General features: G+C 43.5%; 6 protein-coding genes and 1 non-coding gene across 12 annotated transcripts; 5 read left to right on the top strand and 2 right to left on the bottom strand.

Moving 5' to 3' along the window:
* Window positions 1–1,437: 1,437 nt before the first annotated feature.
* Window positions 1,438–7,364, top strand: CA14 (carbonic anhydrase 14). The gene is made up of 11 exons (XM_031688919.2): window positions 1,438–1,539; window positions 3,498–3,518; window positions 4,456–4,635; window positions 5,032–5,174; window positions 5,405–5,500; window positions 5,696–5,762; window positions 5,948–6,105; window positions 6,217–6,337; window positions 6,554–6,574; window positions 6,696–6,780; window positions 6,900–7,364. Exons 1-11 carry the CDS (start codon window positions 1,485–1,487, stop codon window positions 6,961–6,963), a joined length of 1,011 nt encoding a protein of 336 aa, XP_031544779.1. The 5' UTR covers window positions 1,438–1,484; the 3' UTR covers window positions 6,964–7,364.
* A 327-nt stretch (window positions 7,365–7,691) lies between these two features.
* Window positions 7,692–11,343, bottom strand: APH1A (aph-1 homolog A, gamma-secretase subunit). Its single transcript, XM_006216931.3, has 7 exons — window positions 10,981–11,343; window positions 10,250–10,420; window positions 10,010–10,083; window positions 9,652–9,774; window positions 9,371–9,498; window positions 8,825–8,948; window positions 7,692–8,488 (listed from the first exon to the last, which is right to left on the bottom strand). The coding sequence occupies exons 1-7, from the start codon at window positions 11,091–11,093 to the stop codon at window positions 8,424–8,426; spliced, it is 798 nt and encodes a 265-aa protein (XP_006216993.1). The 5' UTR covers window positions 11,094–11,343; the 3' UTR covers window positions 7,692–8,423.
* Window positions 11,344–12,282: 939 nt separating this feature from the next.
* C21H1orf54 (chromosome 21 C1orf54 homolog) lies at window positions 12,283–19,371 on the top strand. Of its 2 annotated transcripts, XM_072946652.1 has the most exons (7): window positions 12,283–12,299; window positions 13,656–13,721; window positions 14,931–15,014; window positions 15,476–15,534; window positions 15,937–16,047; window positions 18,534–18,635; window positions 19,300–19,371. In XM_072946652.1, the coding sequence occupies exons 2-6, from the start codon at window positions 13,676–13,678 to the stop codon at window positions 18,630–18,632; spliced, it is 399 nt and encodes a 132-aa protein (XP_072802753.1). In that variant the 5' UTR covers window positions 12,283–12,299; window positions 13,656–13,675; the 3' UTR covers window positions 18,633–18,635; window positions 19,300–19,371. The 2 variants fall into 2 exon arrangements, with proteins under 2 accessions (XP_072802753.1, XP_015105631.3); XM_015250145.3 differs by lacking the exon at window positions 12,283–12,299 and having other exon boundaries at window positions 13,491–13,721; window positions 18,537–18,635.
* A 1,176-nt stretch (window positions 19,372–20,547) lies between these two features.
* Window positions 20,548–24,766, top strand: CIART (circadian associated repressor of transcription). Of its 4 annotated transcripts, none has more exons than XM_072946650.1 (6): window positions 20,548–20,887; window positions 21,832–22,003; window positions 22,172–22,247; window positions 22,489–22,567; window positions 22,745–22,856; window positions 24,108–24,766. In XM_072946650.1, exons 2-6 carry the CDS (start codon window positions 21,902–21,904, stop codon window positions 24,630–24,632), a joined length of 894 nt encoding a protein of 297 aa, XP_072802751.1. In that variant the 5' UTR covers window positions 20,548–20,887; window positions 21,832–21,901; the 3' UTR covers window positions 24,633–24,766. The 4 variants fall into 4 exon arrangements, with proteins under 4 accessions (XP_072802751.1, XP_015105572.1, XP_006217078.1 ...); XM_015250086.3 differs by lacking the exon at window positions 20,548–20,887 and adding an exon at window positions 20,929–21,041; XM_006217016.4 differs by lacking the exon at window positions 20,548–20,887 and adding an exon at window positions 20,953–21,041 and having other exon boundaries at window positions 21,599–22,003.
* A 2,424-nt stretch (window positions 24,767–27,190) lies between these two features.
* On the bottom strand, window positions 27,191–27,293 carry LOC116284974 (U6 spliceosomal RNA). The gene has a single exon (XR_004194659.1). It is a non-coding gene; the product is annotated as a U6 spliceosomal RNA (small nuclear RNA).
* Window positions 27,294–28,623: 1,330 nt separating this feature from the next.
* MRPS21 (mitochondrial ribosomal protein S21) lies at window positions 28,624–37,461 on the top strand. The gene is made up of 3 exons (XM_006216935.4): window positions 28,624–28,841; window positions 29,272–29,377; window positions 37,140–37,461. The coding sequence occupies exons 2-3, from the start codon at window positions 29,295–29,297 to the stop codon at window positions 37,318–37,320; spliced, it is 264 nt and encodes an 87-aa protein (XP_006216997.1). The 5' UTR covers window positions 28,624–28,841; window positions 29,272–29,294; the 3' UTR covers window positions 37,321–37,461.
* Window positions 37,462–43,151: 5,690 nt separating this feature from the next.
* Window positions 43,152–60,201, top strand: PRPF3 (pre-mRNA processing factor 3). 2 transcript variants are annotated; one of them, XM_072946649.1, is made up of 16 exons: window positions 43,152–43,277; window positions 45,450–45,639; window positions 46,301–46,431; window positions 48,430–48,576; window positions 49,743–49,826; window positions 50,040–50,260; window positions 50,924–51,230; window positions 51,885–52,051; window positions 52,799–52,878; window positions 54,268–54,411; window positions 55,083–55,182; window positions 55,355–55,468; window positions 56,541–56,659; window positions 56,948–57,031; window positions 57,713–57,774; window positions 59,840–60,201. In XM_072946649.1, the coding sequence occupies exons 2-16, from the start codon at window positions 45,495–45,497 to the stop codon at window positions 59,984–59,986; spliced, it is 2,052 nt and encodes a 683-aa protein (XP_072802750.1). In that variant the 5' UTR covers window positions 43,152–43,277; window positions 45,450–45,494; the 3' UTR covers window positions 59,987–60,201. The 2 variants fall into 2 exon arrangements, 1 of the variants encoding a protein (XP_072802750.1); XR_012062876.1 differs by having other exon boundaries at window positions 43,153–43,277; window positions 56,948–57,041.
* Window positions 60,202–61,748: the final 1,547 nt, after the last annotated feature.

Below are 61,748 nucleotides of genomic sequence, written 5' to 3'. Positions count from 1 at the left end.
CAATCAGGATTTCCAGTCCCATGAGAGAATAAACACCAGCCCACATTCCTGAGACATGGCAGCCTCTCTGCTCCACTTGCCCAAGTTCTCCGGTGGCATGTTCCACTCAGTCCCAAAAGCCCTGCCTCAGCCCTTTGTTGGGCAGGAGGGAAGACCCTGGGCCCCTCTCAACTGGATCACATGGTCTCCCTCTGCTCCCTCCCCTGTCCTCTGGAGTCTGCCTTTTTTTGATGGGGTTAGTGATTATTTCTAAGATCTCCCCGTCACTTTTCCTGCCCTGGTCTCCCTGCCAGGGGTCAGTGTCCTCTTCAGTGACAAAAGCCGCCCTAGATCTGGGCTCCCTGGGGAGGGAGGTGGCTGGGTCTGGCAGTTGGAGCCGCTGTCTCTCCATGGTGCTGCTGTAGCCCCTCCCCCCGCTGGGCACACAAATGGGCTTTATACAGCAAACAAAACCACCCCCCACCCAGGCCACACAGGCACGTGGACCCAGGCCTCACCGTGGGAAGGGGGTGGTGACAGGCGCAGGAGAAAGAGATCGCTCCAAACAAGTTCTCTTCGCCTCACTTCTCTTCCACAAGCCAGGTTTTAGTCCTTGACTTCCTACCCCCCACCCACTCCCTGTCTCCCAGCTCCTCCTGGTTACCTCTCTCCAAACTCTGGACTTTTCCTATTCCAGGGCAGCTCAAATCCTGCAGGGAATTGGGAACAGGTCCTCCCCGCATCTGCCCCACATCACCCAGGGAGGGAGTTGCTCCTCAGAGAAGCCAGATGGGGAATGAGTGTCCCCCTGAGGGGGCTGGGTGGGACCCCAAAGGGCTGAACCCCCAAACCCTCCTTTCCTGCCCCTGTCCACTCCAGGGGACACTGTTGCTTCTCAACAGTATCTGTGTGAATAGCAGAGGGAGGAAGAGCTCACCCCAGCTGGGCTCCTGAGCCGGGGCCAGGGCTCCTGTGAAACCCGCTGCTTCCTCCGCAGGGTCATCCTGCATGCTTAATCGGCTATTTAAGGAGCTATTCGCCAGCAACCCAGGCCACCCCCCCTCCCCACGTATACCCGTCCAGAGCCACCTTAAAAGCAGAAGGCAATTGTGAAGTCGCTGGCCAGAAAGTGGAGTGAAGACTGCAGAGGGAGATAAAAAAACAGAGGGCAGAAAGAGAGGCAGCAAGACTTGTCCTGGGAACCAGAAATTCACAGTACCCCACTGAAAACCAAATCCCCTGGCAGCCCGCAGAGACACAAAGACAAACAGAGAAAGAGATCAATACACTCAACTCCAGGAACCTCCTCCTCTCTCTCTCTCTCTCCCTCTCTCTCTCTCTCTCTCTCTCTCTCTCTCTCTCTCTCTCTCTCTCTCTCTCTCTCTCCTCTCTCCCCCTCTCCCCACACCTCCCTCTCCCCTCCACCTCCCCCCACCACCCTGCCCTAGTCTTCTAGTCCCCTAGTCCCCAAACTCCCAGTACCTTGTGCTCCTTCCGAGGATACCATGTTGCTTTTCACCCTCCTGCTAGAGGTGATTTGGATCCTGCCTGCAAACGGGGGTAGGTACCTCTGGATGTCTGTGTGTCTGTCTGTGCTGGTGTACACATGTCGCCATGCATGCTTAATGGAGGAGGAGGAGGGTAAAAGGAAGCCTAGGGGCTAGAATAATAGGCTCAGGGATGGAGGGGGAAAAAGGAGTGGGGAGGAAACCACTTTCCTCCTTTTCCCTTTGTTTTTCCAGCTTTGCCGTTCATGGGGATGGGGGGCGAACTAGATGGGGGCAGGATGTGTACACACACCCTGCGGGAATCACTTTGCAGGCTACAAAGTCTCTGGAGCTCTTTCCCCCACTGCCCTAGTCCCAGGCAACCCTCCTGGCCTTCTTTATTTACAAACTCATCCAATTAGGGAGCCAAAGAGGCCTGGAGTGAAAGAAAAGAGGACTGATTTGGGGCGGGGGGGAGCGCACACCTCCTAACTCAGACCCTGATCCCTGACTATAAGCCTCATGGCCGAAGTCCCCTCTTGGTTCTCTACGTGGCAACTAATTTCTCAGCTTTTTCCCTGAAAGTAGTAGCAGTAATAGTCAACATTATTGGGCTCTTTACAGTTGACAAAGGACTTTTAGGATCTCCCAGGAGAGGAGGAGGGACTCTTGGGGGAAACAGGCGAAGGTGCTCCAGGAGTGTCCCCAGGACTCCCACCCCTCATTTTTGTACTCCTGTGCTTAGCACAGTATTCGGCACAGAGCAGGTGTGTAGTTAAGATGCGTTGGAAGAACAGGGTTGGGGGTTGTCTAGAGGACAGAAGGGGGAATGCAAAGAGGATGACAGGGGGGCACCAAGCCAAGGAGAGTTGCAAATTGCACCTGAGGAAAAAGAAAAAAATTGGCAAAGAGGAGGAAGAGATGTAGAACTAGTGTGTTGTAAGATTTAGTGGGAGGGAAAGGGCAAGGCAGTCGGCCTGCCCAGAACCAGGGAATTTGAGTCATTGAGGTGTCCCACTGAGCTGGGGAGTGAGAGGCGGCCTCCAGCCCTCCCTTGGGCTGCTTTTCAGAATTGTCTGAACCAAGGGATGGGCCAGCAGAAGAGCCCAATGATGAGATCACGGATATCTTAGAAGTCTGAGGAATTTAAGACAATAAGAGAAAGGAAAGAATGTATAATTTTTTTCCAAAGGTCCTAGCAATGTGAATAATACAGAGACAATCTGCCAGGATGCCTCCCTTTCCTCTTGAAGCAGTTTGGCCCTGGGTCAGTTCTGGACCAGTAGACCCCCGGCCTTTCAGCCCAAGACAGGACTGCACGAGAGCCTGGCATGTGACCCAGCTGGCAGCTCTCTTCTTCACACACAATGCTTCACTTTCATCCTGTCCCTGCCAGCCTGCTGCCTGTGCCCACCCACCACCCTCAACGTACAGTGGACCCTGCCCGACTCCCACCTTCCCTAGCCTTCTGAATCTAGGGGGCAGAGGTTCCTGGTGATGCGAAAAGTTTCCTTTAGAGTTACTGGGACCAGAAGGAAGAACTTACATGTTAATTTTCAGATCAGTGCCTTGCTTCTTAAAATGCTTCAAAGCAAAGGAATAATGGCTCTCTCCCCTCAGCAGCACCACACCAACTCTGAACTTCTTTCCCCTCCTCCCAACTGGTCCCTTTCTCCAAGCTCTCTGCCTACACCCTCACCTCAGCCCGATCTTCTAAGTGTTAGATTGGCTTGGCACTGGCTGTAGAAAAGTGAGGGTTGGGCATTCTGCACATTTGGATCCAGGTTAATTTTAGTCTCCTGGCTTTATCTCTTTTCATTTCTCCTCCCTCTTTACTCAGCGAGCACAAGCGCAGCCTGGCTGGTGATTTTAAATAGGCCCCCCGACCTTTCCACTGAGGTGTCCAGTTTCAGGGCTTCCTTTGGGAAGTGCTGGAGCAGAGGGAGGAGAAAGCGCAGAGAGGGAGGGGGCAGTGGAGGAGGGCCGGCCCCAGGCCGTGCTGGCTGCAACTCAAATTACTCTGCCTTGCAGGTCAACACTGGACATACGAGGGTGAGAGCCGAACCCAAGGCATACTGCCCCTCTTCCATACTGGGGCCTCTTCACCTGGCGGGAAGACTTGTCACGTGGGTGGGGAGGCTTCTTTTAGCTTTCACCCTAGCTCCTCCCTTCCAGTCTCCCCATGCCCTAGCTTTTGCATGTATGACTCCTAGACCCTATTCTAACCATCAAATCCCACACCTCCTGGTACAGCAGAAAAGCCAGTTGTGTCCTCAGTCAGTCTGTGTGGGAATGAGGGAGCTGGAGTGGAAAGGGGTCTGGGGTGGGGGGAGCACCCTGAGCTTAGCTGCCATTCTCCTGGCTCTCTTTCTATCCTGATTGATCCTCCCCTCACCTGCATCTGTAATTGGGCCAGAGCTTGAGGTCAGGGGTGAGGAAGAGACCAGCCGGACAGTTTGCGACCCTGGCAGAAGTGGAAATCAAATCCTTTGAGCTTCAACCGAATTCCAGAGTCAATACAAGGTCCAGGGCAAGAGCAAGAAGTGAATGATGGAAAGTTAGCAGGTCTGGCTCTTAAGGCCACTGGATGGGGACCCTAAAGAGACCCTATCTCTCTGGGATCATTTCCTTTTCCCAGTTTTCCTGCTCCTACTCAAGTCCCACCTCTCTGGGTGTGCAGGCTTTCTATCCATCCCCTCTTCCTTTCATTCAGTTTCTTATCCTCCAACAAGAGGACAGGTAAGTAAAAGCCACTGCTCCCCATGTATCAGGAGCACTGGGGGGCATCACTGCCGCTGGGTGCGTGAAGGGACCACAGCAGCAAGCCCAGCAGGGGGTCCCACTTCACCCAGCCCTGCACAGCTGGGGGCTTCACCCAGGCTGGACGGAAGTGCATTTCTGCCTCCACACGGGTTTAGCTTGGTGGGGGGTTGCTGAAGGGTGGCTGGGGCAGGAGGGCAGGACGAATGTCTGTGGTAACCCCCACCAGGCCCACATGGTCAAGACCATTGGCCAGCCTCTTACCCTGAGTGTGGAAGCAATGCCCAGTCTCCCATCAATATCCAGACAGACAGTGTGACTTTTGACCCTGAGTTGCTCGTTCTGCAGCCCCATGGATATGAACAGCCTGGCACCGAGCCTTTGGACCTGCACAATAATGGCCACACAGGTAAAAAGCCCAGGCCCCAAGGAGATGTAAACTCCAGGTCCAATCTTAGGAGTCTAGGGGAGGCGTCCTCCTAACCTCTAGATTCTCAGAAGGCTTCATCTATAAATTTGGAGACATGAGAATGGGGATGAGGCTCCTATAGCCAAAGGTGGGAACTGTGTGTGTACAAGCAAGCTCTGTTGGTGGGTTAGTGTCATAGCATTGACTTGATCTTCACTGAGAAAGGCAGAGAAGTGCTAGAAAAGCAGTATGGGAAAAGCCTATGGGAAAAATTGGGTGCTGGGGGGAGGAAGAAAGAAAAGGCTGGCCAAGTCTCCCAAGGAGTGGTGGCAACCCAGGGGCTGGAATGTACCCACATTCCTCCACCAACCCAAGCTCGCTCTCTTTCCCCCACAGTGCAACTCTCTCTACCCCCCACTCTGTATCTGGAGGGACTTCCCAGAAAATATGTAGCTGCCCAGCTCCACCTGCACTGGGGTCAGCGAGGATCCCCGCGGGGCTCAGAGCACCAGATCAATGGTGAAGCCACAGCTGCAGAGGTACCAGGGAGCAAAGCTTGGACTATGACACAGTGACAGGCATGGTCAGTGCGGGGGAGAGGAAGAATCCACAAACTAGGAAAAGTCACACTTGGGAGAAAAGGCCAAGCATTTCGGGACAGATTTAGGGCATGCTGGTGGTGCTGCTGATGATAGCGGCTAGGCTAGAAGCCCTGGGAGTGGGTAGCGGAGAAACATTAAGTGATTCAATTCCCTCTCTCCTCCCTCAGCTCCACATTGTACATTATGATTCCGATTCCTACAATAGCTTGAGCGAGGCTGCTCAGAGGCCTCAGGGCCTGGCTGTCTTGGGCATCCTGATTGAGGTCAGTGGCCCCCAACCCCTCCTAGGCCTCTCTCCACTCCCTCTGCATCCTTCAGTCCTATTCTGCCCCTGTCTGTTGTTGGTCACCCTCCCAAGAAAAGTCAGCAACCCACTCTGACCATTTACCTTACCCACGAATGTCTTACTCCAAACCCGGATGCGTTCTAAACTCTCTTCCCCTTTCCTCCCCTTCCAGGTGGGTGAGACCAAGAATCCAGCTTATGAACACATTCTGAGTCACTTGCATGAAATCAGGCATAAAGGTGAGCCCTAAAAATCTACCTTAAGACAAAGAAATGTTAGACTTCAGGGAAACATCCCCCCAAAGGCCTCAAAGGCCTAGAATGAGGTGGTGAGTTAGGGACCAGGAGGGTTCGCTTCTGGGAGCCCTGCCTAGGTAAGCTGGGGTGCAGGGAGAGGCAGATGAGTCCAGTCTGTTCTCACCCAGATCAGAAGACCTCAGTGCCGCCCTTCAACGTGAGAGAGCTGCTCCCCCCTCTGCTGGCGCAGTTCTTCCGGTACAATGGCTCGCTCACCACACCCCCCTGCTACCAGAGTGTGCTCTGGACGGTCTTCAATCGAAAAGCCCAGATCTCGATAGGACAGGTGAGCGGTGGAGAGGGGAGGCAGCAGACAAAGTTGTATCCTCAAACCCTTTCCCACTCCCCCAAGCGAGTGCCACTTGTCCCCTAATCCCACTCTTCTCCTCGTCCTCAGCTGGAGAAGCTCCAGGAGACTTTGTTCTCCACAGAAGAAGAGCCTTCTAAGCTCCTGGTGCGGAACTACCGAGCCCCCCAGCCTCTCAATCAGCGAGCAGTCTTTGCTTCTTTCATCCAAGGTGACTGTACAGGGCTTGGAGGAGACGGGAATCTGGGGGACCCAATGGCAGGAACCAGGGAGCCCCTGGGAAGGAAAAGGAGGCTAAGTGGGGAAGGGGTTTCCAGAACTCACTTGGACTGCGAGCCAGCCCCCAACCCCGAGTGCTGGCGCAGTGTGCTACTCCCAGCCAGGGTGGGGATCTGGTCTCACTGACCCAAGTTTTCTTCCCTTACAGTGGGATCCTTGTATACCACAGGTAAGACAGCCCTCCCCAGGTACTGGGGGATGGCGTGTGTAGGGGCTCCTCAACAAGTCAGGGAAAGGCTCAGTATCTGCATTAGTCCTAGGCTGGCACCTTCCATCTTTCTCTCTCCCAGGTGAAATGCTGAGTCTAGGAGTGGGAATCTTGGTTGGCTGTCTCTGCCTTCTGCTGGCCCTTTATTTCATCGTTAGAAAGATTCGGTGAGATCCTACTCTGCATTCCTCCAATCCTTTCTCTCGTACTGAAAAGCATTCTTGTATTCCACCTCTAATCTGTTCCCCCAGGACTAGTCATTTCCATGAACCATTCCCCCTTCCAGGAAGAAGAGACTGGGAAACCGGAAAAGTGTGGTCTTCACCTCAGCACGAGCCACCGAGGCATAGACTCCATCTCGGACACCATAGATGCCTTCCCCTCGCCTATTAGGGAGCTTGTAAAGTGGTGTGTTGGGACTGGCCAGAAAATCCTGTAGGAATAGGCCAACACCCCTCCTTCCTCCAGGCAGCCCCTACACAGAGGTGTGGACAGGCTCTTGTTCAAGGAAGAACAACAGAGCCATGAGCCTCTCAAAACATACAGGAGATCAGGAGACCCCCATGTTGACAATGCAGCAGGCAAACTGTGCTTAGGGGATGTTGGGGATGTGTCCCAAAGTCCCCCACCTCCTCATCTTTATATTGCTGTCCCTAGATAGAGTGCAGGACCTCCCCTGAGGAAAAAGAGTTGCTGTTGTTGGGGGGTTTTTTTTGCTCAATATATTTGGAAATTAAAGTTTCTGACCCCACTTCTGGCCTTACCTTTGGGGCTTTTGAGAATGGGGAAGTTCCCTAATGCTTCAGACGGCAGAGGTGGGCAAACGATAGGGAAAAGAGAGCATGGGTGAATAATTCCTTTTATCCCAGTTCTGGAAGGGGAGATCCACTTCTGGAAGACACTTAACCCAGAGTTTCTGACACGTTTGACCACCAGCCCAGATTTCTGCCCCAGCGCCAAAGCCAAGCTTGGAGGGGACCAGAGGTTGCCAGGTTAGGAAGGAGGTTGGACAAGAGACATGAGAGGGCAGAAACCTCAATTTAACATGTTATCCCCTGCCTTTAAAGCCAAGGTCCCCCACAATTATAAAGTCCTTTTTATTAATCAAAATCACAATCACCTTGATTAAAAGGATGGGACACACCATCCTCGGCAGAAAATGATACAGTTTGTAGAAAACCTCCCCGCCCCCCTCACCCCCCAATTAAAAACTAGAAAAAATCTGCCCTCCTTCCCTGTGATGTCACGGTAGTCTGACTCCTCCAGTGGCACTGCAGCTCTGGAGTGGGCCAGCTCCCCACAGCACCCTCCACTTCACCTTGGGGAGAGGAGGGATGCTGGCGGTCAAGGAGGTTAAATCATTAGTTCCAGTAATACCAGTTCCCAAACATGCACTTCCTTCCTTTCCCCCAAAGCCTGCGACCAAGGGGAAAGCTGGACAGATATGAGCCCAGCCGTAAGGAGCAATCTGAGGAGGGAAGATACAGTCCAAGGAGGCTGGGAGAAGAATTCCAACATACCTCCTCCCTCCCCCGACTCAAAAAAAAAAAGGCAATTTGGGGTCTTTATCACATCAAAAATGGTTCCCCTCAGACCTGAGAAAAAGACCAAGGTGTCAGCCTGGGGAGGGGATACTGGGAAACTCAGAGCTCGTCTACCCTTGAACCTCCATTGACTTCATCTCCGTGGCAATGGCTAAGCTAGGTCCCTTTTCTTGGCAACCTGCACTGTCCAGAACTGGAGATGGAGAAATACAGGGCGAGGTGATCAGGAGGGCACCCCAGGCCCAGGGGTCCCCCCCCAGGTTCCCTCAGTCCTCGGGTGGGATGCGCAGGGCAGAATACACCATCACCCGACTGTCCTCCTGCCGTCGGCCTGCAGAGGGGAAGGGGGGTGAGTCTTGGGCAGAGTGAGAGCAGAGCACTGACACAGGGGGAGTCCTGGACAACAAGAGGGGGTCCCCAGATGGTGGGGATAAGTGCAGATTCAAACCCACCAGTCACTGACTGGCTGAACCCAGACTGCTCCTGGTAAAGTCTAGAGACTAAAGGTCACAAATGGACAGAGCAAAACCCTGAAGGTGGTGGAATAGACCGACGTGGAGACAGAGAATGGAGGGCAATGGACCCGGGCTGGGGCTGGGCTCAGTCATGGGCAGTGGGCAGGCAGGTGGGATCTGTCAGGCGATCAGTCCAAGTAGTCAGTCCTTACACGAGAGACTGCGCTGGATACTTCGGAAAGACCCTCCAGCTGTGATGAAGGCCCAGAGCCCCATGGAAACAGTGACTGCATAGATGGGCAACAGGCTGGCCTCATACCAGGGGTTCAGGAATGTCTGGGGATGGGAGGAAGAGGAGAAAAGAGGTTAGATTCTCCCTCTGCCTAATCCCCCTATTCTCTTTGTGGCTTTGACCCAGATATCTCACTCAGCTCCCCAGTCTTTCCCTTCAGAACACCAGCATCTTGTGATTAAGAGGACTTGTGATTTTCAGCTCCCTCTGAGGTTTCTGCCACTCCCCCTCACCTCAGACTATCTGCGCTACAGTTTGACTAACCATTCAAACTCCTACCCCAGAGCATCCTCAGAGCAGGTTATACAATTGATGCTGAGGTGAGAGACCTCAAAAGACTCACCTTTCTGCCTCCTCCCAAAATAAGTTTTAAAATGTTAAGAAGTGAGGATTTATTTCCCCTCCATCCCACTCACCATTAAGTTCTTTTCTCTCTGACTCAGGCAGGGCCCTGTCCCCAACTCACCAGTCCCGATGTCAGTAGGTGACTCCCAACCACCAGGCCCAAAGCCCAGTACCGTCTCCTCTCACAGGCATCAAAGAACACAACTCCCCAAAAGGTATGGAGCAGGATAATGGCTGCTGTCAGAAAGGCTGCAGGGAGGGAGATGGGGATGAGATACACCCCTCATCTTCTCCCAGCCTCCTGAGATGTTGAGCCAAAGAAGTCTCCCAGGGAGGGCCAATAACTCAGATCAGGGTGAGGTATGGATGGGGCATGAAGGCAAGAAAGAAAACGGATCTTACCTGAAGTCAAGAAGTAATAGGGTGAGTCTCCATGGATCCCAACCACACCGGGCCCAAGTGCATCGGCCAAAATATTGATAACAGAGAAGACACCACTGATGATACCGAAGGAAAGACCAGAAACTGAGGGGAGGGAGGGTCTCATCAATGTCAGAGGTCACTATAGTCTGATTACCAGTGTTCCCTCCCCATTCCCAGTCACAATTCCCCCACACCTACTCTCCCTCCAGACCTCCTCTCCTTGGAAGTCAGGTATGAAGAAAAACAAGAAGCCACTTAGGACATGTGGATGTTTAGAGACTTCACTGGGAGAGGGGGGTGTCCAACTCCCTCCTCCAGTCCCTGTCCCTTGGCTCACCATAAGCCATCTGGCGGATGGAGATGGGTGATCTTCCGTCCTCACTCAGCGATGCTAACCCCTCATCTGCCTTCCTGGGGTGGGGTGGGGTGGGGTGGGGTAGGGGAAACATGAGGAAGGGCAGGAAGCTCCTTTCCCTCTAATGTCTTCCCTTAGTGCTTCCTCATCCAAACCACCACCCAGCGCTGCCCCACTGCAATCCTCTGCCCTTCTCCCCTCCAGACCATCCCATCTTCTTACTTAAGCAGCTTGTAGTAGGCAAAGCGGAACACCTCCTGTAGAAGGACAGAGACTGCAGCACCAAAAATCAGGAGGCCATACTGGAGCCGGGCATCTGACCGGTCGGTCACATGGACCAAGATGAACCAGACCACAGAGGCCAAGAGCAGGGAGACCAGCCAGAAAAATGCCCTGAGAAAAGACAAGGGCAATCAGACAGGCAAGGGTAGGGGGCAGCCAGAGAAATCAAAGAAGGGAACCAACTAAGGCTGCAGCATAAAGTGGAAGTTAGACTTCCGGATGGCCAGGGAGACAGGGAGGAGACAGGATAGGTGTCTCCACCAAGGGAGTCTGGAGGGATCTGGACGAAGGGGAAAGGGTAAAAATCTGATTAAAGAGTCTTCAGAGCCAGATGGGAGCCGGAGTGTAGGAGCACAGGAGGGCGAGGTATCCATTCCTGGATACTCCCTTAGGGCCGGCCGAGGTCAGCACAGCCCCCTCACGAATCTTGGCCTTGGGCCTTCTCTGACGTCGCCGGGAGGAGTATAGGAGGAATCTGTGCGATCTCTGGAAGGCGGAAACCAACTGCGGGAAAAGGCACATCACCCAGACCCCTGACTCGACTCTCTCCAGTCTTCACCTCCGACTAGTCTCCCTCAACTCAGGCTTCCAGGCTCGCCCCGAGTTCCTCCAGCCCTTTTCTGATCTCTCTCTTCGGCGTCCTCCCGCGTCTCCCCAAGCCCCTAACTCACCCCGCGACCAGGATAATGACGCGAAGCGGGTCTCCAGCCACAGTGATCAAGAAAAGCGCAAAGGCTGGGCCGAAAGCGACGAAAGTGCATCCAAAAAACACAGCGGCCCCCATGGCTGGGTAGCTGGGGGCGGGGTGGAGGCCTGGCCAAGAGAGGCGAAGGGGAGGAGCACGCCAGCTAGGGAGTCCGCGTGGGGTGGCGACGCGACCCCGTGAGGGGCGCGGTGCAATGTCACCCCCGGACCCCGGGGAAGGGGGGGGCACCGAAACCCCAGATACTGGTCTTCGCGACTTCCTCTACGGAAGCCGAGGAGGGGACAAACCCCGGCTGCGGCCCCATGGCCACCTCCCATCTAATCCCCACCCCCTGGAGGCCAATGGAGGACCGGCGGGGGCGGAGCTGCGGAGGCGTGGCTGCACTACCTACTGGGAGTTGTAGTCCTGCCCCCACCCCCAGCCCTGGACCTCGCCCCTGGGAGTGGCTCCAGCCGGTTAAACCAGTGGGCTAGTCCCAGGCCCGGATTCGGGGCTTCAGTTCATCGTTGTTCGCTGTTTCCTTTCGTTATTTTCTGGGGAAGGGTGGTAGCCACTCTGCCTCTTCTTGAAGAGCTGCAGAGAGGGGAAGATCCTGTTGAAACCTAAGGGACAAATACAAGGAAAGCACAAGACAGAGGGTGCAGGGAGATAGGGACGGGTATTGTTCTTACTTGAATGAGAGGAAGTGGACTAGGGATAATGCCTAAGAGGTGAAGGTTAGACGTAAAACTCGGAGCTCTTTGAACAGGCTAGTATAGGAAACAAGCAACACAGCTAATGAAGCCTTCATCTGTAATGACAAGAGAATCAGAGGGAAGCCAAAGGAGCCTGGAGAGCAATGTTAGGAAGGAGGTTAGAGGGGATTTGGAGTTAAAATTGTTTGTAAAAGGCAGAGTGAGGGGGATGAAGGAAAAAAGACAACCTCTCCCTCCAGCTTACTCAGTTCCTTTTATGTCATACTTCCTCTATTTATTTTCTGAAAATGAACCTCAGTGGGGTCTTTTCCTCAGCCTGGGGGGAGGGGAGGGGCAGGGAATGCATATTAGAGCGGAAGAAAATTAAAGTAGAAAAGGGTATTGTCATCTCATTTGGACCGGAGTAGGGTTAGTCCTTAGGCAGGATGTTTAGGCAAAAGAGTACCAGGATGAGAAAGTGAGGGAAACTGGAATATCGCTTTTGAAAGAGTAATCAACGTACCAAAAAACTATAGAAATTGTTCAAAGAGAACCAGGCTTCCTTTCCTTCCTGGAAAAGATTCATGGCCATGCATATGTGTACATTCATGTAAGAGTTTACATTTTTTCCCCCGGGAAATTCTGGAAAGGAGCTGAAGGAATAGATTCTATAGATTTACAGGGGAAGTCACCATGCAAATCCTCCCCCGATGAGGTTGAGAGGGTGGGAGCATCCTGGCCAGTGCTCAAGCTCTAGTGAGTCTTGCTTCCGAACCTACCATGCCAGAAGAGAGAGGGAAAGACAACTTATCTCTCCTTTGAGCAGTTACCACAGCATCTTCTGACTTAAGAACAGGCGCCAAACCTGTCTTGTTCATGGGTGGTTTCACTGAGACTTGCATATTGCCTGGCTCACAGTAGATGCTGAATAGATGTTTATTAGCTCCCTTTAAAAAAACAAAACAAAACAAAACAAAACCCCTACATTCTTTTCTTATTCCCTTGCCTATGAACTTGGAATTGCCTATCAGACTAGGCCTAGAACACTATGCCTAGCACATATGTTACTAAATGTTTCTAAATTGAATTGAATGAATATGGGAAATATAAAAGCAAAGAGAAGGACAACATGAACACCACCCCTGAAGGCTGGAATGAAGGGAACACACCAAGTGACCGAAAGTGGGAGAAGGGGTATGGAATAAACAGCAGAGAAAGAGACTGCCTGCTTCCTCCCTTCTCCCAGCCTGTGTGCAGAGGTTGAGAAAGTGGTGAGGTAAGGTCAGTACTTAGCAGAGAGAAAGTAACTGGCCTTAACTGAGAGGTTTTTTTTTTTTTTCTCAGAAGCAATGCAGCAGGTGCTTTGAGAGTCAGACAAGGATGTTGCTATTGCTCCTATATTTCACAGTCCAAGACAGGCAGAGGAGAGAGACTGTTCTCAGTCTAGGAAAAAAATGCTTATCCCTTCCTTAGAATATTTTGTCTGTGAAGAAAGACATTGTGATGAAGCCCCAGAGAGAAGGGCAGTGTTGGATGGTGACAGTAAGTTAGGGACAGTGAGAGGAAGGATGAGATTTTTGTGAGGACTGGGAGCAAGGAAGGAAAGGAGGGGAGAGGGGAAACACCTTGGGAGCCTGGGGGTTTTGTTGTTGTTTGGTTGGTTGGTTTTTTGGTTTTGTTTGTTTGTTTGTTTGTTTTCCCTGGTAGTGGCAGGAGTCCTGAATGGATCTAGTCTAGGGTTAGGGGAGCTCAATGAACATGTTTCCATCAAAATTCACTTTGCCTCTCTTGATCTGCACAGCTCTAAGGACCAGACCGGAAGTAACTGATGGTCTAACCAGTCAACAAGTGGGCGGGGAATCCCTCCCAGAGAAGCGTGGCTGCAGCAACCTCCCTGCTTTGGAGGAGGGCGGGAGGCGGGGTAAGTCTGGTGGGAAACGCTGTAATTTCCTTTTTTACTTTCAAGGCAATAGTGCAGAATCCAGAATGGATGTCCTCTTTGTAGCCATCCTTGCTGTGCCACTCATCCTGGGTAAGTTCACATCCCTCTCTGAGCTTTTGGGCCAGGTCTTCCACCATAAATGGGGTGGGAGAGAGGAAATGAGGAGAGGGTGAGAAGTGCAGTTCAATAAGGAGCGATGACACTCTCTCATCGATGTTAGATGGAGTGGGGCACGGGGAGGTTCAGACGGGACCTGGAAATTAGAGCCAGGAAAGGGGGAGGAAAGCAGAGTTTTGTCAAAGAAGAGACAGCTGACAGGGAGGGGCCCCAGCTATGGGAGGTCCTAACGAGAGTGAACTCAGCTCACCATCACCACAGAGATGAACAGGTTGAGAAGGACTAATGTGAGAGTGAAGAGAGGTAGACTCCTTGAAGGCAGGACAGTGAAACTAGTGAGGGACTGCAGGGTATCTTCTTTCTTAGCGAGATGGAAAAAGCAAACCGTGTATTAGTAAAGATATAGAAAGAGTGGCCTTTAGCCAGTGAGAATTGGCTACCTTCAGGAACAGCGTCCCAAAAGTAGCCTGGCTCCTTCCCTCCTTTGTTCCCAGTCTGCCAGGTGCTCTTATTGTTTCCTCTTCCTCCAGATTCTTGTGTCATTGCTTGGGATTAAGAGAGGGCAAGAAGTTTAGGGAAGTGTTTAATATCAGGCCAGTAGTTCTTGATCTAAGCACGTCAAAGCCACATATTTTTAGTTCTGGGAAGGAAGAAAAACTAATACAGATAGATTACTTTGTCCAGCTGACTCATTTTAAGAAAGTGGATGCTAAATTGTTGGTTCAGAGATATTCCACTAGTTAGCAGTGAAACTGGAACTAAAACTAAAAGCCAAAGGCTTTGTGTGTGTGTGTGTGTGTGTGTGTTACTTGTGAGAGACACTGTAAAGAGAAGATCTCTCACAAATACAATAGGTCTGGAGCATACAGAGGAGTGGATTTGGGGTCCTTAATATCTGGTCTCTCTCTGGTTTGTACCTTTTCTAGGTTTAGTTTGGGTATGATATGTGAAGGGACCCACTTTCTGCTCTGGGAGTTCCCAGAGTGAAAGGGCACAGAGTAATAGGCCTCATCACAGACATGGAGTCTGGAAGCCTGGGAGGGCTTAGGGGTGCAGAGGCAGGGAGACAGGAGAGCAGAGGCAGAAAGGAAGGAAAGTGACAGAGCTGAGAACAACTGCAGGTATTCTTCGGTTGCTAAGACGTTCCAGATGCCCCTTGACCTCTAGTCCTTGTTCCCCTAGGACAAGAATATGACGATGAAGAAGTACTGGAAGAAGATGACTATTACCAGGTGGTCTATTATTACACAGTCACTCCCAACTATGGTGAGTATGTAGAAGGTTCTGACCCTCTGCAGGGTGGAGAGAGGTTTGGGAAATGCTTAGTTCTGAGACTCTGCCTTTCCCTTTGCAATGGAGCAACTGGGTCAGAGAGAAATCTGGCTGTGAGCAAAGGCTATCAAGGCTCATGATGTTATTTTTCAAGCTAGTGATTTCCAATCCTTTAGAAACTGGTTGAAACAATTTGAAAATTTTCAAATCTGTAAATGATTTTAGATACCAGATTGAAAATATAAATGCATACACATTCACAAACATTTTTTCTTTTTTTCTTTTTCATTCACAAACATTTTTAACATTAAAGTTCATTAGAATTATATGATATCAGTAAATTTTACACCTTGAGCAAATTGAAGTATTCTGAACATTTTTTTCCTCTTTTCATTTCTAGATCTAGTGCTACCTTCCTGTTTTGTTACTACTGATTTTTTTTTTCTCCTCCCTAGATGATTTTGGTGCAAATTTCACTGTTGATTACTCTATGTTTGAGTCGGAGGACATACTGGTGAGTGACCACTAAAAATTGATCAGAATAAGTAACACTTAAAAAGAAACTGGGCAATGTTGAAATCTAAATAATTAACAGGAATGAAAATTAGTTAGGTGAAATGAAACCAGGAAGTGAGCCCGAAACAGATTTGTTAACTATAGCGGGGGATGAAGCTAGAATGGAGTAGATTTCCTAAGACACCGAAAGGGAGGGGCAGTCCTTAATTCAAGGGAATTGATGAGTGGATGGGTACATAATTCATGCAAACATAAAGTAGGGGGGATCCCTGAGTTTAAGTCGGGGTAAAGGGTTGGGAGGGAGAAGAAGTGATGAAAGAGAGAAAAACTCTAAATAAAGAATTTTTGTGGATGTTGGATGGAGGCAATGATAACCGTTTCCTAATCCTGCTGAGGGCAGAACAGGTTGGATAAGGAGGTAATGGAAGCAGCAGAGACTACCATTAGTCATGAAACAGACCGTGCAGACCATCAGAAGCCTGTAACTGTGAAACATGTGACAGTGGAATCAGTGAGTAGATTGGGGATGGGGGGGAGGGGGAGGAGACATCTCATACCCTGGGGAGATCCCAGGGCTGGTGACGTGGAGCAGAGGGAGGCTTTGGTGGATGGAGGAAACAGATCACTAGGACTACAAGGCAGGTATTCATCTCAGCCTGACCATCAGTTCTTTCACTGAGATTTAACACTAACCCTGTATACAGAACACTGGGAAGATGAGGTGCAGTTAAATTTCAGTTGAATAGTACTTAATGTGTATGAAACCTATGCCCGAAGCGGCTAAAGATGCTGCTGCTGCTGCTGCTGCTGCTGCTGAAAAAGAAATCTATGATGTTGTTATTGCCCTCCAAGTATTTATAAAATTCAAGTTTACACTTAGGAAACATTTAGAGCAAAATGAAAAGGTTTGTAACAATGTTAAATTACGTATAAATTTGACAGCATATGACAGACAAGTGCTTTAGGCAGTGGAAGGAGAGAGATTAGTACAGGCTGGAGTTGTCTGGAAGACTTTTAGGAGATGATTGTGCTTGAGATACACTTTGAAGACTAGTGTTAGCTAGTTAGTTAGCTAGCTTTTGATTGGCAGTAAGTTATGAAAGGATGAAAGCAATTAGGAGGAAGAATAGTTATTCCAAGAGTGAAAGAGCTGCCTAGATGAGGGGGATAGAACAAGCAGGGTATATTTAGTGGATGGGGTACGACTGAAGGACAGGGTATGTGGGAAGGAACAGTGGGAAAGTAAAAAGAAATAAAATTTACAAGGCTCCTAATATTTGCTTGGTAATCTCACATATGGGAAGGTAGGGCCAAATTGTAGAGTCATGAAGTGTCAGGCTGAGGTTCAGACTTATAAGCAATAGGGAGCCTAGTAAGTTCTTCAGTGTGATAAACACACAATGAAAACGGTATTTTTGAAAAAGTTTGGTTGAATGAAGGATGCAATGGAATGGAGAGGGAGTTTCATGAGATTTGCATCATTCCCAAAGCAATCCTTTAAAGGCCTGAACTAGGAAAGTGGCATTTTTGAATGGACAAGTTTGAATAAGAAATATTTTGAAGAAAATGCCTTGCTCCAGGGATAATTTCATATGAGCAATAAATGAGGAGAGAGTTAAAATAACTTACAGGTTTTAAACATGGATGTCTGGGGAAATAGTTGACCAAAATGGGAACTGTGGGAGATCAGAGTGGTATAAGAGTGAAGTTATAAATTTGGTATTGTCCAACCTGAATTTATGGTGACAGCCCTATGAGGGTGTCCTAAAGATAACTGAACTCTGTCACCACTACAGTTATAAGTCCAGAGTCACAGTTACAAAAGTAGATGAGCCCATTAGAGCCAGCACAGAAGACCAAAAGGCCAGTGATTGTGCCTGTGGTTAGTAAAAGGAAAAAGAGGGATCAGCCAAGGAAACTGGAATGAACTAATTGAAGAGGTAGGCAGATAGCCAAATTCCTATTACAGAGTCTAGAAGAGAAAGTTTAATAAAATCAATCAAAAGCTAGCAAGAGGCCAAGGAGAAGGAAGTCATTGATGACCACAAAGAAAGCAGTTTTAACTGAGTGGTTGTAGCAAAAGCTAGATTTTGTGGAGTCAAAGGGGGAGTACGTTGTGAGGAAGTGGAGGGACAGTATAGAGCACTCATTTGAGAAATCTGGTAATGCAAAAAGAGAAGCACCAGCTAGAAAGGGCAACAGGACCAAAGTGCAGCCTGTATATAATAAAACACAGATGGGAGGAATCAGTAGGCCTGGAAAGCTGATGATTGACAAGGACAGATAAATATTTTCCAGTATAGAGTAGGCTCCCTTTTGATTGTAAACTCTGTGAGGACAGGACCAATGTCTTAGTCATATTTATATTTCCCCCCTCAATGGCACCTAGCACAGTGACTAGCATAGTGTCATGTACATAGATTAAAAAAAAAAGTCATTGAATTGAGTCGGGCCTCCCTGGTATGATCATAATTAGCTGGAGAATGTCATATTAAGTGCAGTATACCAGAAAGAGAAAGAAAAATGCCATATGATATCACTTACATGTGGAATCTTTTAAAATGACACAAATGAACTTATTTACAAAACAGAAAGAGACTCACAGACAAAGAAAACAAACTTATGATTACCAGAGGGGAAAGGAGGAGGTGGAGGGATAAATTGGGATTTGGGGATTTACAGATACTACTATATATAAAATAGATAAACAATAAGGTTCTACTGTATAGCATGGGGGACTATTCAATATCTTGTAATAACCTATTTAAAAAAAAAAAGGAACTGGCTGAAAGGCACAGAGGAAAGGATTCCTTACAGTAATGGGGAGGAGGGCTGGATCTTTCTCTAAGCTCAGAGGAAAAGAAGGCAGAGGTTGGTGTAAATAGATGGCTGTCCTTAAAAACAGAGAGAAAAAAGAGATAGCTATCCTTCCAGAGCGGGAGGTGGGTAGTAGGAAGGATGACACTGGCCTACTGTCGGGGGACGTCTGTATTTTAGCAGGGTCCAGATCTGAACGATGCTGTATCCAGTCTGCAGAATCCTGTTCCCCTCCTCCTGTCCTGGGCCCTCGTTCAGGGGGGGATGTATTTCATGTAGAAGGTGAGAGCGCAGCAGCCACTGGTCTTGGGGGAGTCTGTGAGCAATTTTACCAGTATCTCTGGCTAGTGTTTTCAGCCTGAAGGGAGAGGGATCACATTTAGAAAAGTCTTACCTAATTTTAAGGAGGTTTAAGAGATCTCAAGGCAAAGGCTTTTGTAATAAGAGTCATTACTTTTTCTGAACTGGGAGGATTTCAGGGCTTCCTAGAGCAGAAGCAAATGCAATGGAGAAGAAAGTTCTTCAGCTTTCTAGTCTGCTACAAGGAAGCAAAGCTGGTCCCAGCCTGGCCCGGTTTAAAGATTGGCAGGTGCCAGAGGGCAAAATAGGAGGGGGCCTACCATCTGGGGAGTCAAGAGGTGAAGTTCAGAGGCAGAAGGGGTGGTGGTTCTCTAATGTAGGGGAGAGGTGGTGCAGGAGAGGAGAAGGGAAGAGAAACCTTTATTACAGGGAAGGAATTTAAGTTGGTGTTCTAAATAACTGGCGGGCATGAAGAGGTTTAGTGGAAGGAAGGAGTGCAGAGGGGAGGGGACACATCTTTTAGTAGATGTCATGGGGAAATCTAACTTAAAATATGAAATCTGGGGAGTTTCTATAGAGGTGGGAGAGCTGGAGGGGCTTCCTGAGTCCCCTTATTCTGTTTTTTTCCTCCTCTTTCTTTATTTAGGAGAGGGAAGGCTGCTACAACTCGGATGGGGATTTGGGAAGAGGAAATTGGAAGATAAAATAAATACATGAAATAATCCGGTTATTCTCTCCTCCTTTGTGAGAGTCTGTTCTGAAGCCACAACACTGAAGAGAGCGCTAGCATATGGCTGTTGGTAGGGTAGGCTAGAAAGGGATTTAGGTGACAATAGAACTAGAGGGAATTATTGGGACTCGGAAAAAAGCCTGAAATTTTGGGAAGAATGGAGAAAAGTACCCACAAACAACAGGTTTATTCACAGCTTATGATTACTTCTAGTTCTATTGTTTCACTTTATAATATATGGTTTTGGGATAGCGTGTTTGCAGGAAGAGAGTTGAAGTTTAGTAGAACCCTTTTTCCTTTTTATAAAATAAGCACATTGTTAAACATATGTAAAATATCGAAAAGTACTTAAAATAGATTTTTAAAATTCACACCCTCCTCCGCTTACCTCCCGCCTTCCACCTCCCACCCCTAACTCTGTACCTTTCTCTGTAATTAGGGCATACAGGGACAAACTCCCCTCCCCCCCAATTCCTTGACACCCTAATCAGGACTAGGCTGCCCCCTTGCGGTCTCTTTGATATTATAGCTTCAGTTAGCCCACAAGTCCCTGAGCCCTATCCCCTTCTCTTCACTGTGCTCTCAGTACTGCAAGGGGCAGTGAATAGTAAACTCTGGACCACCCTCCCTCCTTCAAATCTCCAGAGGACAAATGAAGAAACTGAAACTGAACAAAGGCATAATCTAGGAGATCACGGACTTTCGCCTTTCCGTTTCTTGTTCTAAGAAACACAGAATTCAGGGCGCAGGGCCCGAGGAGCCCAGATAAAAGTCAGGAACAACCGAGTTGGGCTTTGACCTCTGGAGCCCTGGCGGGCTGGCATCTGAGCTGGTAACGTGCGTGGAGGGTTATGTAAGGAAAGGACTAGAAGAGCCGCCCCAGCGGGAGCCGGAGAGAGGACGCGGTGTTCTCGGCAGCAGTCCCCACCCTCCTCACCCAGCAGGGCAGGAGGCACCCAGCTTGCAGGAGGAGGGGAGGGTGAAACAGAGACCAGGGAATCACGAGGGGTGAGCTGCCGAGACGGGGAGAGGATATACAGTGGCACACATCCATTCTCTCACACACGTTGCTGACGCAACTCGCTGATGGTTTCCACGTGCTGCACTCGTGAGATGAGGCTCTAAAAGAGGGGGCAGAGGGGTCGGCTCCAAGGAAGAGCCAGGAGTCCCAAGTCTCGAGGTTCACTCCTCAAATCGCACAACCAGTCTGCACACGCCAGTTGCACCGCTCCAGGCGCGCCACCACCCTATTTAAGGCCACAGGCTCCGCCCTTTCCCTCCCCTCCCTTCTTTTCCACTCTTTTTCCATCCTCCTCCTTTTCTCACCACGGGGTCCTCCTCGCTAGCCGCATGTAGGGGCGGAGCACGAAATGCTTACCTTCCAACCAATCGTCACCTGACTGCCTCTCTATTGGCCGAGCCCCTGTATGCTGTAGCAAATGGAATGTGAACTTCAGTGACGCGAGTCACGTGCCACCGGCTAGACAACCAATGAGGATGCGAGGTCTGTGTACGCAGGGGGAAGGCACGTGCGGAGCTGCACGTGTCTGGGAGGGGGAAGGGGCGGGACCCAGTGGGAGAGAGGCGGAGGTGGGTAGCGGAGACCCGAGAGTCTGAGAAGGATCTGGAGACAGCCTGGGCTAAGCCGACCCACACAGGTGAGGAGACTCAGAACAGGGAGCGATTCGTGCAGGGGGATCAGATCCGAAGGGAGTGGGCTTAGGGACCTAACGCAGATCTGAGTATTGCGAGGGATCGCATCACGTGACAGGCGCGACTGGAGGTGGTCCGGCGCAGGGATCCTGATCAGAAACATTGGGAAGTGGCCAGAGGTCTGTGTGAGGTGCGGTCCTAGGTGGGTTCGGGTGCCGCAGCTTTTCGGCTCGCCGGCAGCTTGACCTCAGGTAGAGAGGCTCGCTGCGGGGACAGGATGGGAACAGAGCAGACGAACTGGGGGAAGGTGTCAAATCAGGTAATTTACTCTGAGGGAAGAAAGAACAGTCTGTGTCAGGCTCACAGCTGCTCTGTGGAGGCCAGAGGGGCAGTCCAGGTTCTTAACGGAGGGGAAGAGGTGGGAAGATGACTTTTTCTATTGTCCCCGAGACAGGTAATATTGGGGAGGGAGAGAAGAGATATTATTATCGCGTACAGTACACCCCAGTCCGTTTCCTAATCCTCAGATTCTGGTTTCAAACGCCCTCGCTTTGCTCTTCAGTTGCAGGTCCCCATCTTTGGGTACTACGGGAGCTGCCCTATGGATTCTCCATCTAGCGTTTCTTCCTATTCTTCCTACTCTCTTTCTTCCTCTTTTTCCACCTCCCCAGTGAACAATGACTTTGGCTTTCCCTCCGATAGTGAGGGGGAAGCCAAGTGGGCCCATGGCCCCAAGCCAGACACTGTTGGGCAGAGGGGAGGTTCTTGGCCCAGCCCCGGTCCTATCCGCTGCAGGCAACGACCCAAGGTTTCCAGTAACGGACGTACAGCATCTCGCTCGGAACAGCGGGGCTTGGTTTCTTCTATGTCAGGATCTGGGGTCAAAAGATCAAGAGACGGTGAACTGGAAATCTGTCTAAACATCCAGGGGTGTACCACAGAAGGAGACCTGCTCTTTGCTCAGAAGGTAAGAGAAAACTGGAGAAAGGAGACACGACCAGAGTGATTTAGTACCCAGGTGGTTCGTAAGGACCCTATGAGGATAGTATTGGCTCCCAGATTTGGAGATGGAAGAATCAGTACTGGTGTGAACAATTCTTGGTCTGCTCATGCCTTTTGTCCTGTTTCTCGGCAGTGTAAAGAGCTCCAAGGATTCATACGCCCTCTCACAGACTTACTGAATGGGCTGAAGATGGGTCGATTTGAGAGAGGTAATTATCTGGTTAGTTCCATTCATTTGAGCTAGGTTTAGCTCCCTCTTTCTCTCTCTCTTTTAAAATATGTTTTAAATGTGCATTTTTCTTAAGTCTTTGGGATATGGATGATTCCTTTTTTCTTCTGTGACTTAAATTCTTTAGGTGCATGAATTTTAACCCCCTTCTGACCTTACTTTACCTAACTAAATTCTTACAGCTCAATTCTTGTTCTCTCTTTCTCTCACACTGACCCCAGGATTGAGCAGTTTCCAGCAGAGCGTGGCAATGGACAGGATTCAGCGTATTGTAGGTGTTTTGCAGAAGCCACAGATGGGGTAAGTCCCCTTGGTTCTTTCCTCAGTGCTTCATAAAAAAAAGGAGATATCTTTGACACAACGTTGTAAAATGACTATTACTGAATAAAAAAAATTTTTTTAAAAAGGAGATGTCTCCAATCTTGTCCTGTTGCTGTTTTCACATCTAATGGCTTTTTTTAAATGTGTTTTTCATAGAGAGCGTTATCTAGGAACCCTGCTACAGGTAGAAGGGATGTTAAAGACTTGGTTTCCTCATATAGCTGCCCACAAGTCATCGCTGGATAGTAGTAGGCACCAGCTGACCCAGGTAAGAACTTATAAACCTGAGGAAGAGGTGGGAAATAGCCAAAGAAATGAAGTGTACCTGCAGAAATGGGCTCCCTCTTCCATTTTCTTTGGGGTCTTTCATCTTTTCAACAAGTTTCATTTCAGGAAAGGGAATGTCTGAACTTCCTTCATTGTCTTGGTTTCTAGATGTTCTTTGGTTCTATTTTGTTTGGATCATCATGCAGAATGCCACGAAGTCTAACCCTATCCCTCCTGTTGCAGCTTATCCACTTTCTGCTTGGATTCAGGGGGCTTTTCACCTGGCCAGTTGAATCATGCAGGAAGAGTCCTCAGTTTCTCCCTGCAAATCTTTTCTCCCCTGCTTCCCCTAAAACCATTTTCCTCTCCCTCTTTTTACACCTGCACAAGTATTCTTGGGTCCCTGTGGAAGCTTGGGTTTTGAGGACTGGTCATAAGATGTATATCGCTGGGAAGTCTAAGAGATGTATCACCCATGGGGCACCCATAGGGAGAGTGCTGGAAAGATTCTTAGACCTGGTGTGGAATGATCTATTTTCTGTGCCTTCAAATAATAGAGTATTTAGGGGGCACTTAAATGATAGAGAGGAGAAAGTCTTCTGTAGACAATGGACAGTCCTTCTTGTTTTCAATCAGTCACAGTTATTACTGCTCTGGGAATAATTGATTTAAAAATAAGCAGGAGGATCTTGCCTGCATATTAATTTATACTTCTTAAGGAATTCAGCATATGAAATTAGAATTGAAAATACAGAAATTGGGAAGTGATTATTCCAACTAAAAATAGACTTTTTACCGGGGGAGGGTATAGCTCAGTGGTAGAGCGCGTGCACGAGATCCTGGGTTCAATCCCCAGTACCTCCATTAAAATAAATAGATAAATAAACCCAATTATCTCCTCCCCTGAAAGAAAAATTTTTAAGTAGACTTTCTTGAAAGAAGTTCTAAAATGAATTAGTTTATAAATAAGAATGTATGGGACTGTTTGTTTTACTTTGTATGTATTTGGATATCCAGTGCCTATATAGTGTGTGGTACATAGTAAGCCCTCAAGAATTTGTTTAAAAAATGAAAGTACATTTTGGTTACCAAAACTTTTACTTAATCATGGCTTGGCAGGAACTTATCTGTTGCATAAAAGAAAGTATGCCAGCATTGCAGAGTTCCCAAGGAAAGCAGTTTTAAGCAACCAAGTGGAGTTGATCTGAAAACTTTCTCACATGATTTTTTTCTCTTTTCTCCCCATCCCTAGCATTCTCCAAACCACCACGGTTACCCAATTGCGTCTTCTTCTACACCTTTCATGGAAAAGATGGACCAGACACAGCTAGGGAAGCTAGTATCGAAACCAAAGCAGCCTTGGCACCTCACTGAATGGCCAACTATGAATCTCACTTGGATCCACACCACTCCAATTTGCAATCCCCCTCTCAGTTCTCCAGGTACCATCTCCTTTAGCCATGGTCCTGTAGGCACTGGAACCAGCATTGGTGTCATCCTTTTCCTCCAGCATGGAGTACAGCCCTTCACCCAGTCAGCTCCAGTCACTCCAGTTCCATCTGCTGCAGCATCTCCTGTCATCCCTGGTGAACCTAAGAAACTATCTGGAGAGGGGCCTTGTTGCCACAATTTGCCAGTGACTCTGCCATCAGACTGGAACTGTACCCTACCCCCTCCTGGCCTACCCACCATAACTGGAGCGATGACCATGGGACACCTGGAGCAGATGGGAAGGCAGTCGCCAGCTGCTCCTGATGTCTACCCTCTCAACCCCTAATCCAGGACTTAGCATCGTAGTTTCTAATTTGTGTAAATAGATGTCTTCCTGCATTTTTTTTTTTTTACTTTTAATGTGTGTATCTGTGTTGAGGGAAGAGAAATCCTTTCTGATTAAAGAAATTTTGTACTAAACAGTTTGCTGAGTGGGGGAAATTTAAACCTTCTGCCTCCAATAACAATATTTATCTTCTGAGCTGAACAGAAAAAAGAGGATGGGAATGTTTGTGAACATGCGCTCGCCAGATTAGAAGTCTGGATGGGACAATATACGTCCTATGGTAGAAGAAATTGGACTCTCTGTTGCTATCTTTTCTAGGGAAGATCCTTGAGGCAGAGCTGGGTTTGTTCTTTCATTCAGGCTCAGAGACTAGTACCTTTCCCTTTGTGTCTCTCACTCTTGTAATCTTCCAGCTGGCCCAGACTAGCAGGTTCTACTGCTCTGGGGTAGCTCTTTGCTTTGTTGCGAGCTGTTGGCGCTTGTGGATGAGTGCATATGTAATCTACTGCTGCCAGAGGAGAGGTACAAAAGCCAGAACAGCCTTTGTGGTTGCCAGTTTTGAAGAGGAAGGAGTGCCTTAAATCCGTCAGAATGGGAAGTCCCCTCAGATACTGGGCCTCATCCTTATTCAAAAAGCTGCAGCTGCTAAGTGGGTGCTACCCAGTGTCATCAGGAGGCAAAAATGAAGACTGTGAATTTACCTATATCTACCCTTTTCCATGTATTACTACTCTTTCTGACTTGTCTCAGTTTCCACCAAAACCATGTCCTCTCCTATCCTAAGCCTTGGCAATGTATCAGACTATTCAGTCATTTTACTAACTGCTTATTGGCTACTTAACATGTTTCTCTTAGCTAGTTTTACATCTTTCACCTATTTTTCAAGTCCTTTGTTCTCAGTGAATTATTGTCTCCTTTTATGTCAGACAGCATGACCTCCTTTCTAAGGCAAACTTCTCCATTTGTGTTTTGATTACCTTTCACCTCTGGAACTTTTGCTGAATCACTTATCCTCTCTTTATCTTGTAACATCAATTTGTTATTGAATTGTTTATTCTTTCTTTCTCCTACAAGTGTGATCAGGTCTCTCCTTCTTGAGAAATCTCTTGAACCTGTTTGCCCTTTCTCATCTTTTCTCCATAATTCTTGACACAGTAGTCTAATTGTACTCTTTCTCCTTTTTACCACTCAGTCCTTAAACTCTTGCAGCCTAGCTCTACTACACTTTCTTAAGTTACCAGTGATCTTATAGAATCAGAGTATTATAATGTAGCTTCCTCCATCCAATCAGTAGCTAGGTCCAGGGGCCTTTACAAAGGCTATGTACTTCATACTCTCTTATCATTTGATGCTCTTGGTAAAGCCTACTGAAACCCTCCTCCCTCGGATCCCATGACAGCACACTATCCCAATTCTTCTCTTACCAATCTGGCAACAACTTCTAGGTCTCTTAATAGCCTCACTTCTGCCCACTCCAGAGTGTAGGTGTTGCCCTAGGCTCAGTCCTTGGCTTTTTTCTCTGACTACATTCTTTCACTTCAAGGTTTCGTGTCTTTCATGGCTCTAATTATTGCCTCAACTTAGAAGATAGCTGAAGCTTTATCTCCAGTCCCAGCCTTTCCCCTGAGATGGCATACTGAATGTCTCCATTTCTGCTGGATAGTTCCATTTACATGTTATTAACACTTAAAACTTATCTAAAATTGCAGCATTTTAGAGCCAAGAGGGTACCATTTGTATTTAATTCAACCCCTTCATTTTATAGATGAGGAAACTTAGGGAGCTTGTGTAAGACAATACAATGTATTGTACGGAACTCTTGGTTTCCAGCCAGGTGCCTTTTCTGGTGTTCACCAATCAAAATATTATCCTTCCTTTAGAGATGTCCTGTTCTGCTTTTTTACAGTCTCTTTTTCTTCTATTGATGCTATCGATGGTACCATCATTTTTGTAGATAATGAGGCTTAAAATGTGGTGCTATTTATAGTCACCAAATACTTTTTATTCTGTGTTTGGAATGTTTCTTAAAATCCATTTCTTTCTGTCCATTCCATTGCCACCTCCCTGGTCTAAACCTTGATTATGGCAATAACCTCTCTTCCTTCTCATACTTTCTCACTGGTAACTAGATTAATTTTCCTGGAACATTGCTTTGCATGTCATTTCCTATTCATTGGCTCTCCAGTACTTTGAGAAGAAAGTCCAAAACCTTTAGTCAAAATCTGTTTCTTCCTCTACTCCCCTGCATAATTTTCCTGTTCCAGTTTATTTATTTGCCCCTGAACACTGTAAGCCTTTTTGCCTCTAAACTCTTGTTCATGCCGTTTACCTTGCCCAGCCTTTCCTGCTTCTGTTAACTAAACCCTGCCCTCTTTTCAATGACTAACTTAAGTCCTTCCCCCAATTATTCTCCCACTAAACATGATATATGTGCTTAGTCTTTGGCCCTTTACCCCATCAAATGAAATCAGTTACATAAAATGCCTAGTACAAGGTTTGGTATATAGCAGGCTCTAGAAATGTTACTTTTCTCCTTCCTTCCTTTCAAAGTATTTTTTTAAAATATGGAGTGCTTCACGGATCTGCATGTCATCCTTGCACAGGGGCCATGCTAATCTTCTATCATTTCAATTTTAGTGTATGTTCTGCCAAAGCGAGCACCAAAGTATTTTTATATTTTATCCCATTTGATTCCCATGACAAACTTTGTGTGATTAAAAGCCACTATTAGTTCCATTTTACAGATAAGAAAATAGACTGATAGTTTAAGTCAAGGGTCAGCAAAAGCCAGACATGCTTTGTGGGCTATACATCTCTGCTGCAACTACCCAGTGTAGCCCAAAGCAGCCGTACCTAATACATAAACAAACAGCACAAGAGTGGGGCTGGATTTGACCTGGAGGCAGTACTTTGCAGACTACTGGTTTAAGGTCATACACCTGATGAATATCAGAATTTGGATAGAATCCAGATCTCCTGATCCTCAACCCAGTGCTTTTCCACCAATTTATGCTGTTGCCTATGTAATTTATTTTGCATATGCTATCTTGTTTTACTATTTATCTTTTACGGCTACTTATTGTCTTTTGGAAGTCCAAGAGATACTAGAGTGGTATCAACAGTTTCTGACACAAAGTAGACATTCAATAAAAGTCTATCAATAAACATAATTATGTCCCAGCCTAGCTCTATTTTGATACTTTGAACCTGGCTTACTCTAAAGCAGGCGTCAGTTTTTGCATGAGTTCCATTAGCATACTGGATGAGGCTGCATCTGTGTGTGTGTGCGCGCGCGCGCGCGCGCCTGTGTGTACTCTAAGAACCTTGTGTTAAGTACCTGGTTGGGACCTTTTGAGCCTTTTCTTACTGTTTTCCAGTAGCCTCTCCCAGAGGATGTGAACTTATGTGAATAAGCATAAATGGATACATATGTAGAAGTAACACACAAATAAAAGGAAAGCTGTTTCCACAGTGAGGAAGAAATTTAAAAAGGAGCTATTTCTACTAAGTCTCACTAGGAGACAAATGGGATAGAAGTTGACATAAAAGAATCTTTGATTCTAAATCCTGCAGATGTTTTTCCAATTCTTTCTTTAGTGATTTCACTTTACTTCGTGAAATGGCTGGGCAGGTCGTATTATAGAAAACTCATGGTATATTTATTTCGTTTATTTTCCTTAGTTTTTAAGCAGATGAGGGGTGTGAAGTTGTTTTTCATACATAAGTCAGATCTCAAAGAATCTGTGTCCTTTGGAAGGGAAAACAGGAAGCATGCTCAGGAACTTCGCCTATTTCCCTCATTTTCCTTCCAGAAGAAGAAATGGATTAAATATCTATTTCGCATTTCATAGGATTAAGGGGCATGTTAATCCCTTCGAGCTGACCTCAGGGGCCGAGGCCGAAGGACAGTGACTCCACGAGAAGGCGAAAAACTTGTTTGGGGGGAATTTAAGACAACAAGCATTCCACTTTGTAAGGTGTGGAGTCCAGGCTCGAAACTTGGCCGTGGGGGGCGGAGAAAAGAAACCGTCAACCGGGGCCGGGAAGGTTGCCATGGTTTCCGCGTAACGTCCCTCCCCTTTCAGCCTCAGTGTCTGCACTGCGCTGGAGATTACACAACTTCCGCTTCCGGTCGGGGCGGGCTCTGGGTCGGCTAGACCCTGAGGGGTGGGGGGTGAGAGGTCCCTGCGCCAAGTTGGCGAAAGGAAGGTGAGTGTGGCGGGATGGCGCGGTTGCAGGCGGTTGCCCACATTCCTAAGCCCCGAGAAAGGCTCCGTTCCCAACTCCCACCTCAAACCCTCCTGGAACCGTTAGCGATAATGGGGCGGGGCGAGGGGCCTGTGGAGCGTCCCGGTCCTCCCGTGCTCGGCCAAGTGACTCAAAACTGGGGACGCCCTGCTACCATCTCTTTTCTTCCCTATAGTAGGGTTTATATTGGTAAAGAAAACGAGGGAGTCTTGAACACGATTCGCGTGTACTTTCTAGGATATGAGGACTTGCAAGTGCCCCTGTATCGCATGTTCCAGAGCCTGTTGCATTTCCAGACCCTGAATAAGCCACGCGGTACAGTGTGTGTTCTCTTGTGATTATCTTTCTTACCTGGGTTCTGTGCTTTATTCCCTTTTCCTCCGTGCTGCAGACTGAAGACTTAAATCCAAGGTCATGGCAAAACATCTGAAGTTCATTGCCAGGACTGTGATGGTACAGGAAGGGAACGTGGAAGGTGCATACAGGACCCTAAACAGGTAACTGGTAAGAGACCAGAATCATGCCTAGACCAGCTCTCTTGGGAAGTGCAGTGGTTATTTTCTGCCTTCCCCGTCATAGGTTGTCTCAAACCAGTGCCAGCCCAGGTGTTCACAGTCTTGAAACTTCTCAGCCCCTCAGTTTAGTACCTTAAAACTGAAGTTCTTCCCAGACCCCGACTGTATGAAGCTTATTCATTAGTGTTCATTCCTTTGATGATGAACCTGAATTCTACCCAAGACTTTTAAAAGAGCCCAAAGGGAACAAGTTATAAAGTTGCTAGGAAGCGGGAAAATAGTACATGGTATACAGAAAGCTGAGTGAGGGATTGATGTAGGACAAGGCTAATGGAAAAGCTGAGCTCGTATTTGGGGTCTTACAGAAGCAAGATGGGAGAGTGTTACAGGTTCAGAGAAAGTTTACAGCGTAAGCAAAAACACATAGATGGAAATGAACTGACTGGAGTGGAGGAGCTGTATTGAAAGGTTTTGAATCCTAAGCTAAGATTTAGAATGACCGTAATAAAGAACGCCTACCTATTATGGTTTCTCAAGCAGATAGTTCCTTTATCTTCCCCTATCACTAGTTATAAGGGTTTTGACTTTCTGGCATGCTTCATTTATCATTTTCTCTCCCCAGTGAAGCAGAGTTTGGAGAAACAAATGCTTCTTGAGTTGAATTATCAAATAATTTTGTGAAAGAGATCTTAATATGTGAGCTGGCCCTCTGCCTTAAGGCCACTAAGGTGGTAACTTTACTTCAGAAATAAGAGAAGCCTCGGAAAAGAAAATTGTATTGCTTGGGTCACACAATTACCAAATGGTGGAAGAAGCATAAAACACACATTTTTCTAGTGCAGTATTCTTTGCTCTGTGTTACTAGATTATTTACTAGTTTCTCTGGAAATGGAGAGACCTATGGCAGTCATTATCCGGTTAAGGAATCCTTATGTGATTGGGTTTAAAGATAGGTAGGGTTCTTGGGGACTGAGAAGGTAAATGTAAGAGAACATTGTTCTTAACAAAGAGTTCTAGATGTGGAGGGCTGGATGGCAGAAGACTGTAGTAAATGAGGACAAAGATGCTCTCAGAAGCTGTGTAATTGAAAAGCAGGCTCAGGATGGTTTGTATGTCTTTTCAAAGGATCTGATCTAAGGTGCCTCATTACCTCACTCAGTATCAGTGCATGTCAGTTGTACCCCTGGGCAGAAGCTGTTCCCTTTGCATTTTCACTTACATCGAAAGTAAAGATAATCAGTTAAGTACAGGGTAGTAAGATAATCCTATTTCATTTTTATTCTATCACTGCTCATTCCCATCTCTCCTATTTCAGACCTTTAAGTGGCATGTCTTTGGAATGGTTGAGATGATCTAATGATCTTCCTCTGCCCCTATACTGGGAGCACCAAATGACTATCTTTGCAGACTCTATAGTGAATTAGCTAGTGAGATGAAATGCTGAATTTTGGGAAAGGGAGTCTTGCAGATTACGTCACCATTTTCTGACTTCTCCCTGTAAATCTTTCTGTATGATTTATTTTGGTGGATTTAAGTGGGTCTTCTAACCAGGGTGATTGAGATGTTTATATTGTTGAGGGATGTCAAAGGGCAGCTGTTACTTGATGGTAGAACAAATTTCCAAAGGCTCAGCTTTAGCTCCCTTCACCTCTCCTATTCCAAAAGTGCAAATAACACAAAAACAAGAATTTTGTTTTTGGGAATCAGCTCTTTGACAGAACCCAAAACAATTTGTAGTGCAGCATTATTTATTGAACCATTTCTTATAATTGTTTCAAGACAATAGCTACAGCTTTAATTCTTTTTACCAAAGCCAGGCCTGAAAATAGTTTTCCCACATAAATGAGGCAGCATAATTTAGTAGTTTAGAGCACAGACTCTGAAGCAGACTGACTGGTTCGGATTCCTGCTATGCCACTTATTAGCCTCATGAGCTATGAATAGCTACTTAATGTCTCTGCCTCAGTTTCTTCTTCTGTACAGTGGAGCTGTCAATAGTGCCCACCTCATAGGGTTGATGTGAGAATTAAGATAGTAATATAAATGAATTAGAACAGTGCTTAGCACATAGTAGGCATCATGTGTTAGCTATTGCCATAATTTGGAAGTCACTGGAAGGAAGTTTTTACCCTTGTGGTTTTGTTTCCTCGTGGATTTTTTTTGAAAGATTCAGTTTGCTTTAACTGTTTTGTCTCTTATCTTGATTATCAAGTTATGCTCAAGGGGGCCTGGAGGTGAAAAAATGAGAGAATAATTAAGCTTTGTTTTGTCATGACGATCTAGTTTGCTGCTGCTATTGGAATGACTTTTCTTCTAGACAGTGATACTTTCCAACCAAGGCTCCTTCTCCATAGCCTAATGCTAATCTCATTCAGAAATAACAGCATTTATTCCCTCTGTATGCACTGCTCCCTCTTCCCCATTTCCACTTTCAAAAATTTAGAAACCTGAGAACAGAATATTTCTAGTTTCCTGCCTGAAGGAGTTGATCATCTCTCCACTGATACCTGGTCTGCAGAAAGCAGAAGGCCAGCTCCACCTTCTGAGAGAGGACTCTTCCAATTTCTTTGTCTGGGATTAGTCTAACTAACTAGAAACAAATCTGTATCTCTGTCTCTTACAAAATTCCTATTCAGGAAATACCTCTTTTTTTTCATTAACATTAGAGTTTTGCGTTTCCTGGTTTTTCTTTTGTTTTTCTGTTTTTTTTAAGTTTATCTAAAAATCCTTCCTGATGATCCCAGGTACGGAGTGGGTGTAGGTGATTCCGGGAAGAAGAAATAAATGGCAAAAAGTGAGGCATGTTTGGATACCTTCTGCCATCTGGCCTTGCATAGTACTATCTCTTGTTAAGAATCTGTTTTCAAATATCTTTAAATTAATTTCCTTTCTTCTTCCCTTCCTACCTCCCTCCCACCCTTCCTCCTTTTTGTTAAAACAACAGCCTCATACTTCTTTTAAGATTCTCTTTTTTATAGTTGGATAGCACTTTATACGTACTTTTTTCCTGGGTAGAAATGCTAATTTTAGTCAGAAACAGCAAGAGACTGGTGTGACACTATGTGGTTTTTGATCCTGACTACCAGTCACCTGGGGAATCTTAAAAAAAACAAAAAACAAAAAAACCCTACAAAACTCAAGATTCCAGGGCCCGGAGTCTCTAGGCAGTGGCCAGAAGCATTTTTAAAAATGTCCCATGAGATTTTAATAGGCTTCTTAAGGGCAGAGATTTGTGCTTTTTCACTTATGTATCCCTTGCATTTACCAACGTGCCTGGTGCAGAGAAAGCTCTCCATAATGTCTACTTAATGAATGTAAATGTTCCTTTATCTTCTGTCACTCCCTTACTTTAGTGTTTGTCAAGCTTTTCTACCAAAGTATCCTTAACAGCAGAGGAGAGTGAAGGACCACTACAAGCAAATATGGAATTTCTTTGAGGTCTCTTTATTTTCTTACTTACTTTTTTTTTTAAATTATTGTTTAGGTCTCTCTTTTTTTAATTAAAATTTTAGATGATTTTTTTTTAATCTGTTGCCATTACATCTGTTTTAGGGCTAGAGCTCCCTCTTCTCCTCTAATAAAAGTTGGTCCTCTAGGCAGATACATCAAATTTATCCAGAGATTTTTGTCTTTGGATAGTACTCTTTGGCATTTTGTCAAGTATCCTAGGTAAGAAATGTGGTGTTACTTTTTCTTCACTTCAGGAATTGAAACACCAATGTAGGAATAGGTTTTGGGGAAAACTATTTACATTGCTTAAAAAGAAAAGAATTTGATCAGAAAGAAGAGGAGTGGTTAGGCAAAAAAATAAATGAAGAGATTCAAGTCCCATAGATTCAGAGCCTGAGGTGTGTGATGATCTCTTTTAGGCTTCCTTATGCATTTAGAAAATTCAAAGCTTGTGGCTGGGATTGTCTGGGAAAGCAATGCAAGAAGTGTATGGTTGGAAAAAGCCAGCTTGGGGCAAGTATTATGGCAGTGATTTTTATAATCTTTGGGGAGGATACGTATTTTGTCAATTTAGATTTATTCCTCTGGAAGCTGCATTTCTGTTCCTTTTTATCTTGGAGTGTTAGCTGTATATTCTTAAATTGTATTTTCACCTCAGGGAAAAAAGTGAACAAATATTTTGCTCTAGAATAATTTTCTAGGCAAGGACTTTTGAGTATGCAAATGTCCACATGCTGGTTCTGGAGTGTCCCAGTTTTCCTATCTGTCAAACACTGTATTTTCTTTTTTTCTTTCTTTTTCCCGAGTCTTTTTTTTTTTCCTGTATTGAAATATAGTTGCTGTAGAATATTATGTGTTACAGGTGTACAATATAGTGATTCACAATTTTTGAAGGTTATACTCCAGTTATAGTTATGAAATATTGGCTATATTCCCCATGTTGTACAATATATCCTTATAGCTTATTTTATGCCTAATAGTTTGTACCTAATCGTCTGCCCCTGTAATACCCCCTCCCCACCTTTCTCTCCCCACTGGTAACCACTAGTTTGTTCTCTATATCTGCTGCTTCTTTATTTTCACTGGTTATATTTTTTAGATTCCACATATAAGTGATACCATATAGTATTTGTCTTTCTCTTTCTGACTTATTTCACTTAGCTTAATGTCCTCCAAGTTCATCCACAGTATTTTCTGATACTTTTATTCGTTTCCTCTGCTTTTCCCTAATGTCCGCAGGCTATCCTTTCTGTATCTCTCTCTTACATCCCAGGCTTCTCCTCCTCTCTCTCAGCTTTCTGATAGTTGGAAGTTTAAAAATAAGGTGCATGTTCTGTGGTTTAATTACTGCAATGGGTATGAGCAAATGAGAAGAGAGGAAGGTGGTTAAAGCTTTAGCATGTTTGGAGCACAGAGGTAGTGTTACGAAGGAAACATCCTATGTGTCTGCCCAGTGAGACCGCCGCTAAATGATTGTTATATAACCAAGGGCCGTCACTGGTGCCCTGGGATGAGGAGATGGAGAGTAGAGGTTGCTAGGAAGCCCTGCGTGATTGGCTGGGCCCCAGGCAAGGAAAAGCAAGCATACTGGAAGCGTGCCCAGTTGACCCCCTTTTATTCTTGGTAGGCGAGCTTCTAGGCCCATTGAGTCCTTCTGCGGACACGTTGGTCCTGACGTAGGCTGGCTACACTGACATGTGAGTCTGCCACCCCCGAACTCCCCCAGCCCAGGCAGCTCAGCTCCTTTTACATAATCTGTTGAATTTCACTAAAACTGGCGGCTGATTTCAGTGTTGGGTTGCCAGGCGCCCAAACTACAGGCTGATCTGTTTACTCTAAACGTCTTGGTTTGCTAGTTGAACCACTTTTGGAAGCAGAATTATTGTTAGTCAATACCCTCTCTGTTTGCTTCATGAGTTCTACAAAGCTCTTCCAGCATCCTTTTTATTAGAAATGAGTAGCTGCCTCTACTGCAGGGATTCTAGAGCATTTGAAGATGATCTATGCCTTTTTAGGATAAGTAGATGGTGCAGGGTAAGGAAGGGAATCCCCACCTGGCATCTTAGAATTTACTTGGTTTGCATTTTGGAAGTAGAACCATAGAGGGAACACCATTTAGCAACCCTCATCATTATGTTGGGGGCCACTGATCTTTTCATTTTTTCCCCTCCTCTGTTCTTACATTCTTCTGTTACTTCTTTTTTCTTGTCTTGCTTTTCTGCCTGACCACATAGACATTTTACTTGGTAAGATGATCACTTCTGTTTCAGAACCTTTTGAAACTCCAGTAAGGTACCTTAGTATGTGTCTAAATGCTCTCCTCCTTCTGCAGTTTTCTTTCATCCTACTTTTAAACTGTCTTTGTCTTTCCAGTAGGATCCTCTTCCTGGGTGAAGTCATATCCAGGGGCTCTGTTCTTTTCATAGTCTCTCTTCAAATCCAGTCTCCTAGCCCTTTTAAATTATATATCCAATCTTTTCCTTTCAGGCACTTTTTTTTCCCTTTTTTTCCCTTCTAATATACTTGTTTCTAGTTCAAAAAGTAGCCTTCATTAAACAGCAATAAACAAAGTCTAGACAGAAATAAATGCTTAGATACTGGATCAGTTCGTTTCCCTCAGTATGCCATGTCTTCTTGGCCTGCATCTTTTTACTCTAATTAAGAAGACTGGCTCAGCTCTTTCTTCTCTCATCATTCCTTTGCCCATGGGCACTGCAGTCATCTGTCTTTCGAATCTCTGTGGCTTTTGTTTGAGAAGCAGAGTGGTATTATAGAGCACCGCACTAAAGACCTGAATTTTACTCCTAGCTCCATTTTGTGAACTTGGGCAAGTCAGTCTCTCTGAACTTCAGCTTTCTAATCTGTAAAAAGATGATATTACCTGCTTAGTCATTTTCGTAGAATTATGATTGACATTATGGATGTGTAAAATGCTATCTAAACACTAATGTGCCATTTTAGTGAAGGTAATGTTATTGAGGCTTTCTGAGCTAATATTTCCAAGAACTGTGTCTATTACAAAGTCAGCTAATCCCGTGAACTGTGAATGTGTGTCAGTCACATAGAGGATTCGTTTTTGTCATACATGGACTGATAATTTGCTTTCTGCCAAGTCTTATATTAAATGCCAAAATGAAAAAAAACTTATCTCTAACCTTAGAAAGCACACAACCCTGTAAGGGAGATTTAAAAGATTAAAAAATCAAACATGCTTAATATAATACTATCTGATCAGTGCTTTGAACGTTATTAATAGCATGCTGTGGCATTGGTTCTCCCTGGACCATCAGCAGCAACATCACCTGGGAACTTGTTATAATTGCAAATTCTTGGGCGCCACCCTGGAAATATGAAATCAGAAACTGAAGGTGGCAGAGTGATCTGTGTTTTAACAAGTTTTCTAGGTGACTGTTGCACACTAAAGTTTGAGAACCACTGTGTTTTGTGAACAGAGGGAAGGAGTTAATTTCTCCTGGACCAGTTTACAAATGTGGTAACTATTGATTTGGGTCTTTGAAAAATAAATGATTTTATGAAACTGAGAAAGAAATGAATCATATTCTAAGAGAACATCATGAGCAAAGGTAAAAAAAATAGATACGTAGTGTTTTCAGAGAACTGCCCCTAGTTCAGTGTGACTGGACAAAGGCTTTGTAGGGCAAGTTATTAAAGATAAAGCTAGAGAGAGTGGGGAGCTCAGTTGTTTAGGGCATTGAGCTTAGACTTGGTTCCCAAATTTATCTGCACATTGAAATTACCTGAGGAACTTAACAAACACTGCCCATGTCCCTCCTCACTTGTGATTTAATTGGCCTGGAGTGTGGTCTAGGATTTGGAATTTTTAAAAGGTCCCTGGGTGATTCTAATATGCTGACAAGTTTGAGAACCACTGGCTTAGACTATTTTGTATATTGTGAAAGATTGTTTAACATCAGAGTGACACAATCCAATTTATGTTTTAGGACAATAATTGGTGTAAGGAAGGAGTATGGAAATAGGGCAGCCTGTTTACCCTTCACAGTTCAAATATCCTCAGGTGTGTTGTGGGAGAAAAACGATTGAGAACAAGACCATGACTATAAATTCCCCAAGAACAAAGACTGTAAAATTAATTGCCTTTTTTCCCCCTCACATACTACTATTTGAGACCTGGCCTGTATATGTAGGCAGTTAATGCTGTATTTCACACCATAATTTTTATAGACACCAATTGTTTGATGAGTTGACTTCTGACCACTGTGAAACTGGAAAATTATAATGAGCCCAAGGCTCTAACTTCATTGTCTTTATACAGGATCCTCACCATGGATGGGCTCATTGAGGACATAAAACGACGGCGGTACTACGAGAAGCCTTGCCGTCGGCGACAGAGGGAAAGCTATGAAACCTGCCGGCGAATCTACAACATGGAAATGGCTCGCAAGATCAACTTCTTGATGCGAAAGAATCGGGCGGATCCATGGCAGGGCTGCTGAGGCCTGGAGATAGGAGGCCCAGTGTGAAAACCCTTATCCAGTTGTCTCCACCTCTTTTCTTTCTCCAACCCCATTTTCTCTTACCTTCCTACAATAAACTCAATCACATACGTGTAAGAAGGCCTGCATGTATAGAAGCAATCCCACTAGTCAGCAGTGGACTCTCTCTTTCATGAAGTCAAAGAAACCGAGTCAAAAAGTAGTCTAAGCGTAGAATGGCGATTGCCAAGAGCTAGTGTTGGGAGTGGGGAAATGGGAAATTATTTATTGACCACCGTTTCAGTTTGGGAAGATAAAAAAGTTCTGGAAATAAGTGGTGGTGATAGTTGCACAACAGTGTGAATGTTCTTAATGCCACTGAGCTGTACACTTAAATGATAAAAATGGTAAATTTTACTATAATTTTTTTATAAGTCTAAGAGGTGGAAAAATTTTCTAAAGCGTGGTGGAGTATATCTACTGTTTTCTAACCAATTTTTTTGAAACCCAAAGCAAGGTTTTATTTTTGGAAAGGCATCTGTTCCTCTTTTCTGAACTGCCTCCCAACTATTAGGTAAAAGGCAGGAGAGGAAACATGTATGTATTTGGAGTAAATTCTGCTTCTGAAACACCCATCAGCCAGAGTAGAGAGCTAGAATCCTTGCCCAAAGGAATCCTGATATTTACTCCTGTTTTGTCTTTCATTTGGTGTTCCTAAAGGAGGTTAATGGAGGTTAATGGTGGAAAAGAAAGCATCAGATGAATGGTAGAAAAGAGGAAATGGGAGTGTTAAGGAAGGGCACAGAGCCAGAGATACCTACAGCATGGTTCTCAAAATGTCATCTTCCGATCAGCAGCATCAGCATCAGCATCACCTGAGAAATCGCTTGAAATGCAAATTTAGGGGTCCCAATTTTTAGACATTCTGAACTGGAAATTGAGGTTGGAACCCAGTAATCTATTTAAACAATCCCTGCAAATGATTCTGGTGCCTACAAAAATTTTCGACTCACTTCACTAGAGAACTCAAAAGAGATTCCAAGTAGTGGTCCCCTCCTACCACCCCTTCCTCTCCTCCAGAGGCACTCCTGGTTATGTTACCCTTGACAGCTGGGGCTGTGGGAAGACCAGCTGCTCTGCTCGCTCTCCTGCTGTGTTTCCCTGGCCTTTGTCCCCTGACAGCCCTGCCTGGTAGTAGAAGAGTTGATGCCAACCCCTGTAGAAGAGTGCTGAAGGAGGCAGGGGTGGCTGGCCCACCCTCCTCACCCTGACTGCAGCCCTCAGCACGGTGTCAAAAAAGTAAGCAGCTGCAGACTGCCCTGCCTGCTGCATGTCCAGATGACTAGTGGTCAAATATTGCCCCCTTGTGGAATAGTAGCATGGCTTCAGATTTCTTCTGGCCTTAATTCTGTCTTTTCAGTATCTTTTTTCCCCTTTCACAAGAACCATAATTTGATGGAACCACTGTTCCTTGTTTCTGAGGGCTTGATCTTTCTTTTGCTCATCAGGAGTAAGGCCCATGGTGAATAAAGCATATTATTGAGCACTACATAGAAATAGCTTAGAAACAGAAGATCTGGTCCTTGCCCTCTAGAAACTTACATTGTGGTTGGAGAAATTCAATATACAGATTGTCTTCAACTTTGTTACTTTTGTACAATCTCATTTTAACAAGTTAGACATTGAAAATTCTGAATTACCTTTCAGTCTCTGAATTTGATCTTTAATATATCAGTTTTGAATGATTTTGAGCCATGGTGTGGTATTACCTCCTGGCAATTGCTGTTGCTAAAAAATAAAGACCCGGCTCCTGCCAAAATGATAGGATATGTTTGTGGTAGCAGAACTGGGCCTGTTACTTGGCAGCTTTTCTCTGAGGCTAAAGTTCCTTCTGACCTCCCTCCAAAATACCAAGGGGTGGCTAAGGTCTGGAATTTGTCTCTGAAATTATCCCCTGCTTGTCCTAATCTCCAGTCTTCACCATTGTTCGTGTTCCCGGGAGCAGTGAACAATGTTCGGTTGTAGCAGGTAGCCAGTTTTGAAGGCCCGTGTGAGAAGGGGTTAACAGGCTGGCTGAAGTCCCCATCAGCTTGTGCTGTCATGGAAGGGAGAAAGACCTTGCTCTGGGAAACTAGAGGATACTACATGGTCCTTTAATGAGTGGGGATTGCCCCAATATTTTTATTCCTACATTGGGTTCAGGAGAGGGGTGATTTAGTATTTACACAGTTAAAAGGGTAATAGATACAATACCTCCTACCTTGGCCTTAGGCACCCGTGGCATCTCTTGGACTTCCACTAGGTTGCTTCTGACAGGCCTGTTCCAATCATAATTTAAGGATCTTACAGTGTTCTCTGGAAAAAGGCACCTCTTTAAAATTGTGACTTTGTTGAGTAATTCTGACATTGTATTTTAAAGTTACCAGAAGTGCACTAAGTACAAAATAAGTTTGCCTATATTTTAACTGAAAAGGCATAGAACTTCTAAATTTTGAATTCCAGTTTATCTATTTTTTCTTTTTTGTTGCTGTGTTTTTGGTGTTATATCCAAGAAATCATTGCCAAATTCAGTGTCACGGAGACTTTCTCATTTCCTTCTAAGACTTTTTTATAGTTTTTGCTCTTAGGTTTAGGTCTTTGATCCACTTAGAGTTAATTTTTGTATATGATGTGAGGAAGGGATCCATCTTTATTCTCTTGCATGTGGATGTCCAGTTTTCCCTGCACCATTTCTTGAGCAGACTGTCTTCTCCATTGACAGTCTTGACACCCTTGTAAAGATTCAACTGATCGTATATGTAAGATTTATTCCTGGGCTCTGTTCTATTCTGTTGATCTATATGTCCATCCTTATGCCAATGTTACACTAAATATGTTTTATATGTTACATTTAATCCTTAGAATACTCTTTTAAAGTAGAGATTCTTAATCTCATTTTATATTTGAGAAAACAATCTCAGAAAAATTAATTACCCAAAGGAATCATAGCTAGTAACTGGGAGACTAAGGATTTAAACCCATCAGATTCCAAATATTGGAAATAAAATCAGTTCCTGAAAGAACATTTCCCTCTGGGGAACTGAGTACAAGCAGTTAAAAGCACTGGAACTAAATTGACAGCTCTGCAGAGTTGGAACTCGTTTGCTCATTCAACAGACTTCGGAGTGAATATTATGTAGAACATTGGTTTTAGGTTCTGTTGATAGACTGAGGAAACAGGCATGAGTAAGTTGAGCTGCAGCCTCCCTCAATTTGTTACTCAAAGCCAGGATTTATTCATTACTTCATGCTGCATCATCAGGGAAGATGGGTTTTGGAATATATTTCTAAAACTTTTAAAACCAGTTTTTAAATATAAAAATCTTGTGCTACCTGGGAAATTCTAATAGCCTTCCTAGGGAATAACTACATTTCCTTGTGAAGCTACTATCTAAGAAGACATCTTGGACTTTTAATTTCTGTAGTTTGTAATCTAGAAATAACAGTATTTTTGTTTAATTTTCCATGTATGAAATTGTGTCATAATACTGGACATGCTTTTCCAAGTTATGCTTCACCAACACACATGCTTTTCAGAAACAGTGGTTTAAAGGGTCAGTAGGTTTAGAGACTTATTTTGAAGAAAATAAAAAATACAGGCTTATTAATAGAATGAGGAAAGCAATGAGCCCTTAACATGCCTGGAACAATGGCATTATCATAGTTCCTGGAGATACAGACAATATGACACAATTCCTGCCCTTAAGACATTTCCATTCTTTAGGAAACCAGAATTCAGCAGGTTCTGAGGTCTGCAAGATCCACTGCTGAAAAAGGTCTATTCTGTAGTTCAACAAATATTTAATTGTGCCAGGTGCTATTGTAGGCATTTAAGATCTACCAGTGAACAATGATTCCTCCTTTATGGAGTTAACATCCTAGCAGAGGGAGTCAGATGATAAGCAATAAGTGTAAATAGGTTATCTAGTACTAGTACCATTAAGTGGTGATAAGTACTAAGGAAAAGGAGAAAAAAAAAAAGTTAGGGTAATCAACTGTGCCAACCAAGATTCAGAATTAAATAGGGTGGTTGGGGAAGATTCACTGAGGTTAATTTTGAATAAAAATCTGAAAGTGAGAGAGCAAACCAGGCAAATATCTGGATGAAGAGCCAGCCAGGCAGAAAGCAGCAAGTGCAAAGGCCTTGAGGTGAAATTACGTTCGAGGAACAACAAGGGGTCAGGGTTCTGGAGATGTGGAGCTGAATGAGTGAAGGAAAGATTGGTAGATGAGATCACAGAGGTAATAGAGTGGGGCACAGATGTTGTAGGGCACTTTGCTCTATAGGAAAACCAGGGGATAGTTTTGAGCAGGGAAGTGGTGACATTTCTGTTGTGTCAATGGGATCACTGGCTACTGTGATGAGACTAAATAGGGACAAGGTGGAAGGAAGAGAAAGCAGTAAGAAGACTACTATAATAACCCAAGTATAAAGGTGATAGTGGAGGGTGGAGAGAAACAGATGGGTTCTGTATATATTTTTAAAGTAGGGCCTATGTAACTTGCTGATGGACTGGAGAGAAACGAGTCCATGTTGACACTGAGATTATTGGCCTGCATAACTGCGTTGACTAAAAGAAAAACACACAACGTGAGAGTTGTAAGTTTAGTTTTATTCAGGGTCTTACTGAGGGAGAACACAGGTTCAGGAAGCACTTTCATTGTGTTGCACCAGACTACAAAGTGAGGAAGGCTTATAAAGGCAATAAGTTACAGTTACATGAGTTGTTTATCAAGAATTATAATTGGAACTGGCAAGAGGTAAGGATGCTTGTTAAGTAGGATTGGTTGAGGTCTGAAATGGTTATATAGTTACAAGGGGAAACTTTGAGACCGTAAGGCTGCAGCTAGCAGGTGTTGTTCTGAATGCCACTGATGGTGTCCCTGGGTCTGGTACAGTTCAAAGAAAGTTCAAGTTCTCAGTGGGGCAGAGATGTGCCTGAGATCAGATCATCAGTGGCTTCCTGACTCCTTTTTTGTATGCCTGAACTGTGATTATTATAATTTCAATTTGTCATCAAATGTAAGACTAGTGTTGCCACTGAGATGTGGAAGATTTGGGGGAGATTATTTTTGGGGGATATTTGGTGGTTAGAATCAGCTTTCATCATGTACATTTAGAATGTTTAGTATACATTTATGTAGGCAACTGGATATATTACTATATATCAAGTAGCTTTATTGAACTCTGTGAGAGGCACTGTTTTAAGTGTATTACCCTCAGGCATCTTGTGGTCTTCACAGCAACCCTGTGAGGTGGATTTGTTTTACAGGTGAGGAAACAGAAGGCTTAATTAACTTGCCTAATGTCAGAGCTAATGAGTGGGAAAGCTTGAATAAAAATCTAGGCAGTCTGGCTTTAAAATTCGTGCTCTTGCTTAATCATAAAACAATATTGAGTCTCAGGGGATGCCGGGCACAAAGTAATAGGCAGTCAATAATTCTTTGTTCCGTGAATGAATGAAAGAGACAAAAAAGCGAGGGGGGGTGGGGGGGGACAAAGGTTAAGTTGGGGTGGCTAATGATAGTGATCACGACTCCCTTGAATTCTGCCAGAAAGTCTGCGTTCACTCCAAACGCAGAAGCCCCGCTTTTTAGATCTAGTATAATTATAGCGCACTTATTCTCCACACTAGTTTCTGCTTCAGGTAACATTCACGTTGCAACAACCTAGTTAACAGATTTAGCTGGGGAAACCGACGGACGTGAGCACCTCGCCTGGGGAAACCTTTAGGGTTCCGACACGCATGCGCTCCGCCGCCTGCACAGTGGCTACCACGGCTGCGCGAATCGGCGGCCCCTCCCTCCCTCGTCACATGCTGAGGGACCGCGGCGTGGCGGCGGCCGTGGCGGCAGCTACGGCAGGCCATAGGGCAGTCGGAGGGTTTCCGGTTCCGGTGTAACGTTCGGGCTCCGTCTCTGGGGCTGAAGTTTGAGAGGTGAGTGGTGGCCCCGGGCCCAGAGAAGGTGTCTTTGGGTCCTACCAACTGGGGCTAGGGCTCAGTCCAAGGGGAGGACCGAGGCGGGAAGGCTCAGCGGAACGGCAGCTGAGAAAAGAACAGAGTTCTGCGGGAGAACGGGTTGGAATGAGATTGTTGAGAGGAAAAGGGCGGGGGCGGGAAAGGGATGGGGTGAGGAGACTGGCTCTGAGATGAGGAGTTCGGGTAGAACAAGGTGGGGTAAGGGACCAGTCAGAAAGACGGAGAGAGCAAAAAGAGAAGAACGGGGGTTTCAGGGAGGAAATTTGGCTTGTAGCAAAGAAGAGCACGGAGTAAGGAAATCCTTCAGAAGATTAGATTATGCTACCTGCTCATTCAGAGATCATTCTGCTTTCCTCTCCTTCAACACCATAACCACCCCCCACCCCACCCACGCAGTTACTGCTGGACCTTTGATAAGTGACAAAGCTAGTTACTGTTTGGAACTTTTATTTTTGCCCACTGACTGTTTAGTTTGCACGTTATCTAATGGAGGAATGGATTGAAGTTGAATACGTTTGTTAGTGTAGTGCTCGGGCACACATATCATCTGGTAAGAGTGGTACCCAATTTATTGCTTTGGATTTTCAAATTGCTTACACTTTCTAGCTTATGATTCAGTGATAGTGGAATATATAAAGACTGGGGTTAGGGCTCAATACATGGGGAGGATTTTTGTCTATTTTGTTCAGTGTTGTATGTATCCTCAGCACCCAGTACGCTGCTTGACAGTTAGTAGTTATGCAGTAAATATTTACTGAGTGATTTAACTGTCATATAGGTATGACAGTGTCCTCATTTTGTAAGATGACTGCACTGAGGCTCACAGGAATTACTTGCCAGAAGGCTGGTAAATAGTAGTGCTCAGTGTCTGAACTATTCAGTGTCAGCCCTTTCTTCACTCTCTGTAGTGTCAATATGCTTCTTTTGAGCAATGCACAGTTAACATGTCAAGATTGAAAGGCTATACTGCTATCTCCTGGTGGGTAGATAGAGCCACTGTAGAATTACTCATATAACATGTCACCGAGGCACAAAATCTTTCACTCTTAGTTTAATGACTTTAATCTACTACCTTCATATGGTTATACCAAAATTAAATACACCGTTTAGCAACAGGTCTTACAGAGGATAAACCTGCCAAGAATGTAAAAGTTAATCAGACTGTACCTTTTAGGAGAAAAGATGTCTTAAAACATCTTGAAAGATTGACTCCCAGGTCAGACCCTGATGTGTGGCACCACTGGAAGGAGATTAGCTTGGAGTCAGTCTAACTTACTGACTTTTAGGCGCTATGGAGAAAATCAGGGAAATAAAATAGTTTCTGTGCTCATAAACAGTTTTGAGATTTAGGTAGGATATTGAAATGTAAACATAAATAGAGTTTAAAAATTGTACTAACTTGCACTAAGTAACAAATTAAAGATTGTTGTAGAGAGTCTTTTATAATGGTGTTTTCTCTATGAAGCCAAAAAGTAGTGTAAAGTGAAAAGAGAGAAAGAGAATGCATCCAAAATAAGGGTAATCTTTTCTGAACTGAGGGATTATTTAATGACAGAGACCATAGATCGTGAGAGAAAAGTATCTGGATATAGAATTCCCAGCGGGATGAATATGACTACAGAGAAATGTGACAGAACAGTCTTAAGGATTATGAGCTTTCATATAGGATGACTGACCTGGATAAGCCCTCCCTTATTTGCACTCCTTAAAAGAAGCCTGGGTTAAGGAATGCCTGCCTAGAAATAGGAAGAATAGAAAAGCTGGCCTCTCAGTGGGGTTTTTTAGTCTTTTTTTCATGTTATATGTTTTCCAGTACTTGCTGAATATGACAGAATTGAAAAAGAAGCTAGAACTCATTTCTCAGACTAGGTTATTCCCAAGGTTTGTTGATTCCACAGATCTCATTGATCCACTGATACTTACCTGAGTTAGGGTTAAAATCAAATGAAATTTTTTCTGCTTTGAAATACGGGTTGTAGGGAAAGTATCTGGCTTGAAATGAAGTGGAAGAAATTGCCTAAGGATTGAGAATAGGGATGAGGAAAACATTCCAGATATACTAACCATTGCCTGGAATCGTTTTAGTCTTTTCCTATCCTATGACTTAACTCTTTACTGGTTTCTTTTCAGGTGCAGTATTGAATTCTATTTGAGCTATCCTCCTGTTCCTGGGGAATGGCACTGTCTAAGAGGGAGCTGGATGAGCTGAAACCATGGATAGAGAAGACAGTGAAGAGGGTGCTGGGTTTCTCAGAGCCCACAGTGGTCACAGCAGCACTGAACTGTGTAGGGAAGGGCATGGACAAGAAGAAGGCAGCTGGTATGTACCTTTCTGAATCTTTTGGCCTAACATATTGGATGCCCCCACACACTGCTTTGAGTGTCGTCAAAATTCTCTTTGTTGGAAGTGTCTAAAAAAGGTCAGGCCACATTTTATTTTCTTTTGCATTATAACAGAAATAGCCTAAATAACTAGTTGTGCTTTTTCTCTTATTTTTTATGTTATTTGTGACATATTTTGAATCTCAGACTGACTTCCTTTTACCACTACACTTAGACTGAGTTACCTAAATTAATATTTGCTTGGGAAATGGGTATATTCAGGTTCAGACATCTAAACATATAGAAGTCATTATAAAATACATGAGAAAAGTTGAGCGAGGTAGATTTTGTTCATGAAAGTCTCCTACAACTTGCTGTTTAGGGAAAGTTGGGGTGATTTTTGATCCTAAACTTTGATGCTCAACCTAAGCAAACTTCTCTGGCTATGCTACTTCCTACTCCAGAAAATTATAACTGTGTTTTTACTTCATAGGACAAGGTCATTCAGTGTAAGAGAATTTATGAGAATCCTACAAAGAACTTGAAGTGTTTCCCTCCCTCCTGGGGATAAAATTCCAGTGTTGGTAGCTGTTGTATGCCTCATATTGGACTAAGTACTCTTATCTTTTGAACTCTACCACCTCTTTTTTTCCTGTCAGACCATCTGAAACCTTTTCTTGATGATTCTACTCTCCGATTTGTGGACAAATTGTTTGAGGCTGTGGAAGAAGGCCGAAGCTCTAGGCATTCCAAGTCTAGCAGTGACAGGAGCAGAAAACGAGAGCTAAAGGTAGGTTACAGTTAACTATCTGATAAGCTCGGAGTGTTTTGAATGGTAACAAAGTTGCTCAGCTTACCTGGCTCACACTTTAATATCTACTATTAGACTACCTAATATCTAAGAGAGGTACTTAGACATTGAAGTAGAGGGGGTGAGCTTGTACTGTCATCATCTTATGGTAAGGAACTACCTAAGTTCATGGGTTGAAACATTCCAAGGAAACAGTTGGTAGCTTTTCCTTTTTCATATAGTTAGGCGTTTTGGTTCTCATGTTTCCCTATTTCCCTGTTTGTTTTTTTAATAGATTGATTGCTCTAAGGTTTTATGCTTTGATTTACTTGAGGCCTAATAGATTGCTTCAGAATGTGACTTCACTGCTGCCTGAGCTGGAGATCTCATTGTTGCTCCTTTACAGATATTTCTCTGCAATAGGCATATTTATAGATGGGACACCTAACAACTATTGTTACTTACTGTATGTCTTGAGAGCCTACTGTTTGCTGCATAGCATATTGCTGATCATCTGACCCCTGCAAGTGGAATACTTAAAGGGACCGTCATTACTCCCTAACCTACTTCACTTTTTAGCCTGTAGTTGCTGATTGGTCACGGCCTCTTTCAATATTAGCAGCATCAAGGAGCTGATCTGTCTCTTTCCTCTGATCCTCTCTTAAAAAAAATCTTTTCTGTGACTCCCATCAAACCTTCCAAAGTGCTTTCAATTCCCTTGACTATCCTATTGCTTTTCCTGAGGCACGGAAGTGAGTAAGCAATGTTTGCTGAGTCCCTGGCCAGGCTATGGAACCAAGAGAAACAGAGATTCCTGTGCCCTTTGTATTTAGGGTGTTGTAGGGTTATCAGAGGAACGAAAGATAGTACTTGCCTTAAAAGAACTTGCAGTTTAAGATTTGGGGGATAGGAGGGCACAACAAAATACAGTTACAAATTATAAAATCTGAGTAGCCATTTCATGTAAAATTTAGGCTTCACTGTAGAATTTCCGACTTACATTGAATTTTGTTACGTTCAGGGGGAATGCTTGATCCATAGTATGCAAAGATCTTTAGAGTGAAGATTATGCTATGACAGGGCATGCTACCATGTAAGTGCTGAGGGCCTGCTGTGAGTAAAGTGACTACATTGGGTGGGATTAATAAAAATGGTTTCTTGAAGGAAATATCTAGATAGCCTTGGGATTCGGGTCCCATTTTGGTCCATTCAGGTCCCCCCACACACAATATATTATGGGAGAGTCCTTTTTCTTGAACTGTAGGAGTTCCAGGAAGCGCTCGCCCCTGGCCGAGGATATGTCCTTGCAAAACACGAGCCCTCCTAGTGAAGAGGGGATGTCACCCAAAGTCTACCACCGGTGTGTACATTTGCTTTTTCCCATTGTCCCTTCCAGTTGGCCACTCTTGGTCCTGTTAAATTCACCTTGCAAATTAGTCAACATATTTGAGTTCCCATTGTTTGATGAAAACAAAGTGTTATTGGGGAATACTGAAGAAGAGTGAAAACCCCTGTCCTGGAAGAGCTTAGACTCTAACTGGGAGAAAGTATGTACTAACATTGAAAGACTTAACACTTGGCAAGCAGACTATCAGCAGTGTAACTTTACCTAGTGTGAATCAAGCTCTTAAGTGCTGAAAGGATGTGAAACAACAGTTTGATCAGAGTGGGCTGAAATTATTAATGAGGAAAACTTCCTGGAGGAGGTGAGTTTTAGGCAGGATTTGGACTGGGGGGTGTGGAAAATTTGAAGGAGATCATTACAAATGTGGGCAGTAAGATTTGCAAAGACCTTGAGATGGGAACATTTATAAGAACGTGGGAATGAAATTTGTTTGACTGGAGTAAGAGAATAATGAAGTTGGGTGAGATGGTCCTTTTGGTGGAGGGTCTAGAAGACTTTGGGCAAAACCACAAAATGCTATTAGGATGTAGGATTATTCTTCCCTTCTCCCATTGGCAGGGATACAACTCTTCTTTCATCTTGGGTTCCCTTAGGAAGTGTTTGGTGATGACTCTGAGATCTCCAAGGAATCATCAGGAGTAAAGAAGCGACGGATACCTCGTTTTGAGGAAGTGGAAGAGGAGCCAGAAGTGATCCCTGGGCCTCCCTCAGAGAGTCCTGGCATGCTGACTAAGCTCCAGGTTGGTAATTAGGAGCTGGAAGCAATGGTTTTGTGAGTTGAAGAAGCAAGAGATGGATAGGTCCAGATTTACTGTAGGCCTTGATTTAAACTAATGTTTTGTATTGAGGAACTTTTATTTCCTGCTTTATGTTTCATCATTTCTTGGTTTAACCAGGAGTATTCTAGTTGAAGGCTATTGAAATAGATTTACTGAGCACCTGTTACGTAGCAAGGACGGTGTGTTACATACATCATTTGCCCAAATATCTACCTCATTGTGTCATTGAGAAAATTATTGGAATAATTACAACTCAGCATGATGGCAGAGGATAGTTTCCAAATACTATAATACAGGAAAAATATAATCGACTTGAATAATTTAGAGTTGACTTTCTATTTTTTTAACAGGAATTCTTTGTTTTTAAAATGGCACTAGAGGATGGGGGTGGAAGAATTTACAATATGCCCTTTTGTACTTTTTTGCATTTTGAACTATGTAAATATATCACCTACTCAAAAAATGTTAAAAATAAATTAAAAAAAATATCTTGAAGCACCTTGACAGCAGGACTCTATTGGAAAATTTGAGAAGAATTATTTGATCATGTCCTCAAAGCTTATTCTGACCTTTTATAGGGCAGAGGAAGGGGTTTACAGAGACTAGGAAGCAAGTCTTTGCATTGTCAGCTCTGGTTACCCACACTAGGAAGTCAGAGATCAATACTGTGATTTTTTTTTTAAGTATAATAATGTGCATGGGTTCTGTTAGCTTTACATGCATTATTTAAATGTTCACAATAGCCATGTAAGGTAGGTACTGTTTTTACCTCTTCTAGTCATTTGGAGGTTTCAAGATTAAATACCACGTCCAAGGTCACACAGGCATTAAATGCAGAGTGAAGATTCAATATCAGGTTTCTCTGACCCTAGTCTTAATCATTAAGCTGTGTTACTAGTTAATGTGCTAATTCTTCCTTGGGAAGATAGGTTGAAAAATTCCAGTGCTCTGCTGTCTAGGTTTATCTTTGCTAAATTTTCTAGCCTGTGGTACAGGCAGAATATGATGAGATCATTCAAAAAATTTTAGTTCATTAGACCTGAAAGCCCTTTGGGTTTAGGAACCTGTATGGGAGAAATAAAAAAGAGATGTTAACAGTCTTTCAACTTTTCCCCCACTGAGAGCAGATCAAACAGATGATGGAGGCAGCAACACGGCAAATCGAGGAAAGGAAAAAACAACTCAGCTTCATTAGCCCCCCTACGCCTCAGGTATTGTGCCCAGATTACTCTGAAAGAAGAATTTTTAGCACAGGATTTCTTGCCGTCCACTCAAATGAGAGTCCAGAAGATGACTGCATGTTCCACCCCCAGTCTACCATAGTCTACCACTGTATGTCTGCATGTGTGTGTGTGTTAGGGAGAGAGAGATCTGTCTGCCTGTCTGATCTTTCCAATTCTGATTTCTTTTTCTCTGTCTCACAGCCAAAGACTCCTTCTTCCTCCCAACCAGAACGACTTCCAATTGGCAACACTATTCAGCCCTCTCAGGCCGCCACTTTCATGAATGATGCCATTGAGAAGGCAAGGAAAGCTGCTGAACTGCAAGCCCGCATCCAAGCCCAGTTGGCACTGAAGCCAGGGCTCATCGGCAATGCCAACATGGTGGGCCTGGCCAATCTCCATGCCATGGGCATTGCTCCCCCGTGAGTACCTGTTTCATGGAACTTTTTGTTGTTTCTGAAGTTTGAGAAGCAATAAATACCTTTGAAAGTTACTGATTCTCTTCTTCCAAGGAACCTAAATCATTTCTTACAGTTTCCTATTTCTTACATATGTTCAATAAATATCAACTCAACTTACTCTCTTGGCTTCCTTGTTGTAGTTTTATTATCTTCTTTTTACATTTGGTAGAACTGAAGTTAAGACTTTTCCTATGATACTGGAGCCAGGAATAGGACCAGGTCTCCTGGTTCCTAACTCAGAACTATACCTGTTAAGCCACATTGAGTGAGACTAGATCTGAGAGTTCTCTACAACTTGGGTAAAGAGATAGACTTTATTTTTAGCAGCTACAGTTGGTTTGACAGCCCCTATCTGACTCAGGAATTCAGGAGCAAAGAGAGATAGGACTGCAAATTCTTGTCGTTGTAATTTATAAGTTCATTTCATCTGATTGAACTCTATATTCAAATATCCAGTTTGATATTTGCAGTCAGTATTATATTATTCCATGATGGATTTATGTTCCCTAGAATTGTGCATCCTAATTGTCTTTGTTGGGTTTTGTTTTTATTTTTCTGTTTGTTTTTTGTTTGTTTGCCTTATTGTTCCATATGAGATTTATTCTTTTGTGGACTATTTTTCAGGAAGGTGGAGTTAAAAGATCAAACTAAACCTACACCACTGATTCTTGACGAACAAGGTCGAACTGTAGATGCAACAGGCAAGGAGATTGAGCTGACACACCGTATGCCTACTCTGAAAGCCAACATTCGGGCTGTGAAGAGGGAGCAATTCAAGCAACAGCTAAAAGAAAAACCATCAGAAGACATGGAGTCTAACACATTTTTTGACCCACGAGTCTCAATTGCCCCTTCCCAGCGCCAGAGACGCACTTTTAAATTCCATGACAAGGGCAAATTTGAGAAGATTGCCCAACGATTACGGACAAAGGTATGTGACTTCAAATATAATCTAGAATTTTGAAGAAGGTGACAAAGGAAATTGAACACAATTCTAAAATACTATCAGCTAAATTCTCTGTGTTTGGCAGTCAGATAAACAAGTAGGAAAACAATGAATAATTTTTAAAATGCTGTATTTATTCTTGGAATACTTGATTTTTAGCTAAGTTGTCTGCTTACTTACTTATGTTCTACGTGGTTGAAAATAAAATTGACTTTGAAAATTCTCCACATACAACAGACAGTGGAGGGAAACAATTCAGAACCCTCTGGGCAACTGAGGAAAGCTAGCCTGGTGTTGAAACGTACTGCATACAATCCACACATGTGGAGAGTTTAATTGACTGTATATTCGGTGACTTTTGCCTTCTTGTTTTCATCCTCTCAGAATGAGGTTGTCATAAAATTCTATTTCTGCATGTTTGCTGCAGGTGAGGTGAAGGGGTAGTGATGAGGGTGAAATATATGTAAATCAGCTAAAGGATAAAATAAAGCAGAATGGCTCTTTTTTCTAAGCTTTCAGAAAATACGAATTTGTTGCATTAGGTATTCAAGAGTTCAACAAGGGAATGTTTTATAATATGAGATTCTACTACTTCCCTGTTTTCTGTGACTCCATTTTCTCTTCTTATCTTGTTTTCAGGCTCAACTGGAGAAGCTGCAGGCAGAGATCTCACAGGCAGCTCGAAAAACAGGCATTCATACTTCAACCAGGCTGGCTCTCATTGCTCCTAAGAAGGAGTTGAAAGAAGGAGATATCCCTGAAATTGAGTGGTGGGACTCTTACATCATCCCCAATGGCTTTGACCTGTGAGTTTGTTAGTTAATACCTTTTAATAAGGCTAGAATTTTAATGAGAGAGATGGTACTTGTGCATTAAGTAAAATTTTAAAATCCAGGGGAAATAGGTAGCCATATACAAGCACATGTATTTGTAAAGAATATGGTGTATAGGTTACTTTTAGTTTTGGGGGTTATTGTAGGAGGAACGGGCACAAATAGTCTATACAAATCATCTATACATTTTCTACTTGTTTTATTATACATTGTTATTAGTCTTTAGCATATTTGTTTCCTTAATTATATTCCTTTGCTATTTATAATACATGTTCACATTTCTGAAAGATCCTATCCTAGTATAGAGCAAGGGTTCTTAGTTGATGGGGCAGAGAATGATAAATAAAACATATAAGAGACATTTGGAGAGGTTTAGTCATATCTACTCCATTCTAATTTCCTTACCCTTCCTTTGTCAGCCACTGTCCCAGGGGATTATTGTTACTAATGAGAGAACGTAGTATCCGTCAAGGGTGTTAGGATAGAAAAAAGGTTGAGAACAACTGGTGTAGAGAGTGCACCCAACCTTTGTGGGACTCAGTCTTCTCATTTTGAAAATTATGTGTAATATAATTGCATACTATAGATATGCATATACTAAAAAAAATGCTAGAATGTGTTATGGAGAGTGGATTTTTTTCATTGTGTTTCTGAGAGTCTCTCTCTCTTGAAATCATCTCTACCCACATATCCTGTTTTCCCTTCTTCCTACAATTTTAGTACAGAGGAAAATCCCAAGAGAGAAGATTATTTTGGAATCACAAATCTTGTTGAACATCCAGCCCAGCTCAACCCTCCAGGTAATGTATAGTTTACTCAATCAAGGCTCTAGAGAGGTATTACCCAGTAGAAGTTTATGTGATAATGGACATACTCTCTATCTGGGCTGTCCATCCAGTAGCCACTTATCCACATGTGACTTTTAAGAACTTGAAAATTGAGTTGCGCTAATACAACTGAGGGATTGAATTTTTAACTTTATTCAATTTTAATTTAATTTAAATAATACATGTGGCTAATGGCTATAGTATTGGACAGTGCAGCTCTAGTGCACTGAGGCCTAATCTAGAGATTACCTCATTGATGTGTATTACAAATTTGGGCTTTTGCCACAGTGTTGACTCCCAACTCCAGTCTTTACACCACCACTAAATTCCTGGCCTTCTTCACGCTTCTTTATCTTCAGCCTTTCCCTCCCTCTCGTTTTTAAGAACTGACTTGAGAATTTCTTAAGTTTTCTTTCTTTCCTTTTCTCTTTTTTAATTGAAATATGATTGACTGACAATATTGTATTAGTTTCAGTGTACAATTGTCTTTTTTTGTTTTGTTTTGTTTTTTGGTAGTGGGAGGTAATTAGTGCCTTTTTCTCTCTTTATCATTTTTGTAGCAAAAGTCTATTGGCTCAGTCAGAAGAGATGGGTTTTAGTTGCGGCTGTATTTTTAACTAGCTGAATCCCTTGGGTAGATCACTTAGAATACAGAATTTCTTCATATGTAATAACTGATATGCCTTCTCCAAGAGTTATACTTTCTTCAAGATATAAAAGATTTTAACTCTTTCATCAAATTTGGGATGAACAGAAGAGGTAATATTTCAATAAATTTGCTTGCTAGTGTCAAGTAAGTTTAGAAAAATAGATTGACATCTTGAGATAATACAAAGTGTAATAATCATTGAATTATACTTAATCAGTATCTACTTAGTTGTCATCCTTGTGAAACATTAGAAGAATGTGGAGGGTTTTGTCTGTTTTAACAAGTTGAGTAAATCTGCTTTGGGAGTCTGGGGGATTTTTCCCATCCCTGTAACTTTTAAATTATAAATTTCATCATCTTGGCCAGTGGTTTTCAAATTGTGTTTCATAGACACATTGAGGTTCAAGACGTCTAATCCAAATGGGATTCTAGATACCCCCACCTGCCTCAGATCTTCACACAGAGCAGCACGCAGCTCTAATTTTATTTTCTACATTTGCCATATTTCAGATGATTAAAGAGTTCAACTGCTTGAAGAAAAACAAGTTAGAACACTGGTCATGAAAGAATACTTTAAAAGACATAACCATAATACCACTATCACAACCTAAAAATAACTAAAAAGAAACAAGTTCCTTTTAATGTGATTGATAATCACCTACGTCTGACTAATAAGCTTATTGCTTTGGTACATTCATTTCTCTGCCTGACAGTCGACAATGACACACCAGTTACTCTGGGGGTATATCTTACCAAGAAGGAACAGAAGAAGCTTCGAAGGCAAACAAGGAGAGAAGCACAGAAGGAACTACAGGAGAAAGTCAGGCTGGGCCTGATGCCTCCTCCAGAACCGAAAGGTGCATATCTTAGAGACAGAGAAGAAAGGGGGCAAGTTTATCTCTATAATTTTAGAGGAATTTTAGCATCTGGCTCCATTTGGGTGCTTTTTTGTTTCTCAGAGTCATTTATTGGTTCTTTTCTTTCCTAAACTTTCTTCTTTCTTTCCTTATTAGACAGGTCAACATATTGTAAAGGTCATTTAAGTTTGTTTTTTTTTTTTAAGTAGTATTGACCATACAACACTCTGGTCTTTCTGGAAGAATAATGTTCTTGAAATTTATGAAGGTAATAGTTGCAGTATTTGCATAGAGTTATGTACAATTTAAAAACCTCATTCCTAGAGTTTCCATTGTCATTTAGTAATATTTTGAGTTAGCACTGTTATGTATAGGATCTTTCACTAAATACTGTGATCAGAGTGAAAAATGCCAAAGAAATTAAGTCCTATCTTTCATAAGTTTTCAGGAAATGTGAATAATGCATACCAACTATTTTAGATTAGTTGTGAGAGCTTCTGCAAACACTGAGTTAATTGAATGGTCTTCCAAGCTAGGAGTTTTAGGAAAAAGTGAGTTTTAAGCAGAGATTTGAAATAAGTGAACAATGAATTGGTAGAGAAGAGATTGACAGGTTATCCCAGCTGGAGAATTGACTTAGGAGATTGATTTCTGTCCTCTCTCCACTGCAGTGAGAATTTCAAATCTGATGCGAGTATTAGGAACAGAAGCTGTTCAAGACCCCACGAAGGTAGAAGCCCATGTCAGAGCTCAAATGGCAAAAAGACAGAAGTAAGTGCCATGGGATTGGGTGGAAACCCAGGGCAAGTACCTTTCCCATACTCTTCTAGGGGATCCATATTTGGAGGGAGGGGAGAGTCCTCCGTTGCTCTCTCTTTCCCTCAGCCCTGCCTCTGATCTTCAATGCCTTTCTCACTTGTGGATGTCCTTCCTGTCACGACAGAGCGCATGAAGAGGCCAACGCTGCCCGAAAACTTACAGCAGAACAGAGAAAGGTCAAGAAAATTAAAAAGCTTAAAGAAGACATTTCACAGGGGGTACACATATCTGTATATAGGTAGGTGTCCAGTCTGGGCCAGCATTTCCCTTAGAAATACCGAAACATTATCCAAGTGCTTGAGGCAGAAGCCCTGTGAATCACTAAAGCACACCTGACATCAGCCCCTACTCTCTTTCAGTGACCCTAGTGTAAATCAAGAGCTAGTAGACCTTTCATAATGGTGAGGGTTAAAGACTTATTCTTCTGTCTGAGGTCTCAGTGAACTAGTACTAGTTCTGAAGCATGAATGAATGAATATACTTGTTCAGGCTGAGATGTGAGCCAAGAGTCATTTATCCTCTATGAAGCATGAAATACTGTTCTTCCAGGAAGCATTAGAAGTTTTTTTCTTCAGTTACCTATATCCTTATCCTAATATAATGTGCAGTAATCCTTTTATTTCCACTCCAAAATGGACTTTATACATTGTAAATATTTTCTACCTTTTGTGTTTGTTTAATGTTCTCATTTTACTCTTTTATGCTGAGAACATGTATATCTTCTATTTAAATGTGCTCATAGTTAGTAAGTAGTTCTTTATTAGAAAAATGCTATTATAAAAGTAGTGAGTGCTTATTAAGATAAAAAACATTCTGACAATACAGAAGGACATTTACTGAAAAAAATCCCTTTCCTGTTCTTTGATCCCTTAGGACCACTCACTATAGGTAGTTGCCACTGACAGTTTTCCATGTGTCCTTCTAGAAATTTTTCATGCAGAGCATTATGACTTCTTTACATTATAAGCATCTAGAGGGCAAAGAATCTGTTGACCTTTATACTGTCAAGAACAGCTAGCATATAAATATTTTTGGATGATGGTAAATATTGCTCCTTCATTCTCAAGAGTAAATTTTGATTATCTGCTGTTTGTTGTAAGGTGTTCAGCGCTAGACTTTGAAGAAATGTAAGACAGTAGAAATACTTCTAAACTCATCAAGTCTACCTTTTAAGCAGTAGTATATTTGCTTACTCCAAAGGCCTTTGTTTTTAAAGAGAAAACCATTTTGGATCCATCTTTATTTGCCATTCCATTGAGGCAGCTACTGATGCTAAAATGAAAGCCATAACTAAACTTTCCCTTCTCCAGAGTTCGAAATTTGAGCAACCCAGCCAAGAAGTTCAAGATTGAGGCCAATGCTGGGCAACTGTACCTGACAGGGGTGGTGGTACTGCACAAGGATGTCAACGTGGTAGTAGTGGAAGGGGGTGAGTCTGAAAAAACTGAGGGAGACTGTCCCCAGGCAACCCTAGGCCGTGAAGTGATTAGCATGGTGGGGAGAAAGAAGAAAGAGATAGTATTTTAGAGCCACACCTGGGTATAATATCCTGGGCCTTCTGTTTCTGGAGTAGTTTATTGGAGTAGAGGACCTAAGATGTGGTTCCTGGGATTGCTTCAACTACCACATTAATGTCTGAGCATTGAGTGAGCTCAGAGGTTCTTTCTACCCCATCATCTTCCACAACTCTGGCAAAATTCTCCTTCTCTGTTTCCAGGCCCCAAGGCCCAGAAGAAATTTAAGCGTCTTATGCTGCATCGGATAAAGTGGGATGAACAGACATCTAACACAAAGGGAGATGGTGAATGGGGGTTAGAGGGAATTAAGGGGGAGGTGGGCTGGTTCTCTGTCCATTCATCTATTCCTTCCCTTTGACACTCTTGCAGATAACTAGATAATGTTCAAAAATTTTAGAAAGACCCATTTGGACTATAAGCATGCTGGACATTCATATAGTGTGTCTTATATAACTATCCATGGATGTTAGGTATTTTTTTGACTGTGCTTTAAGGCCTTTCTACCAGCTGGTTTCCCTGTCAGCCCAGACTCTAGATACTGGCTATATGAGTGTGTTTAGTTTGTGAAAATTTAACAAGCTGTGCACTCATATGTGTATTGTCTATATTATATAATTTTTTGATAAGTTTTTTAGGCGTCTGAAGCCTGGCTCTCCGAGTGCTTAGGGCAAGTTTTCGTTGTTGATTGTTTGTCCTTTATTTATCTCCTTATTCCCAGTACCTGGCACAGCTCTTGACACATAGTGCTCAATAAATGTTTGTTTAATTATTATCACTGCCTACTTGGAGCTTCCAGTCTAATTTGGGGGAAGTAAAGAGTAAAGAAGACATTTGATCTCAATATATGAGAAAGGGTGACAATATTTAAAAGAATATGTGTAGACTTAAGTACTATTTGTTTAAGACCTAAATCTTGGTGTTTAGTCTAAGTCTAGAGCAAGATTTAGCTATATTGTCTCTTCCAGATGATGAGGAATCTGATGAGGAAGCTGTGAAGAAAACCAACAAATGTGTACTAGTCTGGGAGGTAGGTGATTCTTTGTTAAATACCGAAGCAGAACTGTTGCTAATTCCTGATTATTTACACTATTCAAATGGAGCGATGGAATGGTAAAACTTAACAATGACAAATCCCTTAAGTAATCTAGGTTTCTTTTTGCAATTCCTTATTAAATGTTTGGCAGCATATCCTTCCTGATTATATTTTAGTTAAATTGGTAAGTATATATTTATGCCATCTGGGGAAAAGAATGGAGGACTGGTGACAAGAATTCAAATTCTTGACTGAGTTATTTGTTTCACAGTCATGGATGTGAGACTTGGCAACAGAGAAATGAATTGTAGGATTTTTCTTTGTCTGGATATAGTGAATGAAGAACTAGATTTAAGAATATAAAGTTGTGGGGAGAGGGTATGTATAGCTCAGTGGTAGAGTGCACGCCTAGCATGCACAAGGTCCTGGTTCAATCCCCAGTACCTCCATTTAAAAACAAATAAGTAAACCTAATTACCTCGCCCCCATAAAAAATGATTTTAAAACAAATTAAAACTGAAAGAAATAAAAAGAACTTAAAGAAAAAAGAATAAAATCGGGAGTCCGGGAAGTCTCACTCGCTGTGCAACTGAGGGCGCAAGACACAGCATCAGATACCGCTGCCTTGTCTGTGGGGTGTGGGTATTATGTTCCCTCTCTGTTGTCAATTTTTTTGAGAACCTAATTAGTATGTAATAATGCTGTGTAGAATATGACTAAATTCACTCTTTAAATGGAACTTTTTATGGTTATACAATTCTTTCATCCCTGAAATTTTCTTAATGAATCGCTATTTGTTCTGAAGAGGGAATGAATGAATGAATACTCTCATTCAGGCCAAGTTGTGAAATAAGGATCCTTTATCCTTTGTGAAGTACAAAACATTATCCTATTTCTCCAGAAAGTGTTAAAAGTTTCTTTCTTCAGTAACTCTATTGTTATTCTGATATACTGCAATAATCCTTTTATTCCCACTCCACAATACATTTTATACATTATAAATAGTCTACCTTTATGTTCATTTGATGTTTTCATGTTACTCTCATGTTGAGTACATGTGTATCTTCTGTTTTTTAAATGTGCTCATAGTTAGTAACTAATTCTTTATTATAAAAGTAGTATGTTACGACAAAAGTACTGAATACACATTAAAATGAATACTGACAACACAGAAGAGCACTTACTGAGATAGTGCCTTCCGACACCCTGATTCTTTAAGACCACTCTTTGTAGGTAATTGGTACTGTTTTTCATGTATCCTTCTGTCTTATCCCAGATTACTCCAATTTGTGTTACACTAAGTAGTAAAATAACCATAATAACTATTTCTCTGTCTCGTAAGTCCCCACGTGCATATTTAATATCCCAGCCCCTTCATCTCTTTAAAATTCTCTTCCATTTATCTCTGAGGGTCCTCAGTAATTATATCTCAGGTTCAGAAACAAGCCGTGTTCTGCACTAGCCTCCTTTTTGGCATCTGATCCCTGAAAGCTTCTTGAGGTAGCACTTTACGACTGCCACTGCTGCTGGTGCCTTTGGTGAGAATGTGGTTCTACCTAGTACTGTATCTTTTGCTATTGTAGTTCTCTGCAGGTAGCCCCCTTGGCTCCCATTCCCCTCTCCCTGTTGCCTGTGTATTGTTCTTTGTCGCTGTGCCCCTAGGTCTCCTGCTTGTATTCGGGGTCTTGCTAAGTCTTGTGAAAAGAGTCCATTTAGCCTCAAACTCCTTTCTTCTTAAAGGTCCAAATCTAGTCCTGGAGGCCTGGTGGGAGACAAGTTCATCCCATCTCACCCTCCATAATCCTTCCTGACTTACTCTTCCACCCAGGCATCAGAGCACAGAACTTCTCCATTCAGTCAAAAAAACTGAAACCCACATAAATTCATGAGAACTCAGCAAATATCCAAGGGGGTGACGTTAGAATTGTTTTTACCATAAAATCACATTCAGCTAGGCACATTGCTACACAAATGTTACTAGGTTTTATAAAGGAACATTGTTATCTGATTTAAATTAGAAATTGCAGTGTTTTTATTACACGTTTTGTCTCTTTCCCAGGGTACAGCCAAAGACCGGAGCTTTGGGGAGATGAAGTTCAAACAGTGTCCTACAGAGAACATGGCTCGGGAGCATTTCAAAAAGCATGGGGCTGAGCACTACTGGGACCTTGCGCTGAGTGAATCTGTGTTGGAGTCCACCGACTGAGACTACTGCAAGCCCTTGCCTCTCCCCTCTTGCCTTTGTCTCTTCAGTCCTTTTCCTTATTCTGCTTCCCACCCCAGTCCCATTGTGTGTGTGATCTCGGAACTGTGCCAAGCTGACACTGGGACCGAGGGAGAACACCTTGCTCCCTTCCCTAGTCAGCCTGGTGCTGCCCTTTATTCCCCTTATGTGAATATGATTAAAGAGTTATTTTTAAAGTTGGTGTGGTATTTTTCACACACTCATAGGTATTGGAGTTTGGGTCTTCAGGGGATCTTTTCTCCAGACTTCTAGCAATTGCTGTGGAAAAAGAAAATGTCGATATTTATGTCTATATAAATGGATGAATGAATGGACATGGGTGGATGATTGGATAATGGAAATTTCTGACCTCACCTTAGAGCAAGAGTGATAAATACTGTTTTCCTGGAGCAGAGTGAGGCAGGAAGAGGTGTTGAGTGGAAAAGGAAAGGGGGAACAAATGAATGTCCATCTCTTAACCTTCAATAGATAGTCACAGAGTAGACAGATTACTTCTGGTCTTGGCTGAGTATTCTTAACCAGAAATCAGTTCCTCAGATGGGTGCATATATGAGAATGTGTGTTGGAGAAATGGACGCAGAGGGAGAGCCCAAGGAGAATGTTACGAGTCGGTTTGTAAAATGGAATAGGGTTTGGGAATTCAGCATATTTCTTCTTTTCTAAAAGACAACATGTAGTCTTATCCTCCCCAACCACAAGAATCTGACAAGTTGCAGTTTTGTTTAATGTTTATGGTTTGATTTTAGGAGTATCTGAGTCAAATTCAGTATCCATTAAAGTTCAAAATTCTTAGCATAATATTCTTCCATTTCATGTTGCCTGTTGAGGACTGGATTGAACACAGGAGCCATTAGAGACCTTGCCTGCTAATCGGAGCTTACGAGGAAGTCGTGTTGGAGAATGATACTTGACCAGAAGTTAAAACATTCTGTATTATAAGATTAACCCTTTTTTAAAAGTTACATGTCTCAGGCCCTAGTTAGAGTTCCAATTTTAAGGCAGTATTAGCACTAAGATTTAAAAAAAGTTGAAAGAGACAAGGAACTGCAAAAGACCTTAAGGAAAAACTGGTACAACCTCCTTTTTTAGAGATAAGCAAACCCAGACAGGTGAGGTTACTAATCCCTAGAGCAGGATGAAATCTGAAAAGAAGCCTGTATATGTGAGACTTGGGAGGTAGAGAATTGAACTTGTTTTTCATATTATTGGATTCAAGCAAATCCAGGGGGAAAACTCACTGTCTGAAGTAAGTACAAGGGTTTATTACAAATATGTGTATAAATAACTTAAACACAACTTCAAAAATGTATTATTTGCACAAGACCTAAAAGGACTATTTATACTATATTATTACTCATTATAAAGTACCCATAATGAGACTTTATCCTTATTGTCTTAAGAAAGTTTTTTGGACTCCCTGTGCATCAGAGTATTTTTGTTTGTTTTTAAATTTTCTAGATCCCATACTGTATTGAGCATTGTGCTCAATGAGCACTGCCTCCTTTATCAGAACAAACTTAGGAGGAAAATAGATTTTAGAGGTGAGGAATCTGAGGCTTAGAGTGAGTAAGTAATTTGCCCCAAGGTTATGGCCAGTGACTGGTGGAGTTTAATTTGAACCGAGGTTTGTTTGACTAGAGCCCAGACTTGGTCCCTACACATGCTGCTTCATTTGTGAAATAGGTGGTAGAGCAGATGTGTTCTTTCAAATGAACGTTAGTCT

Source organism: Vicugna pacos, chromosome 21, assembly GCF_048564905.1.
Source record: "Vicugna pacos chromosome 21, VicPac4, whole genome shotgun sequence".
Classification (NCBI taxonomy): Eukaryota; Metazoa; Chordata; class Mammalia; order Artiodactyla; family Camelidae; genus Vicugna; species Vicugna pacos.
Note: the sequence above shows the minus strand (reverse complement) of the source record. Positions and strands in the feature narration are given on the sequence as shown.

Excerpts from the sequence above, each read along its gene's own strand:
- CA14 (XM_031688919.2), top strand. The coding sequence starts at position 1,485 with ATGTTGCTTTTCACCCTCCTGCTAGAGGTGATTTGGATCCTGCCTGCA. Across the intron at positions 3,519-4,455 it reads TCAACACTGGACATACGAGG|GCCCACATGGTCAAGACCAT; the intron begins GTGAGAGCCGAA and ends AACCCCCACCAG. Across the intron at positions 6,575-6,695 it reads GGGATCCTTGTATACCACAG|GTGAAATGCTGAGTCTAGGA; the intron begins GTAAGACAGCCC and ends TCTCTCTCCCAG.
- APH1A (XM_006216931.3), bottom strand. The coding sequence starts at position 11,093 with ATGGGGGCCGCTGTGTTTTTTGGATGCACTTTCGTCGCTTTCGGCCCA. Across the intron at positions 10,421-10,980 it reads GTCATTATCCTGGTCGCGGG|GGCATTTTTCTGGCTGGTCT; the intron begins GTGAGTTAGGGG and ends GTCTTTTCTCAG. Across the intron at positions 9,775-10,009 it reads CATCCGCCAGATGGCTTATG|TTTCTGGTCTTTCCTTCGGT; the intron begins GTGAGCCAAGGG and ends CCCTCCCCTCAG.
- C21H1orf54 (XM_072946652.1), top strand. The coding sequence starts at position 13,676 with ATGGATGTCCTCTTTGTAGCCATCCTTGCTGTGCCACTCATCCTGG. Across the intron at positions 13,722-14,930 it reads TGCTGTGCCACTCATCCTGG|GACAAGAATATGACGATGAA; the intron begins GTAAGTTCACAT and ends TTGTTCCCCTAG. Across the intron at positions 16,048-18,533 it reads AACATGTGACAGTGGAATCA|CAGGGTCCAGATCTGAACGA; the intron begins GTGAGTAGATTG and ends TCTGTATTTTAG.
- CIART (XM_006217016.4), top strand. The coding sequence starts at position 21,638 with ATGGATTCTCCATCTAGCGTTTCTTCCTATTCTTCCTACTCTCTTTCT. Across the intron at positions 22,004-22,171 it reads ACCTGCTCTTTGCTCAGAAG|TGTAAAGAGCTCCAAGGATT; the intron begins GTAAGAGAAAAC and ends GTTTCTCGGCAG. Across the intron at positions 22,248-22,488 it reads GATGGGTCGATTTGAGAGAG|GATTGAGCAGTTTCCAGCAG; the intron begins GTAATTATCTGG and ends CACTGACCCCAG.
- MRPS21 (XM_006216935.4), top strand. The coding sequence starts at position 29,295 with ATGGCAAAACATCTGAAGTTCATTGCCAGGACTGTGATGGTACAGGAA. Across the intron at positions 29,378-37,139 it reads GCATACAGGACCCTAAACAG|GATCCTCACCATGGATGGGC; the intron begins GTAACTGGTAAG and ends GTCTTTATACAG.
- PRPF3 (XM_072946649.1), top strand. The coding sequence starts at position 45,495 with ATGGCACTGTCTAAGAGGGAGCTGGATGAGCTGAAACCATGGATAGAG. Across the intron at positions 45,640-46,300 it reads GGACAAGAAGAAGGCAGCTG|ACCATCTGAAACCTTTTCTT; the intron begins GTATGTACCTTT and ends TTTTCCTGTCAG. Across the intron at positions 57,775-59,839 it reads AATGTGTACTAGTCTGGGAG|GGTACAGCCAAAGACCGGAG; the intron begins GTAGGTGATTCT and ends TCTCTTTCCCAG.